The sequence below is a fragment of the Gracilinanus agilis genome, chromosome 1 (genome assembly GCF_016433145.1).
Source record: "Gracilinanus agilis isolate LMUSP501 chromosome 1, AgileGrace, whole genome shotgun sequence".
Classification (NCBI taxonomy): domain Eukaryota; kingdom Metazoa; phylum Chordata; class Mammalia; order Didelphimorphia; family Didelphidae; genus Gracilinanus; species Gracilinanus agilis.
Genome location: NC_058130.1, coordinates 46,900,966 through 46,973,054, shown reverse-complemented (window position 1 = coordinate 46,973,054; position 72,089 = coordinate 46,900,966).

Sequence of the window (72,089 nt, the reverse complement as noted above, 5' to 3'; positions counted from 1 at the left end):
ACCTTATTGAATGTCTTTTGGAATTCTCTTTCCTTTTTACCTTTTTGTGCTTCTCTTGAATATTATATTTGAGAGTCAAATTTTCCATTCAGCGCTGATATTTTCATTAGGAATGTTTGAAAGTCCTCTGTTTCATTGAATACTCATTTTCCCCATGAAAGGTTATGCTCAGTTTTGCTGGGTAAGTCACTCTTGGTTGAAGAGCTAGCTCCTTTGCCCTCTGGAATATTATATTCCAGACTCTTCAAACCTTTAATGTAGAAACTGATAAATTTTGTGTTATCCTGACTGGGTTGCCATAATATTTGAATTGTTGCCTTTTGGAAGCTTGCAATATTTTCTCCTTTACCAAGGAATTCTAGAATTTAACTATGGTATTTCTGGGAGTTATCTTTTTGAGATATCTTTCAAGAGATGATCAGTGGATTCTTTAAATTTCTATTTTGCCCTGGTCCTTGAATATTGAGTCAATTTTCTTGGATGATTTCTTTAAAGTTTATATCTGGACTCCTTTTTTGATCATGGCTTTAAGATAGTCCAATAAATTTTAGATGAACAATTCTAGATTTTTTTCCCTAGTAAGTCATTTTCCCAATAAGATATTTCACATTTTCTTTTCTTTTTTTATTCTTTTGACTGTGTTTGATGGTTTCTTGATGTCTTATGGAATCATTAGCTTCAACTTGTCAAATTCTAATTTTTATGGCATGATTTTCTTGAATGAACTTTTGTGTCTCCTTTTCCATTTAGCCAATTCTACTTTTGAAAGAGTTCTTTTCCTCAATGAATTTTTGTACCTCTTTTTCCATATGGCCAATTCTGCTTTTTTAGGGAATTCTCTTCAATGAGTTTTGGTTTATTTTTCCCTTTTGTCAATTTTGCATTTTCAAAAGTTCTTTTTGTTTGATTTTTGTGCCTCCTTTACCAACTGACCTATTGTGTTTTTAAGGTATCATTTCTTCAGTATTTTTTGTGCCTCCTTTACCAAGCTATTGACTCTTTTTTTATGATTTTCCTGCATCATTCTTATTTTTCCCCCAATTTTTCTTCTGCTTCTCTTATTGATGTTTAAAATTCTTTTTGAGGTCCTCCATTAATTCTTTTTTGTGGGACTTGAGAGCAATTAATTATTTTCTTAGAGGCTTTGGATGTAGTAGCATTGGCTATTTTCATCTGAGTGTTTTGGTCTTTCCTGTCACCAAAATAATCTACACTGATTTTGTTGTTTGCTCATTTTCCAGCCCCTTTCTTTGAATTAAAAAACAACAACAACTTATTAAATCGGGCCCTGTAACTATGGGGGAGGGAACACTGTTCCAAGCTTCAGGTTCTTTGGTGCAGCTTCTTTCAGCTCTGGGGATCTATCTGCTTTCAGTACTTCCAAGGTGATATGAAGGAAAGGGGTGTTTAATATTCTCCTAGTCTGTGAGTTTTGCACTCAGAGTCAGCAAAAGGACTCCTGTATTCTCATTGTGAGCAGTTGTATGACCCATTTCCCCATCACCATTGAGCTCTGGAAGTCTATGCAGTGGATTTGGCTGGCCCCAAAGCTTATTGCTGTCATGGGGTCTGCCTTGGTGTGTTGTTTCGGACTCGATTTCCACCCTGATGCACTAGACCTTTTGTGGTGGCTTTCTAAGTTGTTTTGGGCTGAAAAAAGTATTTCAGCTCACTGCAGGGGTGGTGGTATGCTGCTCCAGGATTCATTTTTAAATATTATATTATAGTTTTGGGAGGATAATTTGGTAGAGATCAGATGGGTCTTTGTACTTTCTCTTTCATATTTTCCCTGCACTAATTTTCTTATATCTTTTTATATTCTACACTTTGATCTTCTACACTTTAGTGTCTACCAAACTGCTTTCTAGATATCCCAGAAAATTTTACCAAATAGGAGTTTTGCATTCCAAAAGCCTGGATTTATACTTTTGTATACAAATTCTAGGTTACTATAATCCCTTACTACTATTTGTTGTGTTTCAGTTCTGTTTCACTGTTCTACTTTCTACTTCTTAACCAGTGCCATATTGTTTTGATAATTACTGTTTTCTCATACAGTTTAAAATCTGATACTGCTAGACATTCTTCCTTTACATTTTTTTCCGGTAATTCTTTTGGAATTCTTGATTTTTTATTTTTCCAAATGATTTTTATTATTTTTTCTGATTCAATAACACAAGTTTTTGGTAATTTTATTTGGTATTTGTTCCTGGAGTTGTTTGGGTAATTGCTCCTGGAGTTGTTTTGGCAGATCCTAGGTATTTTATTCTGTGGGTCTTTAAATTGGAATATCTCTTTCAATCTATTTCAGGACATTGTCAATACTATATAAAGATACTGATGATTTATGAAGATTTGTTTTCTATCCTGCTACTTTTACTAAAATTATTGATAGTTTCAACTAATTTTTTCATTGAGTCACTAAGATTTCCTACATATATCATCATATCATCTGAAAAAAGAGATAAGTTTGATTACCTTTTTGCCCATTCTGATTCCTTTAATTTTCCCCCTCTTATTGCTGTTGCCAGCATATCAAATAATGTGTTTAATATTGGTGAGACTAAGCATCCCCATTTCATTCCTGATCTCTCTGGGCAGGCTTCATTTTAAGAAAAACTCCACTTATATCTATGCACTCCAATGTTTTTAATAGGAATGGATGCTGTATTTTGTCAAAGATTTTCTACATATATTGATATGATCATATGATTTTATTGCTTTTGCTATTAATATGATTAATTGTAGTTTTGCTTCTCCTAGTTTAGATATCAACATCATACTTGTTTCTAAAATGAGTTTGAAAAAACTACTTTACCTATTATTGCAACTAATTTATTTAATGAATATTTTAAAAAATAAACTTCCTTAGGGTAGGTGCTGTTTTGTTTTTGTATTCATATCCTTTATGCATAGCACACAAACGTGTTTGATAAATAAATGCTTGTTGAAAAGGTTGTGAAAAGTACATAGTGAAGTCAATATTGTTTTATTATTTATATTTTTATTAAAATATCTGAATAGATGAATGAATGAATTATTCAATGTAAGAAATGTGGCAGCATGGTAATATGGATAGAAAGGTATCCTTAAAGACTAGAGGATCTAGGTTCAAGTCTTTATTATATACTGATGGTGTGACCCAGCACAAGTATCTCACTTATGAATGTTCTAGCCAACTGTCCAAGATAAGAAATTTCAGAGAATATACCAGTGTCTCCTGGAAGAGAGGTTCCTCACCTCAGATCTCCCTATACAAATTAGAGTACAACATTAAATTTCTATGGCCATAAGAAATGCAAAACAGGGAGATAGCAAGATTTAAAAGAAAGAAAACAGAGAAGTTTGTAGTTTTTTAGTTAGAAGGGAATCACAGAGATCATCTAGTTCAGATCTGATTTTACAGAAGAAGAAACTTGTATGAAGCCACACAGCTCATAAATGGTAAAGCTGGGATTTGAGTTCATGTCCTCTTATAGCAAAGCTGGTGTCTTTTTGAAACATTATTTTCTTCCACACACTCTGAAATCTATTCATACTGGCCTAATATACTATTTATCTTTATAATTTGTGGATAAAATTTTTATGAGAGTCTTATTTTCTCTAACCAATAGTGCTTAGGGATCATCTAATCCGAAATCTTCCCAAACCATGAATACTTTCTGCAATGTTCCTCAGGAATGATCAATCATTTAGACCACATAATCATCTCTAGTAGCAGGTGACTCAAGAGGCAAGTATTCCATTTCTGTGATAGATAGAAAGTTGGGCTCAAACCCAGCAAGACTTGGGTTTATATAATTTAGGTATTGTGATCCTTTAGGACAAGTACCTCTCAACCTCTTAGAGGTGGTTATCTTTATCACTACAACAAATTCCTTTCTGGAGGCTCTCTATACCAGTAAAATAAAAACTGTAATCCTTTTATTCTAGCATCTCATTTTCAACAATTTTGCTATTTGTTTTGCATTGATATTGTTCTAGAAAATTCAATAGAATTTCCCAAATCTCAGTAGTATGGATACAGCTTTAACAAACTTCTTGGTAAATGAATTATCACCTCGACCTTCTCTTTTCTTTCAGGTTTGTATCTGATCTACTTTCCTGAATTTGTAGGAATGTCAACAGTCAATTTTCCTATAATTAATATTTTTATCTGAATTGACATTTATTTGCCATCATTTATTAGTCTATCAGTAAAATTCATTACAACACTGACAAAACCTCAATAAAACAAGTAAACCAATAAACTCCAACAATATCATCTATACTTTTCTTTAAAATTTGTTGATGCTTAAAGTAAGTAATGCATTTTGTGGGTGAATTCCAGTTGTAGCAGAATGGCTTGTAATTCTAGCAGGAGCAACCTGCTCCAGGAATTTGGGGAACCTCTCATCATTATTTCTATGATGGCCAAATTGCACTGAAGCTGAAGGTATTGCCATGCTAGTGTTTCATCTGTAATATATAGCATCCATCTGCTGTTTTATAGCAGGGATTTTGACAAAGTCTTTCATTTATTTTCCCTGAAGACAGAGACATTTTTTAGAACTGATGAGCCAATAACTTTGGGCATTCTCGTGAGATTTTTTTACATTGAGAAATATTGTTGTAGTTTTGTTATTTTCTTTATCAAAAGAGTGGCTTAGGCTCATCAAAATATCAACTTACATTTTGAGAATATTTTCTTTTGTTTTGGTAGTTTGCCTCACATTGTGTACTCTTTATTATGCCCATCATTGGTAATTCTGATGTAAACTATGCTCATTCCTTCATTTTCCTCAGATTCTTCCAGTTGGTTGGTTACTTGCCTTGTCTCTTGGGTATGACTGAGTCATTTTATATTGTGTGATGAAATCTAATTGGCATAGGAAACCTTTCCCAGGCTCCTGAATCTGTGTAGAAAGAGGCACAGACCACCATGGGAAGCTCTTGAACCTGGAACAATATCTCTAATCTATAGAAGCATTTCACCTGAAGATACTGAAGCCTTTGAATGATTTTCTAAGCTATGAGAGGTATCACAGAGTGATCTCGAAGTACTGAGGGCCTTTGAAAGTAGTGTCTGAGGCTGGATTTGAGCACATGTCTTCTTGAAGTCAAATACTTAATTCCCTAAGTCACAGAGATGAAGGTAGGAGAAGGGAATCTGCAAACTTTTTCAAATTATATTATCCTATAGACCATGATCAGTATGCTCATATGACTGATACTACACAGAAAAAATAAGATCGCCCTGTCCTTATCATTTGTTGAATGAATGAGATAAAAAGCATATATTAAGCATCTCCTATGTGTCAGCCATTTTGATAAGTCTTGGGAGTACTATATGAGAGACAAAGCATATAGGAAATGATGGTTAAGGACGGTTCTATTAGCTACAACAGGGAAAGTGGGTAAAGACATAGGGAATTTGGCAACTTACCCTTTTGAGAACATTGTTAGTATCAATTGATCATTATCCTTGGAGGAGAGGTAGAAAGTTGTGGGGGATAGAGGTTATCATGTATTGTTTACCATTCCTTTCTCTATAGCAGGAAGATGACCAAGATGAAGTATGATTGGCAGTATGAAGTTGATGCCAGCAGATATACTAGACTCACCACGAACATGGCACCGGGGTGAGAGTTGAAGTGTTAGCAATTTTCCAAAAGACAGCAATAGGATCCAGAAAAATGTTTTTATATTTATATACATCATTATATGTTTGATCTATTAGAGATGAAAGGTTACTTTTTCCACTATGAAAAAAAGCATTTGTTCTATTTTGTCTCACTGCTACATATTGTCCTTAACAAATTTAGCATTACTACTTAGATAATGTTCTTTTTTGATAATGTTAATATTTTCTTCTAGACAAACTGTGCTTTGATTCTCCCTGGGTTGGGGTTTAATCATTTATTCATTCATTATTTAAGAACCACTCATTAGTTTATTGTATGGAGATCACCATATGAAGCATGGAGGAAGAGTAAGATTTTAAGAGTGATTTCAGTGACTAAGCTGTTCTCTACCACCTCAAGGCCAGGTACGTTACATTTCCCCCATCTCCCAGAGTTCTTCTCCACTCTGAAGGGAATTTGACAATGTCTAATCTCTCTGCCATTGGCACCATCCTCCATCAACCATGTGCCTTCAATTTTAGGGGTCCCTTTTGTAAGGGGTGAAAAAAGGATTTTATGGGTTTGATATATTAAAAGTTGGTTGCCAGGGGAAATTTCCCCAATTAAGGAATAATCTCAAGTCAAAATTGACTTTTATGTTGATTTATTTACACTTAGTAAGGATGAAGGTAGGGAAATTGAGAGAAACTCTGGCCCTGACCAGAGGCCCGGACCAGGTAAGGATTTAGAGGCCCAGAAGTTGGGGCACAAAGGTTAATTAAATAAGGCCTTTTACAATTGGAGAGGCAAGAGAGGCCTCCCTGAGGGTAGAGCCTCCAGAAACACCAAGGGAAGAGAAGGAGTGTCAGTCTAACTTATCCACATGGAACAGTCTAGGTCATGAACCAGCAAAACTCCCTCTGGTCCCCTTCACCGCAACAGTTGCAGGCTCACTCCTCACCCCTTTGGAAGGGGCCACATATATGTCACTTCTAGTGCCTTCCCTTAGGCTGCATGTCCAATTACAATAGATGCTTTCTCATAGAAAGTGAAGGGGGTGGTGCCTCAATTTTGATTGGTTACTCACTCTAGCACACGTGGGTTAGGACCTCCCAGAATTGGAAGGTGCTCTCATCCTTTGTGTAGACTTAATTTAATTATCACAATCCCCCCTGTGATCATTTGGGAGACTGGTCTCCCCAATTTGATCATTTGACAAAATCATCTTGTACCTCTAAAGTTCTAACTACAATAGTTAGAGATAATAATAATAAGTAGAAAAGATAGAAAGAGAGAGAACAAAAACAATGTTTTGCTAGGCACATTGACAAAAAGCCAATTCGGGGGCAATACCCTTTGGCATAAGAGTTTGCAATTCAAGTAATTGATTTCAATCCCCTCAAGTTCAATTAGTTGTACCCCAAAGTTCATTTTGGATTGTCTTGATTTGGTATAGATTTATGCAGGCATCTTTTCTGGATCATCTTGATTTGGTGTAGGTTTTTGCAGGCAAATAGTCCAATTTCTGGTTTCAAAGCATTAGCAGACTTCTTTTGCTGAAAAAATTTTTCTCGAACAAAATTTTAAGGCTTGGATTTTTATAAAAATACAATCCCCCCTGAAGAGGGTGTTTAAAAAGGAAACACCCAGATCAGCTCAGAATGCATCATTGAATTATGGGGTGTATGAGTCAATTATCAAAAGAAAAACCAAAAACACAAGAAAATTAAATTTCGGGAGAGATAAAAATTCAAAATAAGAATCAAAATATCAAAAATCTAAGTATGCAAAATTTTTAAGTAAAGAAGAATAAATTCATAACAGGCCCTTGTATTAGGGTCCAAGTAAGGTAATTCTTTACCATAAATCTGTAAAACAAAATGCAGTTATACTGCACTTACCCATTGGCAGCAAAGACTACAGCAAGTTTACATATCATAAGAGAAAAAAGGTCTAGATTTTTATGTAAAAGGGAAATGTCTTTCCCTGGTCTGATTTCGCTTCATTCTCAGGGATAGGGGAGCTGCAATGATGATGGCCAACCTTCAGTACTTGATTGGTAGTGTAGTACGAAGAGTCCTATGACAATATATGTTAAGCATTGCAACTTTGAATCTCACACTAGGTTCAAGTCCTTTAGTATTGGCATAGAAGTTCAACAATCCTATTTTTTTGACCTTGTGCTCCATGGCATTGTGCACTTTTTCATCAATTTCAGTGGGACTGGTTAGTCTCCATGACCTTGTGCTTTTTGCACTGTATGTTGGCTCTGTTTTCCCTTCTTCTGGAATTGGACATAATCATTAAACATAGTCTTATAATATTTAATAATAAATGACAGGTTACCATAGTCTAAGGCTTTGTTGATATGCATTAATATTATAGCAAATATATTTTAAACATATTAATGCAGAATCAAAAATTTAATATTGATTATATGTATCTTAAGTATAAGAAATTTTAAAAATGGGAAAGTCAAATATTCTTTTAGAAAAATAAAAGGCAATAGCAAAATAAAAATTCAGGAATCCAATGTGCTTCAAATACAAAAAATGAGAGAAAAAATTGAATGCTCTATCACACATGCAGGAAGAAAAACAAAAATATTTAAAAATGTGTATATTGCAGAATCACAGAGGTAAAATATGGGAATATTTGCTTAAAATCCATAATTAGGAAAAAACATACAAATCTTCTCCATAATCTTTGCATTACATTAGTCTCTGGAGAGGAGAAGAGGACAAGATTTATAGTTTAACTTAATTCTCATACAAGATAGTCTCATCAAGTTCCAATTTCCAAGCCTCCCAGGTATCCTGGCTTCTCAAGGCTTCCCTTTTGGACTGGCGGCAATTTGTTGCTTGAAATCCTTCTTCCAAGATTGACATAGTCTTAGTCTGGATCCAGAACTCCACTGCCTGTGCCTATGACTTGAAGGGACAAATGAAACAGGCCAGACAAAAATCCCAAGCCATTTCTCAGGACTGCACAGCCCAACAGGCATGTGTGTAGGGTGATGGATCCCATCTAATTTCATGGTGCCCATGCTGTGGTTGAATTGGGCTGTGAAGTCTTCTGGACATAGCTGGAGAGAGAAAAAGACTGTTTTAGTGTGGCCAATTAAAAAAAAAAGCTTTTTCTAGTGATGGAGTCAGTGGGAACAGGTGGATCCCACCCAATGCAGTTAGGGAATGCAGAATGTTTTCTCCCAAAAGCAGTTTCCTGGCATCTCTGATATGAGTACCTTTATGTTGATGCAATTTAAACATGCCTCAAAGCCACGTTACATAGGTAAAACATTTTCCACTTGCATAGAATTTAATCTTAAGCAGGATAATAAAGTTCGAGGATAACTCATCATTCTTACAGGATGTCTAGTTTAATGTTTGTGACTGGTATCTTTGTATAAAGAGATAGCAACTCTTTTTTGAACTGCCAAAAGGCCTGTGCTAATGAGCTTTTCCAAACTTAGATTGACTCATGAAACTAAGTTGCCCTAATTGTGACCAGGCCCATAAAGTCTTATAGATACCAAATGTTGGCAATTCTGTGATAATTCTTTAAGATTCTATGATTCTGTGAAATGTTTAGGCTATTCAATGTCTTCAGTGCATTGTATTCTAGCTCCCAAGCCTTTGTATATCTATCCCTGTTTGGGGGATAAGAATTCTCTTACCTCAATGTCTTGGAATCCCTTCTCTTTCATCAAGTCTATCTCCTTGGTCTCTAATTACAGGATCATAGAGTTAGTGCCTGAGGTAGGACTTAAATTCAGATTTCCTGACTCCAAGTCCAATATTCTATCCACTTATACCACCTATCTGCTAACATTAAAGAATAATACTATCTGATATCATACTTTTTTAAACATTTATTAATATTTATTTTTTAGAAAAGTTAACATGGTTACATAATTCATGATCATTCCCCTTCACCCCCCAACCTCCCCGCCATATCTGATGCGTATTTCCACTGGTTTTAACATGTGTCATTGATCAAGACCTATTTCTGATATCATACTTTTAATGATTCCCAATAGTTTCCATGAAATAGAGTCCCATCTTTTTTTGTGACAAGTATTCTTCCAGTAATGTTATGTGGCTTCGAGTCATGATAATAATCCATTCCCATAGTTTCCTGGCAAATAAAGGGAGAAGAAATGGAAGCAATGTCAACTTTTATATTCTTGGGCTCAAAGATCACAGCAGACAGTGACTATAGCCATGAAATGTAAAACACTTGGTCTTTGGAAAGAAAGCTATGGCAAATCTGGATTGCATAGTGAAAAGCAGAGACCTCATCTTGCCAACAAAGGTCTATATCGGTGATTCCCAAAGTGGGTGCTACCACCCCCTGGTGGGTACTGCAGCAATCCAGGGGATTGGTAATGGCCACAGGTACATTTATCTTTCCTATTAATTGTTATTAAAATAAAAAAAATAATTTCCAGGGGGCTAAGTAATATTTTTTCTGGGAAGGGCACATTAGGCTAAAACATTTGGGAACCACTGGTCTATATAGTCAAAGCTATGGATTTTCCAGTATCAATCCATGGCTATAAGAGTTGGACTACAAAGAATGGTGAGCAATGAAAAATTGATGCTTTTGAATTGTGATACTGATGAAGACTTTTGAGAGTCTCTTGCAAAAGATCAAATGAGTCAATACAAGAAATTAATTCATACTATTCACTAGAAGGTCAAATATTAAGGCCTCAGTTTAAATACCTTGGGCACGTAATGGGAAGACAAAACTGGTTGGAAGAGACCCAGACGTTGGGAAAAATGAAGGCAAAAGGAGAAGGGGTTGGTGGAGGATGAGATGGATAGTTTGTGTCATGGAAACAATGAACATGAAACTTGAATATATTTCAAGAGATAATGGAGGATAGATGGACCTGGCATCCTCTGATTCATGGAGTCACAAAAAGTTGTATGCAAATGAAGGACTGAACAACAATAGCAACATAGTAATAATAATAGGAGCTAACATTTATATAGTATTTAATATGTCAAGTACTATGCAATGTGGCTTACAATTCTTATCTCATTTGATCCATGAGATAACTCTGAAAGGTAAGTATTATTATCTTATTTTATAAATGAAGGGAATTGAAGCAAATAGGTTAAGTAACTTGCTGAGGGTCATACAGCTACTAAGTGTCTGAGTCCATATTTAAACTAATTTATTCTTGACTCTAGATCCAGTAAATATTCTCTCCACTATACCATATAACCACCTCTGAAAAGAATTACAGTTGTAGATACTGAAAGGATATTGTGGAGCTATATAATACAACTGAGTAGGTTGAGGAATACTATGCATGGAGAATTACACAGATGAAGTGATATAAAAGATATCTCTAGTGGGAAATGTGTCCAGAAAAGGAGGGGTGTGGGTGGAACTGTAATGTCATCCTATGGTTTGGGCATCATATTTTCATAGTAATAGAGGTTCTGACTGAGCCAAACTCCTATTCAATGAGTTCTGACATTCCCTTCTGGTTATTTTTTCTGAGCATTCCTTGGCTGAAGTTCAATGGAAATGTATCCCTCTGTCTAATCAGGTCAAGGCAGCCAACAATTTAGGTCACATTTTCCTCTCATTTCTAGTCATTTTCCACTTCAGCTTTTTACAAGGACATGTCAAATATTGGAGAGGCTTTTTTTCCTTCAGCCAGATGTCAAAGGACAAGGCAAAGAGTAGGGGGAAAATCTTAGATTTGTAGCCTAGTTTATGAAGTCAATGCGAGAGTTCTGAAACAAGCTGATGCTTTTGCTAATGTGAACTGGGTTATTTGGTCTAGGAAGTTTCAGAATTAGGGAACAGGGACCAAAGTGGATCTGTGGTTTCTCCAAGAGGACCATAGGATACTTTCTTCTGTTATGATCCAGAAAGGAGTTCTGCAAATAGAGTTGGAAGGGGCAATTTAGCCTATGGAATCTTTATTATATATTTGACAAAGTATGATCCAACCTTTGTTTGAAAATTTCTAATAAAGGAGAACTTGCTATCTCCCAAGGCTGTCCATTCTACCTAATTAGAAAAATTTCCATTCCTCAAGTCTAAATTTGCATCTTTGCAACCTCCATTCATTTCTCTTAGTTATACCATCTGCAGTCTCTGGGTTAAGACTAGAGGCCAGAAAATGGCTCTCAGAACTTATGTCTTCCTATTCTATTCATTGCTGAAAGTCCTATCTTCATTCCATGATCTTGTATCCCCAGTGAGCCATGCTAGTCAAAATAAGTATCTATGCTACTATGGCAAAGTATGAAAGACAATCAGTTGGTAATCATTCATTAAACACCTGCTAGGTGTCAAATATTCTGCTAAGTAGCCTGTCATTGTGGATAAAGAACTGATCTCAAAGTCAGGAACAGCTGGACTCAAGTTCATCCTCTGGTACTGTGCTCTGTGACTACTGGTAAGGCACTGAACCTATCATTGCTCCAGGGCACTCATTAAGAGTTATAATATATAACAGTTATAGATGAGTGACTGATTTGTCCATGTGGAGAGATTTTGCACACCAGGAGTTCCTAATGCTGATGCTATCACACATATTAATTCTTCCATGTCCTCCACTTGTCCACAAATCCCCATCCCCAAAGAAATTAAGACGTAATGAAAGCAGAGTGGGACATTTCCATTCTGATACAACATTTTGTTCCCTGCTCAGTCCATCTCTTTCCTTCTTTCTTCTTCCTACCAAGAGGCAGGGTCTTATACTCCTCATCTTCCAGGGGAAATGTCACTGGGTAATCATAGGCTCATATTGGAATCCACTGGTCCTGCCACTTTTTCTAATTAGAGGATTAAGTTGTTTAAAAAGGATATAAATATAATAAAATCTATGGGGAAAAAGTAGATTTTTTGGGCAACTGCCACTCAGAGATCAAACTCACAAGGAAGGATAGTGTATCAGGGGTAGAGTAAATCTGATAACCCTACACTACAGGAATGGCAGTTGGAATTACTAGTTTCTGTCACAAACTAGGGAATAACACAAAGGTTCGCTACTAACACTCTATGGGTTCTTTGAGGTAAGAGGAAACCATCAGGAAGAAAAACAAAACAGTTTAATGTATAAAAAGGGTAAGGAGGGTGGGAGAGGTATTTCTATAACTAGGGATAGCTAAATGGCAAGAATGGAGTTCTAAGAGGGAGTTGAATATCAGCTTCTCTGCTAACCTAACTTCAGGCAGGCTGACAGCCTTGACTGAAGCCTAGAGGGAGAGCTGGGTATTGGGATTCTCACAACTGGTCCAGGCTGCTCCTTTGATGACTTTGGGATAACAGGAACCAATTCCTTGCACAGCCGGTAATCCAATAGATACCAGGTAGGGAAGAATGACTGCAAACTGTCCACCAGAAAGAGACACTTCCCACTACCAAGGTTTGCCTTGAGAGATGTTGTCTTCAAGCTTCTCCAGTCCCAAAGATCCCAAACTTACGGAGTCCCTGCTGCCTGGACACGTGCTCCAAACCCCTCTCCAAACCCCAAAACAGCACTGACATTTCACTCTCCACTCTGCCCCCAGCTGCATTCTAATGCAGAATGTTCAAAACTGACAGCCAAGCTCCCATCCCTAGGCACTTCTTACTCATCCTAAGTTTCTATTCTTTTCCCCAAATTACTCATTATAGTTGATAGCAGTTGGTGGTGAGGTGAATGGGCAAACGTTTCCTTTATCGGAATATAAAAACTGTTAGTAACTAAGATATAGATGGGTTTTTTAATGGAGTTACAGACAAGATGGTGATTTTTCAATCTTGCAACTTTGCACTGTGTAACCAAGACCATTTGACATGCTTCTTGAGTTATCTCTGAATAATAGCAATAATGACACTCCTGTAGTGCCTGTTTATTGTATCCTTTAATTTTGGCTAAGATTTAGTGAAATATGTGCCTAAAAATCCGGCAGCATGTTAAGTATACTTCCCTGCATAGGATGAAGCCTCTCAGTGCCTTGTTTCCTGGCACACTGATTATAGCCTGTTGGAGATCATTGCACGTGTGCAAAAGACTTTGCTTTGAAATTATAAACTGACTTCCTGGGAGTCCCTTGTAGTGAATTTATGTGTCATGTTCAGGTTTGGAAATCTTTCCAGAATAGCACAGGACTGATAAACAAAGTCATCTTCTCTAACAACAGGCAAGCTAATGGAAGGCAGAACAATACATGAGAAAGCAGGTTTGGAATGTTACTTGGTGTGAACCTATCATTCTCCCAAAGAGAGGAACAGTTAACTCTCTGAGCAGGAAGAACAAGAAAACATTTTCATCTTTGTTTCTATTGTTTATATATTTTTAGTCTGAAAAAAAGGGGAAAACCTTTCCCCTTTTGAGAGCATTAAACCACTAACAAATAAAAAACTATATATGCTAATGAGTGGGTTTGACTCCAAGGCCCTTCCCAGTTCTAAATCAATGATTCTAAGTAAAAAGCAGTTAAAAAACAACATCACAATTTTAAATTTGGAATTGACTTCCTAAGAGCATTTATTTCAATCTCTTTATTTTATAGGGGAAGTAAGTGGGTTCTGGAGAGGTTAGATAAAGGCATCAGAACTAGGTTCTTTGGGTATTGTACACTGAAGAAATTCAAGATACTTAGATCACTCATATTGAGTGTCGAGAACAAGGAACATAATAATTTATTGAATAGATATACCTATACTGAAAGGTGATTTGGGGTAGTAGATAGAAGACTAGTCAACCTTAGAATCAAGTCCTGGTTTTAATTCCTAATCTTCTCATATTTTAACTGGGTCATCATGATTGAGCCACTTAATAATGTTCAAGTATCCCAAAAAAGTCTCTAAAATTATAGTCATTGAAGCATAGATTTTAGGATTGAATGGGACCCGAGAGGTTATTGAGTTCAATCCCTCATTACAATTTAAAAAAAAAACTTATTTTCTTGTCATAAAAACATTTCCATATTGGTCATTGTCATAAGATCACACTCATTCAAAACCAAAACCCCCAAATAAAGCCATAAATATAGTGATGTGAAAGATGACTCCGACAGATCTTTCTCTGGAGATGGATAGCATTCTCTGTCATGAGTCTCTCAGGACTGTCCCAGATCATTGCTTTGTTGAAAGTAGCCAAGTTTTCACAGATAATCATCATACGAAATTGCTCTTATTGTGTACTTTTTCTCCCGGTTCTGTTTATTTTGCTCTGCATCTGTTCCTGCAGATCTTTCCAGCTTTTTCTGAAATCATCTTGCTTATTGTTTCTTTTAGCACAATAGTATTCTATCACCAACATGTACCACAATTTGTTCAGCTCTTCCCTGTGTAGGAAAATATTATAAAAGGAGTCAGTTGCTGGACAGTTAGGGCTGGCAGTTGCGGGAAGTTGGCTGCTGGACATGAGTGGGTCATTGGGGGTTCGTTACTGGTGGTATGGGTTGGTGAATAATTGATGGTTGGAATATATATATATATATATATATATATTGAGTGATGGACTTTCCAATTTTCAATTCTTTGAAACCACAAAAAGGGCTACTGTTTGTATTTTTGTACAAGTAGGTCCTTTCCCCTTGTTTATCTCTTTGGAATACAGATCCAGTAGCTGTATTACTGGATCAAATGATAGTTTTATAGCCATTTGGGAATAGTTCCAAATTGCCCTCCAGAATCAACCTTTTATTTTATTGATGAGGATGCAGAAGACTACAGAGGACCTCAGCTAGCTCAATGCCACACAGATATTGAATGACTGAGGTAAGATTTGAAAACAGGTCACCCTAATTCTGAGCTGGGCCTGGGGAAAAAACTAAATTGTAAGGCCATCTAATCCAATTTTTGTATTTTATACTTAAGGAAAAGGAGGCCCAGAGAGATAAAGTGACATGTGAGGCCACAAATAGTGGAATAGCTCAACTATGTCAGCAGAGTGAGTTCCTACACTGGAAATTCCCCAAATTGAGGAAGTCACAAATACAGACACCCAATTCCAAAAAAAAAAAAAGGTTAAAAAATGTATGTAGTATTCAAGTCATAAATTAGGTCTTGTTAAGGGGAAGGGAGAAAGGCAGAAAAATTGGGCTGTCGGGAGAGAAAAATCACAAGTTTTGAGATGAATGCTGACCAGGAAAAATTGCTTCTACATACTAAGGGGAATTTAAGAGTTAATAAAAACAAACAAACAAACAAACAAACAACTGATTAATGAGGTACAGTTAAGTGGCACAGTGGATAAAGTGTCAGACTTGGAAATATGAAGTCCTGACTTTAAATCTGACCTCAGACATTGTCTAGCTGTGTGACCCTGGGCAAGTCACTTAACCCCAATTGTCTATTCCCTTACCACTCTTCTGACTTGAAATTAATACTAAGTATTGATTCTAAGATGTAAGGTAAGGGTTAAAAAACGAAAAAAACTAATTAGTAGATTAACCACTGATTATAGCTTTTCAAGGAAGCTTTTTCCTTTAACTATAGAATCTTCTCTGAATGGAATAACCAAAGCTACCACCTAAGGGCTAGAAGGCAGGAAGAAATTATTATCTGGCTTGAAGCAGTCATTATTTATGCCTCAGGAGGCAGTCATAGAAATTTAAAGGAGTAGAACTCCAGGATTCTGGAATAAAGGCTCAGCCATCAGGATAAACTCATTGTTCCTTATCCTGACTGTCATTTGATTGCCTGGGTACTTAACTGAACTGTCTCTTGATTCTGAGTTGGCATATATATTTCATTGCTCCCTGGAAATCTGCTAACTTTTGTTTTCCTTCAGCCCTTGTTTAACTTGTCTTCAACTTCTCAATGACTTCTTATACCTGAAGAATTAGAATGAATATAAATCACATTCATATAAGATTTGTAAGGTCCTCACACATCACCTCATTTAATTCTCACATTAACTCTAGGGGGTGGACACCAAAGGAATTATTGTCTGCATTTTATAGAGGAAGAAATTAAGGCCAAAGTAGCTAAAAAAATACATAAGGTCATGTGGCCAGCAAGTGGCAGGATTATAATCCAAGTACCTCTTTATTGATTGGCTCTCAATTAAAAATACATATTTTTATTTATTTCAGTAAGTATTTCCCAATTACATTGAAATTTTTAACATTAATTAAAAATACTTGAGTTTCGAATTCTCTCCTTTCCTTTTGTCCCTCCCTCACCCTTTCAGATGGCAAGAAATATGGTATTGATTCTACATGTGAAGCCATGCAAAATGTATTTCCTCATTAGCCATGTTAAAAAAGAAAAAACAACCACTTCCTCCAAGAATCAAAGAAAATAAGAAATGTATCCTTCAATCTGCATTTAGAGATCATTGGTTTTCTTTTTCTAGAAGTGTATCATATTTTTTATCTCGAATCTGTTGGAGTCATTTTGATTAGAGCAGCTAAGTCTTTCACAGTTGACCATCATTACAATCTTGCAGTTACTGTGTACAATATTCCTGGTTCTGCTTACTTCTCTTGACATCAGTTTATATAAAATCTACGAGGTTTTCTTAAAGCATTCTGCTCCTTGTTTCTTATAGTATAATAGTATTCCATCACAATTATATACCACAATTTGTTCTGCCGTTCCCCAATTGAAGACCATCCCTCCATTTCTAATTCTTTGTCACCACAAAAAGAGCTGCTATAAATCATTTTGAACATATTGGTCCCTTGTCTCTGTTCTTTGATTTCTTCAGGTTACCAATCTAATACTGGAATTGCTACTACAGTTTTATAGCCTTCTGGACATAGTTTCAAATTATTCTCTAGAACGGCTGGAGCAGTTCACCACTCCACCAACAGTGTATTAGTGTCCCAAAATTTCAACATTCCCTCCAGCATTTATCATTTTCATTTTTTGCAATGTTAGTCAATCTGATAGAGATGAGGCGATATCTTAGGGTTGTTTTAGTTTGAATTTCTATAATCAATATTTCTTTAAGAATGGTTTTATGTGAATATTGATATTCTTGATTTCTTCTTCTGAAAATTGCCTGTTCATATCCTTTGACCATTTGTAATTTGGAGAATGACATTTATTATCATAAATTTGGCTCTGTTCTCTATATATTTGAGAAATGATGGCCATCATTTTTTCTATTGCACCATGTAGCCATTGATGTCAGAGCCTCCTGAGTAGAGAGTAAAATACCCAGGAATTATGAGAAGAGCAAAGATTTCCCAACAATCATTCATATGTAACCACTGGCTAAGTTTGAGTAGTTCGATATTTAGTTCATCCAATAAACTTGCAAGCCTACTCTTGTCTCCAGTTGAGTTTTCTTCAAACCTCCCTTTTGTGTGGACTCATTTCCCAGTTTAAGCTCTGAAAATTAAAAAATTCAGATCATACACCTTATGAAATTTCCAATGTCATCATTGCTTGCTAGCTTTTGTTTCTTGACAAATATGGAAAATAAATCACCATTTGCCTAACTCTTTTGCTGCTAGTGAAGCTAACTGAAATTGTCATCACTCAGAGGAAGACTATAAAATGGAATCAAAATTAAATAGCACATTAAATATCATTCCTGAAATTGAAATGTTTAGACACTGTATTAAAAAAGTGAGATCCTGTCAGAAGGCTTGAGAAGCCCTGTTCTAATAACAGGCGAGTCTTATACTGTGGTGAGCAACCAAAGCCCTGGGTGACCTTATTTGTTGCTTTGGAGACTTTTCTCCTATAAAGCTCTCCTTATTTAACACATTTGTCCCAGGAACAATATTATAAAGTCCTATAGGTACAATCATAAGCAGACTTGGATGGAGTATTGGATGGTCCCATCTGTGTTTTTTCTTAGTTGAAACATACCCATACTCATCTGTGCTTATCCTCCAAGGAGCATATAGGTCATGCAGTAGTGTTGTGTCAGACTTGGAGACAGGAAGATTCCTCAGTTCAAATCTGACTTCTGACATTTACTACTAGTGTGACCCTGGACAAGTCATTTGACCATTTTTGCCTCAGTTTCCTCATGTGTCAAATGAGCTAGAAAAGGATATGGTAAACCACTCCAGTATCTTTGCCAAGGAAACCCCAAATGGAACATCAGAGAGTTGGACCCAGGACTGAAGTGACTGAACCCACCCTTCAAGATTCAGTTTATATACCATTTCCTACATGAAACATACCCTAGTTACCCAGTTGAAAGTGACTTCTTTTACTTCTGAATTCCAATTTGTGCTTATTATCTATGTTATCCATGAAACAATTATATTATAAATATTTATTGGCTTCCCTTTCTATACTTATACTATACTTCCCTTGAGGGCAGGGAAGGTTTTTTATTTTTGAATCCTTACTTTTATCTTAGAATCAATACTTTGTATTGTTTCCAAGGCAGAAGAGTGCTAAGGATTAGGCAATGGGAGTTAAGTGATTTATTCAGGGTCACATAGCAAGGAAGTGTCTGAGACCAGATTTGAAAGTTGGACCTTCCGTCTCCAGACATGATTCTCAATCCACTAAGTCCCCCAGCTGCCCATGGCAGGGAGCATTTTTGCTTTTGATTTTGTATCCTGAGTACCCCATATGCACAGCAGCTGGCACATAATCAACATTTAACAAATAGTTGTTGATGGATTATTATAATAATGATTATCTTTATTCCAATATTCTCTTTCCAGATCAACCATGTTATTCCTGAGGTTTGGGACTAGAATGTAAGCAACTCCAGGGAAGTAATGGTTTATTTGTTTATTTTTTTGGCTTTGTAATCCCATTTTTAGCATGCTCTCTTGTCCAAAACAGACATTTACCAAGTGTTTATTGTGGGATCCATATTTCTGAGAGGGGTTCAAGATACAGAGAGGGGTTCAAGCTGCATCACAGAATTCCATAGTGCCCCCCCAGAACTCTACGAGAGAGGCAGTTAAAGTTATAAAAACCAGGTCACCCTTTTTGCAGAGGGTCCTGATTCTTGGCTCTGGGCTTTGGGCACACTTACTCTCGGTGTAGCTGCTCAAGCCATTCAGTTTCTGACAGCCAAGGCTGCTTTACTTTGTCAGACCTTCAAGCAAGATCACAGTCTACCTTAGTTTAGCTATCTAGATTTAGAAAGAAGAATATTTAGGGGCTTTGAAAGGAGGTCAGCCATTCAAGATACATTTCCTCCATTTGGGGGAAGGGGCTGCTTATTTGACATAGCTGTTTTAGGTAGCTCCCCTTACCTATCATTCCTAAACCATTTCCCCCCTTCCTATTCCCAGATATTATTAAACCCTTATCTTCTAGGAACTGTGTCTGGATACAGATAATTTGGGGAAATACTCATATCCTCCATCAGCCAAGTTCCTCTTACTAGTGGCTCTGAAGTTGATCCTAACTTATGAGCCAGTGGGCTGCTCCTAAGACATCAAGCCTCACCTATTCTATCCTGTGGGGACATAATACATACGTAGAAAGATATTATCACAAGGGTTTTAATCTTTATTCACTTACCATCTTGGCCCAGAAGTTACCAAGTTAGATTATCCTCCATAATCAGACAGTTAACTGACTTCCAACTGCTTACAGGGAGGGGGGGAAGTGAATGAGTACTCCATGGGCTCCTACCCCTCCCATCCAGTCAAGTCTGCCTGCTTCTCCAAAGATCTGGGATTGGGGAGACTCCGTTACCACTGACCCATAATCTTACAGTTTCCCTAACCCTAGATTATTGAATTAAATTAATTTACTATCCTCTTAGATTATTGTCCTTGATTTCTATCTATAATTTTGCCTCTACTTCCTCACCTCCCACTCACCTCTTAATCCCTTGCAATATGTCTTCTGAATTCTCTCTTCTTTTCATGGCTCAGCTTCAAGGTCAATGAACTGTGATTTCTTGTGTATCAGAACTCCTTCCACTAATACACGTCTCCAGTCAGCTATAATGTTGCAGGTTCATTTTCTAGGCTTAGAAAGGTCTGGTGACTTGCTCAGGGACACTCAGCCAATAAATATCAATGACATAAATTGAACTCAGGTCTTTCTGACTGTAGGTCCAACACAATATCTACCATGCCAGAATTCCTTTCTCCAAGACAATCACAGCCAAATCTAATGGAGTTTACATTCCTCATTCTTCTTGAACTCTTTACCCGTCTTGACACAACTGACCTATTCCTTCTTCTGGATTTTCTTTCCTGATATTACTTCCCTGTGTCTCTTCTACATTTCGTCCTTTATGTCTGATTCTTTTTCTTTCTCCAGTTTTCTTGCTTAGTCATGATCAATTTTTTATCTTCCTAAATTTGGCTCACCAAGAAACATAATTTTATGGGCCTCCTATACTTCCCCCACTCCCATGTGACAATAGAAAGAAACAGACTAGTAGAGTCACTCACTCAAGTTCCTGTAACTAGAGCAGAACAAGTCCTAGGGTCCACAACTCCTGTTTTCTAACCCCATGCTCATTCTCCTTCAAAATTCTGCAAACTTTGATGATAATTTAAATCTGATCATTCCCTTTGCTTCCTAGGGTTATTCACTTACTATATTTAAAACAAAGTAGGAAAAACATCTAGCTGATTCTTAGCTACAGTGTGGAATTTTTAAAAATAGTCTTTAAAAGATTAGAAACCATGTTATTACTAGCTGAGGGACCAGAAACAGCTATTCTGATGTATGAAGGATGAGCCTCAGCTCTATTCATAAGGATCTCAAAGCAAGAATTGATGCAACCATAAGGAATTTCCTTACATAAGTTGGAGAAGAGCAGTCATTTAATCATCATAATAGTTAACATTGCTATAATAATTGCTAGCACTTATATAATGCTTTAAAGTTTTTGAAGCACTGTATATGCTAACTTATTTAATTCTCCCAACAATCCTGGGAAGCACATGCTATTATTTTACCCATTTTATAGGTGGGGAATCTGGGGCAGGCAAAAATTAAGTGATTAGCCCAGGGTCAGCTAGCTGGTGTCTGAGACATTATTCATGCTCAAGTCCTTTTGACTCTGAGTCCAGCCAGATATCCATGGTAACATCTAGCTGTCTACAATATAGCTCTTTAAGGTTTTACAAAGCACACATTGGAGGGCAACTGGGTGGCTTGGTGGATTAAGAACCAGGCCTAGAGATGGGAAGTCCTCGGTTCAAATCTGGCCTCAGCTACTTCCTAGCTGTGTGACTCTGGGCAAGTCACTTAACCCCCATTGCCTAGCCCTTACCACTCTTTTATCTTGGAATGAAAACACAGTATTGATTCCAAGATGGAAGACAAGAGTATAAAACAAAGCACACACCACCTTTCCTCAACTCTTCTCTGACTGGAATGTCCTGCTTTCCATTTATTACTTATTTTTGTCAAAACCCTACTCTTGACCTTCAAGTCTCATGTTAACTCCCACCTTCACTGAATGATTTCTCTAATACAGTTCAGTCTTCCCTCTTTCTCTTTTTCTCCCTCTTCATCTATTATTTCCTGTCCTTTAACCTACTAATTTCTCATCACCCTTTAACATCCCTTCTATTCTTTTTTTCATTCATTATTTTAAACAAAGCAAAATAGACCATGTATACTTTACTGTTTGCTGAGTATCTAGGCTGCCCAGTCAGAATGAAAACAACTGTAAGAACTTAAAATTAAGGGTTTGACTAAAATATATGAAAATTATAAATAATATTGTGGTCACTGATTTAAAATATTCTAGCTCAAGTCAAAATGATTTTCAATAGTTAGTATTTACAAAATTGGTGGGGAGAGTGAAAGTTGAGAAATGCAAAAGGCCAGGGGTAAAGAAGATATTTAGCCTACCACACTAAATATTGCTCTGGTGCTCAATTCATCCTGGTATGACCTGTTAACCCTCAACTGGGATTAATCTCTCTCCAGAAATCAGGAAAGGAAAGCCAGCTATTTACTCACCCAAGTTCCCTCCAAGAGGCAGTTTGAGCTGAAGATGAGGACCTATCGAGGACAACTCTGAAGCTGACCTTCTAGTCCCAGAAATTCAGGGCATTCATGATGACTTCTTGTCCCTTCCCCTTTTTACAGGGGCCAATCACAGCATTCAAATTGTCTAGCACTGCCCAGGGGGAGCAGTGTCTGGGGGATCCACTTCTCATCCTCAGGAGGTGTAACTCTTATCAAAAAGGATTCACAATTTCTTGACTGACTGAGTTGTTACTAACTTTAGCAAATGACTTGGGAACACTCTTACTTAGTGTCCTGTGAGGTACTAAGTAGGGGTACTTAAGTTAGTGTTAACCAAGTATTAACTCAATATAGACAAAAAGAATAAAGAATTCCTTCTCACAAACTTAATAGCAGTGAATATAAAACTTCCATTGATGCATCCCTTTATTTCCTTTATTTCAACTTACTTTCCTTCTGATATCATTGGTTTTATGTGAACTTATTTCCTCTTGGAACAATGTTATTCTTCATAAAACAGGTCATATCAAGGTAGAGTTAGAAGTCTTCTCTATATATGGAAGTGTAAGTTCCATAAAACTTGGGGGGCACTTGTGGGTTCATGTGTAATTATAAATGAATTTCCATGTAACTTGTTTACCCTTATCAAGAACTCATGGCACATCCTTTGGGTATCCATATCATAGAAATCATCCAGATGCAGCCAACGAGATCTACCAGAAAGTAGCAAATTCAGGATAGGAAAGAAGATGGCAATGGCAGAAAAGGAGTGGGGGTGGATGTAGAAGCAAACTGGATCAAAGATGCTTAGGGATCTGTTATAATCAATCTTTAAAACTGTTGACCAGAAAAATCTTGGGAGCTTGGTGCATAAGGTGCTTATCTCAGGTTTAAAACATAGTAACAAGCAATGGCTTTGGAGAGAGACAAAGTCAAAGATCTTTTCAGATTGACTCCAAAGAAGGATTCTGGGAAGCTACTGAGTTCATAAGCTCCTACAGAGCCATAACTTCTCCAGTGGATGGGAAATTTAGAGTATATCAGCAACAATGCCTCCATTGAGGCAGTAGCATAAGCATTACTATAGGCTTCCCACTATTTCAGTTTATTAGAAACCTTACTGACCCACTTCTCTTTGGTAGCTACACTCTCACTCAATTATATCACTACTACTTAAATCATGTGCAAAAAATTGCAAGATAGTGCTCTGAGATCATAGGAGTTGGAGCTGCAAAGAATTATGTAGTCCAACCCCTTCATTTTATAGATGAGGACTAAGGTTCAGAGAGGTTGTGACTTTGCCAAGGTCATATAGCCAATGAACAAAACTGAGCTTTGAATCTATGCCCTTCGATTCTAAATTCAGAACTTTTTTGATTTCCCCAATAATTGTGAAGTCTTTATTTCCATAGACCATGTGTTAAAATTCTTTGTATCACTTAGCAGCTGAGTGGGTGCTCATGAAATATTTCTAGAATCGAATTGTCTTCCAGTCTTCTAACGCTTATGCCTCCAAATGAAGTTAATCCTTTCTCTGTTTGTATTCCTTGGCTTCGTGGAGCATTCTGATTGCTAAATCACCAAACTTACAGACATATTGTCCAAAAAACGGAAAGCAATTCTTTTTGCTCTGGTTGCCAAGTGTGTTTTTATCTTGAATAAAGGTCTGGATGAGGTATCCTGAGCAAAGGTTAAAATTTGGTTTTCTCTTAAGCCATGACTTCCAGGAAAAAAAGCACCCCAGGGATTGGGACTGATATTAATCTCATTTATGTGCATCTAATTTTTAAGGTTCTCTATGGGAGTTTGGCTCCTTTATTTTCCAGGGGCATTATTAGTCTCAGAAAAAATTGTATGAAATGTCATGTATATTTTGCCTAGGAAAAACCTATAATTAGGTCAGAATCCAGAAAGAAAAGTGGCTTCTATTTGCATAGGGCACCATTAAATCTGCATTCTTTCCTAACAAGGGAGAGAGAAAGGATTAATCACTTATTCATGCAAAACCAACCCACATGAATCATTTATTTTTTTCTGTTCTTGTAATTTTGCGGAGCTCATTTTTACAGGGCTCAGGTTGCAGATGAAGAAAGAATTTGGAAGGCATTTTACCCATCGTAAAAATGTTTTGGCCATGTAAACAGTATGCCTCTTATAGGAAATCAATAGGTAACCATGGAAATGACTTGACAATGGGAAATGTCATTTCCTTATGAAGAAACCATTGGGAAGATCAATAGTAAGATGAAAAATCTTTGCTTATATGTTTAGCTTTCAAGAAGTCAGTCTATGTAAAGGAAAATTATGGGATCAGAAATCTTATAGGAACTTCAGAGATCATCTAATCCAAGCAGCTTATTTTATAAATGAGGAAACTGAGGCTCAAGGTGATTTGGTAATAAAATCATATAGGTTGTGAGTATTAGAGGTAGGATTTGAACCCAGAACCTCTAAATTTGGAATCAGTTATCTTTTTATGATGCCATGATGCCTTCTATTCCCATAGATTTTTTTTAAAGATCTAACACCATTTAGCCTAACTCCTTCACATGAAAGATGAGCAAATTGAAGCCCAAGGAAGTTCTGTGAGTTGGCCAAGGTCACAGAGTAAGTTGGGCACATAAATGAGAATAGAATGAATCTGGCATTAGTGGTCCAAAAATCACATCTCAGTTACCACTGGCCATATTCCTTTGGAAAACCATTTAACTTCTCTGTAACTCAGTTTCTACATCTGTAAAAATGAGGAGTTTGAATCAGGATGACCTCTGAGATTCCTTTCAACATTAAAATCACATGACACTAGGATCCCAGTCCTAGACACTAAGATCCAAAGCAAAACACAGTAATTAAATGAAGAAGAAATATGCAGTATGTATTTTAGAAAAAAAAGTGTACCTTGAAACATTTATTTATTTATTTGATTATTTATTCATGTATTTATAAGTGTTTTCCCACGGTTACATGATTCATGCTATCTCCCTCCCTTCTTCTCTCCCCACTTCCAAAGTCGACAAGCAATTCCATTCAGTTATACATACATTATCACTCAAATCCTACTTCCATATTATTCATTTCTGTAATAGAGTAATCTTTTAAAACCAAAACCTATCTAGAAACATTTGAAAGAAGATCAACCCTTAGTTCTCCATAAAGTATGCCTATCCAAAATGGCTTAGCCCTTCAACCTGGAAGATAGCTGAAGTTTTGCAGCAGATCACTATTCAAACAATGGCAATTCTGTCCTCCACTTCCTGGTTATATTTTAACAAGCTAATGCATGTGTTTGGAGAACAAATTTTATTCTCTCATTAAATTAATGAGAGAAGTCTACACCAATTGAACAATGGCAATGATGAAATCAAGTTGGCCAAAATGATCTTGAGAATTTTAGAAGTATTACTTGGACAAAGCTGTCAGGGATAGCAGTACAAGAGAGATGACAGAGTCTGGATTGCCAGGAATCACCACAGGCTGAAATGTTAGACTGAGTCAGAAAAACAATGAAAGAAGCAGTTTATCTCAGCCATTCTCTGCCCCCATTTCCTCTTTTTCCATTCCCCAGCCCATGAAGGTTTGGAGGCATCATAAGCCTCTTGGACTGGGAGTAGAAGGCTAGCCCTGAGTCTTGGCTTTAATGTATTTAACACATTCACTCGGGAAACTCAGAGGATGAGGGTAGGGATGTCATTTCCTTTGTAGAACTCTCAATAGCTATTATAGAGCCCAAGGTAAGGAGTCCTAAATTTTCCTTCAACTCAACCATGGTAACCAACACCCTTAGACCTTGACATTAGACCCCAAGAAACTTGGAAGTTGCTCCTGAATTCTCTAGCTGTGAGGAACAAGTTGAGGTGAGGAGCCCACCTGATATATATTTTTGTTCCCTCTACATTTCAGCTCACTGGAGACAAGCTCACATTTTTCCATTCTGGATCTCCTGTTATTGTTTTTTTTCCCCTCAAATCCTAGGTTTCCAAAACTGCTGTAGTAACAAATTTGGACATATTCAATGCTAAGATATTGTTTTAAAAAGTCAAGATGTAAAGAAAAGTTAAGAATTTGAAGGGTAAGCATAGTCTAGATATTTTTACTATTAAGTGGCTCATCTGACAGTCCTTTGAATATACAGAAGCTTGCTAATATCAGGCTGGGTTAATGAGCTATTTCTTTAACTCTACCTGATAGTGGGTGGCTTAGAAGGTCAAAGGAAAAGCTTGTCTTAAGGCCTTTTATTCATAATAAGGTTTAATAAAATCTTTATTTTAAGGAGTCCACAGTTATGCCTCCTTCCTTTATAATTCATGAGAATGACAAATTGCAACAATAAAGCTGAGAAGCTGAGAATTTTAGGGGCATTAATATTCGTTTACTGTCTCATTGCATTTTGTGACATTCCACTCATTTCCCCAAGTTTTCACACTTACCAATGAGTTTAGCACCTTTAAAATGGATTATGTGTGGTGCTGAAAAAAGGGCTAAAGAGTCATTTCCCCCAACTTCTCACTTCTGTTTAATAATACTAAATTTTACTTAAAGATTCCTGATTTCAGACTACTTTCTATGATCTATGAGTTGTAGCCAGAAAAGGACCCAATTTAATGAATCTGTCAAAGTAGAAATTTAAATCATTTGATAAAAATGTCCATGATTTGAGAGGGAATCATTTGTTGTGTTGGGAGATTTGAGGAGATTGAAGGATCCCTTCAGATTTTCTGTTCTGAACATCATTGTCCTTCTTGTGATGTATTCCTATCTCCCATTGTAAAAGTCAAGGAGAAATTGATCCTATAGCAAAATGGTGCCCTTATAATGATACCCTAATCTTGTGATTGGTGAATCTCTAGTATGGACCATTGTTTCATTAAGGAAATAATTTTCATGGCAAGAACTATCAACTAGGAAGTCTAGGAAAGGTCTGGAGAGAACATGTGTTGAGCCTTGGAGGAAGGAATCAATTTCAAGATGTAGAGATGAGAGAGAAAAATAGCCGAAGGATGATGAGATGGAGTTGGAGTGTGAAGGAAGAAGACAATGTTATACAGAGGGAATAAGACCATTTGATAAGACACACTTAGTAGAGTCCTTTTATTTAGCTACAAATTAGTTTCATGATTTAGACCAGGGGTTGGCAAAGTATAGCTCTTGAGCCATATCTGGCTCTTTTGAGGGCCAGATATGGCTCTTTCTGCAGGAGCCATAAAGTTAATTTTTTTTTCAGGCGCTGTTACAAGAGTGCGTGCTGTGAGCACTGTGCTGCTCTCACGAAATTACATTTAAAAAAATGTGGCATTTATGGCTCTCACAGCAAAAAGTTTGCCGACCCCTAATTTAGACAGACAGACTAAACCAGGCTGAAGGGAACCAATAGACCTTGAACCTGTTGGTGAGTTAGAGAGATGTCTACCCCAAGCATACAAATGGGTGGATGAGAACTATGTATTCTAATGGCCATGAAGGTGGTTGAAGCAAGAGTTGTGGAACAGTTAGAGCTTGGTAAAACATCAAAGAAGCTAAGGCTGTCCATTGTATCCTAGGTCATTGCCAATTGTCCTGACTTTTGTCTTTTCCCAGGACTTTTGATGACTCTGGAAGAGCGAGGCTGATGTTTTGGGCAACTCTGCCTCACTTAAATCCAGTCCACTGGAAAGACGAGACATCGACCCATGATGTCATTGGTCTTCTTTGAGAATGAAGGATGAACGACAATTATCTCCAAGGATGATATAAATTCTTTTGGACTCAGTTGACTCATTAAGATGAGATTCATTATTAATAATAGTAACATTTTAAATTTATAGAGTTTACAAAGCTCTTTATATATAGCATATTATCTCATTCGAACCTCATAACAACCCTATGGAAAATATGCTATTAATCTATTTACTTTATAAAAAAGGAAACTGAGGCTCAGGAAAATTAAGTGACTTGCCCAGGGTCACAAAGATAATAAATGCTGAATGTAGGATATGAACCCAGTTCTATCTGACTCCAAATTCAGTGCACTGGTCACTGTCATGCTTTCTTAAAAGAAACAAAACACCACACTTGTTTTAATAGAATTTTAGAATGAGGAAGATGATAAAACTTTGCCTCCTTAAATGAAGAGGATTGGATCAATTGATCTCTTGATGGCCCTTTCACCTCTAATATGTATAATTCTAAAACATATCTAACATCCTTTAAAAATATATTTACTCAGTCCCCTTTCCTCCACTCTCCCTTAATGTATTTGGGGACTTTATTATTCATTGATTTAACTGTTCTCATCAATTATACATGGAGAAATGTTTTCATTCCACATGTGGCCTAAGGAAGTAAAAATCCTGGGTCTGTGCTCAGAATAATCACAGGGTCAGAATGGACCTTAGAAAGTCATTTGATATATAGATCACTTTAAAAATGGAATTACCTAGTTATGCTTTTTGCAGAAGTCATTCCAAATCATGCTCTAGACACCAGCATGAGAATGTTTTCAGTCTCTAAGAAGGTCCATTTTGATATGAAATCTTAAGGCACTGATTAATATAAAGAAGAAGAGAGACAGAGCCTGGACTTGTGATTTCCTTGGAAGAAGGAACTTCCAGATGAGGAAACTTTCTTTACCAAGGCAGACTGGCATTTTTTCAGCAACTTTTATTTTAGAGTTTCCTGGAGTATTGAGAATTAGTGATTAGCTCAGGGTCATGCAGCCAGGGTTTATCAAAAGCAGAGCTTGAACCTACATATTTGTAGTTCTAATCCCAGTTCTCTATCTACTGCGCCATGTTTCTTCTCATTAATTGGCATATGAAGATTAAAAAAAAACTAGGAAAAGTACAAAAATATGACAACAACTCTAAACTCATCATGATGTTGCTCACTCAGCAATGGATACTCAACATCTTCCTACCTTCCTCTGATTAGAGTGCTTGAAAGGAGATCATTTAACTTTTCTTAAAGACCTCCTTTCTAGAGCAGAGGAATTGGATCTTCAGTTCACTCTACTTTCCTTCTGAATCTCTCCTCGATTTCAACTGGAAGGAAAAAGATGCCAGTATCCCTAGTATCCCCCTCATCATGCTCCACTCCACCTTTCAGCTTTTTTTATCTGTTATCTTCCCCCATTACTGTAAGTTCCTTTGAGGGCAATGACTATCTCTTTTATCTATTTGTATCTTCAGTATTGACCCAATAATTGGCACATAATAGACTCTTCATAGTTGTTTGATCAGTTGAATTATTAATAATAAATTAATTTAAATAGGATCAATGATTAGAATTAGAACTGGAAGTGAATTTAGAAATCATTTAGCCCAATCCAGCATTATGTTATTGTTTGGTCTTTTCAGTTCTGTTCAACTCTTTGTGACCCCATTTGGGTTTTTGTTTTGTTGTGTTTTGTTTTGCAAAAAGAGTAGAATAAGTGGTTTACTATTTCCTTTTCCAGCTGATTTTACAGATGAGGAAACCAAGGCAAATAGGACTAAGTGATTTGCCCAGGGTCACACAGCTAGGAAGTGACTGAGGCCAGATTTGAATGTAGGAAGATAAGTCTTCAGGACTCCAAGAATAGCATTCTATCCACTGCATTGCCTGAGGTGAGAAGCCATATTTTCTGACTTCAAATCAAGCCTTCTATCTCCTATATCACACTAACTTGTGACCAAAGTCCTTGAAAATCTAAAAAATGAACTAATTGAGGTAATTATTTTTATTTGATTTTGAAATATAAAAAATGGCTGAAAGAGGTGTGAGAGCTGAAGAAATGGATAGTGTTGAGATTATGCACAAAAGGTCTTGTTCAGTAATTTCAGTTGTGTCTGACACTTTGGGACCCCATTTAGAGTTTTCTTTGCAGAGATACTGGAGCAGTATGTCACTTCCTTCTCCAAACCATTTTAAATGAGGAATTGAGGCAAATAGGGTTAAGTGACTTGTGACTTGTCCAGGGTCACACAACGAGTAAGGGTCAAAGGCCAGGTTTGAATTCAGGTCTTTCTCTGTCCACACCTAGCATTCTGTCCACTGTGTCCCCTAGTTTGCCCCACAAGATGTCTTAAAACAAAGAAAAGATTTTAAAATACTGCTTTCCAATAAGAACATAAATAACCTTCTTCAGCTGTTCTGATATCTGTGAAAACTTACGATGCATAATCACTTCTGGGAATAGAGCAAGTAGTATTTAACCTAGCTCCTCAGTCTGGCATTTCAAACTCCACAATCTGGCTGCAACTTATCTCCTCTGACTCCTATTCTATTCTCTTTTGTGCATATGACTGACCTACATTCACTCCTGCCAGACTGGTCTACAAGCTGAATTCCCCTAACTTAGAATTTCATCTTTGCTATCCATGCTTTTGCATAGGCTGTCCCTGACACCTGGAAGGCACTCTTTCCTCCCACTTCCAACTCTAAGAATTCGAGGCTGCCTTCCAGGATCAGGCTAGGTGCTGCCCTATATAGGAAGCCTTTCAAGATGGCCTTATTTGTTGATGTTTCTGCCTCAGTTTATTCTGTAAGAGCTTAAGTACTTTTAGAGAACTGGACTTAAAGTCAGGAAGTCCTGAGTTCAAACCCTAACTTAGGCACTGACTAGTTATATGATCCTGCATAAACCATTTAAATCTGTATAGCCTCTTCATCCCTATCTGCAAAATGGGGATAAAAGGAGCATACTGTATGTGATGTTTGTGAAGATCAAATGAAATAACATGTAAAGTACTTTGCAATCTTTGATATGCTATGTAGGTACTAGATATCATCACCATCATTATCATTATTTAAAATATACCACCAACAACTTAATTTCATGAGTAATTGAAATATAATGAGACATTTTTTTTTATTCAGAGATGTTTTCTTTTCCCAATTGCAGGTAATAACAATTTTCAACCTATGTTTTCTGAAATTATAAGATCCAAATTGTCTCCTTCCATCACTCCCTCCTTCTTCCCTCCCAGAGATGATAAGCAATTTGATCTGGATTATACCTCTATTAGCATGCAAAACATACTTCCATATTGGACATTGTTGCAAGAGAATATGCATATAAAACAAAAAACCCATAATAGAAGCATAAATAAACTAATGAGAAAGGTTGTGTGCTTTGCTCTGCATCTGACTCCAACACTTCTTTTATAACATGACATCTTTAAAGGAGACAATTGAAGCTTCCTGTGATTCTGCCTAGCCTTCAATCCATTGTCATCACTTTGGAATAGAAATGAGTCTAGGGGACAGCTAGGTGACTCAGTGGATAGAGAGCCAGTCCTGGAGATAGAAGGTCCTGGATTCTAATCTAGGCTCAGACACTTCCTAGGTGTGTGACCTTGTGCAAGTCACTTAACTCCTATTAGTCCCTACCGCTAGCCTCTACCACTCTTCTGTCTTAGAACCAATATATAGTATTGATTCTAAGATTGAAAGTAAAGATCTAAAATATGAGTTTGGCTTTCTAATAAAAGGAATTGAACAAAAATCACATTAGTCACTTGAAACACACATTTTGCATTGTACAACTTCACTGAAAAATACATTGAACACTTATGTTATCTCATTAAAATTCCCTCTAATAATACTAAAATTTGCTTTCAATAAATATAAATTTCTTAATGTGCACCAAAGAAGGAATAGAGACCAAAGGCCACAAACTTCATTCTACAGGTGCAATAACTTGAAACAATGGATGAAAGGCATCATTAGAAATACCTCACTCTTGGGGTAGCTAGGTGGCTCAGTGGATAGAGCACCAGTCCTGGAGTCAAAAGGATCTGGGATCAAATCTGGCCTCAGACACTTTCTAGCTACATGACCCTAGACTCTGTTTGCCTCAGTTTTCTCATCTGTAAAGTTGTTGCTAAGACAGTAAATAAGGGCTATATTAAAAAAATAAAAGAAAAAAGAAATGCCTCCATCTTCTTCAGGCAAGGCACACTGAGCATAAATCTATCAAGAAGCAAATGGCAGTTGTATATATCTGATCTCACCTGGAGTATTTTACTCATCACTAGGGTTCATGAAGGAACACATGGTATTTGGATAAGAGAGATGGAGTGGAGAGGGGATGCTAATGGTCATGAACATGAACAGAGGCATAAGATGGTAGTAAGCATGGTGAGCTTGGGTTATAGCATGACTGTGACTTCACAAAATGATGCTTTTATAGAATGTAAGCTTCTTGAGAGCAGGGACTGGCTTTTTTTTAAAGATTGGACACCGTTTTTTAAAAATTTTATTTTATTTTTCAAAATTTTATTTAATTAAGGACATTTTTCTATGGTTACAGGATTCACATTCTTTCCCTTCCCTTCCCCTCCGCCCCTTCAACAGCTGACCCACAATTCCATTGGATTTTACATGTGTCATTCATCAAGATCCATTTCCATACTATTGATATTTACACTAGGGTGATCATTTAGTCTATATCTCCAGTCACTCCAGTCATATCCCCATCAACCCATGTGATCAAGCAGTTGTTTTTCTTCTGTGTTTCTACCCCCACAGTTCTTCTTCTGAATGTAGATAGTGTTCTTTCTCATAAGTCCCTAAGAGTTGTCCAGGATTATTGCATTGCAGCTAGTGAAGAAGTCTATTACATTCGATTGTACCACAAGGTATCAGTCTCTGTACAATGTTCTCCTGGTTCTGCTCCTCTCATCTGCATCAATTCCTGGAGGTCATTCAAGTTCACATGGAATTCCTCCAGTTTATTATTCCTTTCAGCACAATAGTATTCCATCACCAACAGATACCACAACTTGTTCAGCCATTCCCCAATTGAAGGGCATACACTCATTTTCCAATTTTTTTCCACCACAAAGGGCATGGCTATGAATATTTTTATGCAAGTCTTTTTCCTTATGATCACTTTGGGGTATAAACCCAGCAGTGGTATGACTGGATCAAAGGGCAGGCAGTCTTTTAGTGCCCTCTGGGCATAGTTCTAAATTGCCATCCAGAATGACTGGATCAATTCACAACTCCATCAGCAAAGCATTAATGCAGGGATTGTTTTTTGTTCCTGTCTTTGAATAGTCAGCACCTAGGACAGTACCCAGATTATTGTATCAGCTTCATAAATGCTTATTGAATGAATGAGTGAATGAAGGCATTCAGACCACCTCACTAATTGTTAGCAAGGTTCATCTTTGTATTCCTTCTCTTTGACTGGCAGCTCCCTCAATCGATGTATAAAAGGGATGGCCCATGATGTGCACTTATCTGTCCATATGACAACCTTTCCACTGTAACCCATTTTCACGAGGAGCATCAAAACAGTTATCACCATGGGAAACAATCATCTTAATTACCATTTTTTTCTGGAAGCTATCTATTTGCCTAGTAGGTCTTCCTGAGCTGGTTGCCTGCTACTGAGGCAGATTTCTGGTAGCCTGTGGCATCTGGCTGAATTGATTTCTCTGCATAAAGGACTGGGTGTCTGATTTGGAAGGACCTTGGGCTCCTCTCAGCCATAAAGGCAGTGTGCAGAGGGTTGCTGTGTATTCTTCCCTTTTGCCTTTACTCAATGATTGATCCCTTGGTCTTTGCCAAGAAGACTGAAAAATTTTAGTCTTAATTTTGGGAGAAAGATTTATTTATAACACATGTGCATGTAGGAGGGCAAATGGAGGGAAAAGCTCTTAAGAATTTTCTGCACGCTGATGGGTTTTCTTGGTCTCACTAACCCATTTGTTTCATATTAAGAAATCCAGTGAGAAGAATGTCTTCCATTAAGGGGTCTTCTGCTCTGGACACATGTATATTATCTAGCCTGAACTCAGTCATGGATGAGACTGGTCTTTAAAGACAAGGGGTTTAGGTTTCTTTTCCTCACCTCTTCAGCTCGTGTAATCCCTATTCTGGTTCTTTTGGGAAAAATTATATAAAGTTTAGTTTTGGTTCCTGTCTGGGTTATTCAAAATGCCAGGGTCAGAGGAAATAGCAAATAGTTCCTCAATTTGTACTGATATGAGACAGATATTTATTTCCTGTATACAGAATACTTGCTCAGAAAACTTGGAGGAAAAAAAAGCATAGACAACAAGCTGCAGAGGCAGTGAGGTAACTCAGTGGATTGAGAGCCAGGTTTAAAAACAAGAGTTCCTGGGTTCAAATTTAGCTGTAGATTCTTCCTCACTGTGTGACCCTGGGTAAGTCACTTAACCCCCATTGCCTAGCACTTACCACTGCTCTTCTGCCTTAGAACCAATACACAGTATTGATTCTAAGAGGGGAGATAAGGGTTTAAAAAAAGAAAAGACAATAAGGAGCAGTACTAGTTACTATCCTATTTTGACAAGAAGTTACTGTAGTCCTTAAAACCATCAAAAATGAAATGGCTAACAATCTGCTGAGTTGACATTTTGCATTACACCTTACTATTTCCTCATCTTCCTCAGAGTCCCTGAGACTTCTGGGAAGTTGGGTCAGGCTTGGAATCATCCTCTTACTGGTGGTCATGTTCTCCTAGAGTGCTGGAGTAGTTTCTGAGTATTCTTTTTGATAACAGTCAGCTTTGTCCAAAAGAACAAGGAACTCCTGAACTCCTTGAGCTGGTAGTTAACTCTAAGCCTCTAAGATTAAGAAAGAACAGGTACAAAGGAGGTAACCCAATGCTTTGGCTTAGGACTGATGAAACAGGAAATGTGCTTTATCTACCATGTGTTTGTGGCCACATGGTGGTCATGGTAGGAAACAGAGTAATCCACCACTCTCTTCATGGGAACCAAGGAAGTGGTTGGAAATAGTCCAGATAGGATTCATTGCCTGAAAGAAAGAGAATCATGAAAATGGGGGCATTTTCTTTTGAACCTCCATGTAATCAACAGCTCTTCCAAATTGGGTGTCTATAAGGAGAAAGCCTTGTCATCTCTAAGGACCAAACACTTTAGTACTGAGTCACACAAGACTAGAATCATCCAGGAAGAAGGGTTTTTTGAATGGCCACAGGTGGCTCCATTAGATTTAAATATCTTTGCTCATGTTTTTCTTTTCAGCTTCCTTTGGATGTAGTAGCCAGAAGACATAGGATGAACCATTTTGAGAAAGAAAAGCAGTCCTTTCTTTTAAAAAAAATATTTGTTTGACTATTTATTTTTTCACTATTACATGTAATAGATTTTCACATGAGTTTTCCAAAATTTTATGATCCAAATCGTCTCTCTTAACCCTTTCTTTTAAAATGTAAAGACATATTTTTAAGGGGGAAGGGAATAAAAGTACAACTTCAATCCTTTAAACATAGGCTCTGATGACTATATAATTGACTCTCTATAAAATATAATGACTCTCTATATGATGAAACCTACTTTCCTTTCTTTCCATAATCATGTTTATCATTTTAGTGTGATTTAATCCAACAACATTTAAATGTCTATTGTGTAACCAGGGAGGGGAGATATAAAGAGTTGAAACAATCCCTGTCCTGAAGTAACCTACATTCTGGGGGTGGAGGTGAGAATGGATGGACAACATGTACAGCAGATGTTAAATGCAAAACATATACAAAGTAAATGTAAAATAATTTGGGAAGAATACCTGGGGGAATCAGAAAAGACATTTTGTAAAAGGAACAGTTTCATCGAAATGTGTGACCTAAGGCTTCAAGAGATAGAGATGAGGAGGGAGAGCATTCCTGGCAATAACATAGCAATGGGAGATGGGATATCAGCTGCAAAGATCAAATGAATGAAAGAGACTTTGATATGGAATGTTACATAAATTAGAAAAGTAGAAAAGGAGCCATGTGGTAGAGAGTTTTAAATGCCGGACAGAAGTTTTATTTTATCTAAGAGTCAATAGGGTGCTATTAATGTATTTGTATATAAAGACATTAGTCTGCAATCTTACAGAGAGTAGAAACTGTATTTTTCTTAGGACAATGCTATGGATACAGATGCTTAAGAGATTTTTTTTTGGCACATCATGTCCATTTTCCTAAGCAATTTGGGTTCAAAAGACAAAGATTGATCCCTTTGTCTTTGAATTTTCTTCTATAAATCAGTCTTTTTAGTTCAGTCCCTTAGAAGTTACTGCTAGATCCAGGGATTGGGAAGAAAAAAAGTCTGACTAAGGAAAGTTGGAATGTGTATTCCATCTAGTGATTCTGGATGAATCTGTTTTAAGAGCTGAGTGTGATTCTCAATAGACATCCCATTGTATCTGGAACTGCCATTCTGTCCAGCTTAAAAAAAATGTCCTCCAGACTTTTAACTTCACAAGGATGTGGCATTTTTTATTTTAATAAAGCCATCGAAAGAGCACCCTTTTGGAGTGACTTTTCAAAAGCATCTTTTGTCAGCTGAGTGCTTTTATTAGCTGGCATAACCTTGCTAGACTCCACGTTAATAGAGACAGAAAGGAAATGTCCTTGAGTGCTGTGGGGGAAAGCGGAGTGTGTGAAGGCTCTCCAGGGGAAAAGCGATTGTTCCATTTTCCTATTGCAGCATTATGCACTTCATGCAATGTCTTCGTGGAAAACAGTGAAGGTTTCCTCTATAACTATGCAGAAGAAAATAGGGATTTTTTTAATTAATAAAAGGCTTACAAGTTGAAGACAGTTTTCTAAACTATTTCTAGATGTTTTTATTGTGCTTGGCATGCCATGAGAAGATTTTCTCTTTTCTTTTTCCACTTAGAAAGGGAAGTCTCTTTTCATATGCAAAATGAAGGAGTTTGACTAGATTCCTTCATTTACTCAACAAGTACTCAAAATGCCTACTATGTGTTCCACCCTGGGTAGAGGAGAAAACAAGAGTCCCTGCTAACTTTCTATTGATTTGATGTTTTTTATGTTACTATTAATCTTTAGCTCTATGATCTTATGATCGAATTGTTTCATTATTATTATATTATGCAAATATATATATATATATAAAATTTAGCTCATTATTATATTATGCAAACACATATATACACAATTTAGCTCATTATTATTAAATATTTTAGTAAATGTATTTGGGTATGCATCTCAACTTTAGAGAATATAGCCTTGATGTCAAAGAAAAACACCAAACTGTTGGAACTACCCCAAAATGGATTGGGCTGCTTCAGGCAATAATTTGTTCCTTTTCCAGAGAAGTCTTTGGGGAGAGGCTGGGTGACCACTTGCTGGTCATTAGGGAATGACCTTTTGTATGACTTTGGATATGGTGTAGATGATGTGGCTGTTGAAGTTCTTTCCAACACTCAGTTAGGCAAATTCTGCTGAAAATGATGACAGATGGAGAAACAGTAATTCCAGATTTGTGAAAAACAGTGATTTTAATAGATAGATGAAAAAGCATGGCTCCCATCTCTTAACAATGGACTTGAGTGACACTTGGGAACTGATTAGAAATAGAGAGTGGGATACGCATTCTAAGATATGGCTAATGTTGCTCGATTGCTCATAAATATTTGCTACCAAGGAGGGCTTCTTAGAATGGAGACCTGAAAGTGATTGTAGATTAGTGGAATAATTTGACAATAAAAAATGATATCAATGAATACTTTAAAATGCAAAAGAAATGTTTTTAAATCCAGAAAGGGTAATAACCAGAATAGTTAATATAAATGCACAATACTTCTTTAAAAACAAACTAAACTTCAATTAACCTATTGATAAACATTTATTAAATATTACAGTATGTTGTTGCAGGGAGAACAGAAGGTTACATTTTTTCATATGAATCTTTTTCTTTGTTTTCTTTGCATATTGAAATATTTGTTGATAGATTTTAAGTTCACAATAAAAAAGAAAACTAAGTAATTTAATGAAGGCTAAATGGATTATAGATGGCTTTTTTCCTGAGAATTTAAATGAAGGTCTTGTTTCCATGGCATCATTCTCTAAGGGATATAGGGATGGAGTGCGAAATGTGGCTATAGTAGGTTTTTCTTCATTACCAATATACTGACACTGGCTGTGCTTCTATTTCTTTACCTTGAATTTCTGGTTAACATGCCCAAATTAGTTAGTTAATAAATGATTTTAATTGACTATAGCACCTCAATTCATTGTTGGCACCCATAAGTCTATTGATTATGGTAGATAGTATTATCTGTTTATTGTCAAATTATTAAGCAACATGTCAGAGATTGTTTGGCAATGGGAACACAAACATGAGTGAAAATTCCCAGTGTATAGTGCCTAGACCACTAAATAAATTCTTGTTCTCTCTGTCTCTGTCTGTCTCTGTCTGTCCTTCTGTCTCTTTCTGTCTCTCTGTCTCTTTGTCACTGTTTCTGTCTCTTTCTCTCTTTCTCAGTCTGTCTCTGTCTCTCTCTGTATCTCTGTCTCTGTCTCTGTCTCTGTCTCTATCTCTGTCTCTGCATCTCTCTCTCTGTCTCTCTCTCTGTCTCTTTGCTTCTCTCTCTCTTTGTCTCTCTCTCTCTCTTCATCTCTCTCTCTCTTCATCTCTCTCTCTCTCTCTCTCTTTCNATAAGTCTATTGATTATGGTAGATAGTATTATCTGTTTATTGTCAAATTATTAAGCAACATGTCAGAGATTGTTTGGCAATGGGAACACAAACATGAGTGAAAATTCCCAGTGTATAGTGCCTAGACCACTAAATAAATTCTTGTTCTCTCTGTCTCTGTCTGTCTCTGTCTGTCCTTCTGTCTCTTTCTGTCTCTCTGTCTCTTTGTCACTGTTTCTGTCTCTTTCTCTCTTTCTCAGTCTGTCTCTGTCTCTCTCTGTATCTCTGTCTCTGTCTCTGTCTCTGTCTCTATCTCTGTCTCTGCATCTCTCTCTCTGTCTCTCTCTCTGTCTCTTTGCTTCTCTCTCTCTTTGTCTCTCTCTCTCTCTTCATCTCTCTCTCTCTCTTCATCTCTCTCTCTCTCTCTCTCTCTCTCTCTCTCTCTCTCTCTCTCTCTCTCTCTCTCCTTCTCTTAAAGAATTTACAAAGTGTGATCAAAGCCATCAGAATCTTCCAGGTAGTTGGAAGATTGAATAAATAGCATTTGTGTTTTCAATAGGGTTAAAATTTCCTAAATGAAAATGGGAAATTAGCTAGTTCTTTCCCCTGTCTTTGAGAAGGGCTATTTTCAAATTGCTTAAGATAGATTGCATGATATCCTTTTTAGAAAAACATTTATAAAAGAAGAATCTACAACTGTCAAGGTTTAGTAATGCTTGAGAGCAAGATTTCCCTCCTGATTTTAAACTCTCATGAATATACAATGTATACCTATTTTCTTTGGGGTTCTCAAGGAAATTGGAGAGCATTAGTTTAATAGTCCTTCCCATTTTCAAGGATATTTTAGAGATTATCTGTAAACTTTGAAGGAATATGGCATAATGGGAAGAGTAGCTGGTTGGGAATGAGGAAAACTGGGTGTGAGTCTAAATTCTGTCAATAACTAGCTTACATAATCCTGGATAAGTCATTTCAATTCTCTTGGTCATGAGTTTCTTCATTTGCAAAAATAGAAGCCTGGATGAGATGATTGCTAAGTTTTTGCCCGTCTCTAAGTTTCTATGATTTTCTTCTTGGTTACCAAAACTTTTCAATTGTCCTGCTATCTTTAATTATCTGCCAGTTACCAACTGTCTGGTCTTGAGCAAGTCACATACAGAACTTTGGCAAAGTTCAATTTCCTCATGTGTAAAATGGAGATAATAATTCCTTTCCAAACCACCTCACTGAGTTATGGTTATGATCAAGCGAGATGCTGTTTTTGAAAACATTAAAACATTATGCAAATTGAATGCAAAATGAAATTCTTCTCTAATCTATAGACAGTGTGGGTCAATGGATGGAACACTGGACATTAACTCAGGGAGATGGAGTGGTAGTCTTGCCTCTGATACTTAATAACACTGAGACTATGGACTTGACCATTTTAACGTCTTTCTAATCCTACTTTCCTAATCTGTGAAATGAGATGAATACTCCCTGTAGTACCTGTTGCACAGATTTGCTATGAGCCTCCAATGAGATTAATTATATATATGTACATTTATATAATACACACAAATATATAAAAATATGCACACAAAGAAGGAGAGAGAGAAAGGCTTTGAAAATCATAGAGGGACTATATAAATATCATTTGCTATTATGATTATCTTCAAATAACAAACCAAAAGGCATAAAGTCTCGTCTGGAAGCTGAATAAATTAGGGACTGAATATGGCATCTGCTCTCCTCTTGTCTCTATGAAATTACAGATAATTGTGCTTACTGGCTATTTCATTGCCATTTCATTTTGGGGTCCATGGACTCAGTGGGAATTTGATGTAGACAGAACTGCCCATTCAATTTTCCTTTTGTGTGGTAAATTCTCTTTGGGGATTTGAAGGGTATCAGTAGTTGCCCTATCTGGCCTAACTTTCTGTTTGCTAGTGGTCCAGGTCAAAAAACAAACTGAATTGACTGCCTCTGTTCCATACCCCATAGGACTCCCAAGCCTGTGTCAGAATTGAGATGGAACCAGTATCCCCATTTGTCTTTTTGACATTTGTTAGTGACAGATGAATACTCAGATGGCTGTCTAGAGAATCCCAGAGTCAAATTTTTCTGTAATTTTCCTTTTTAAATAAATTAATGTTGTCAAAGACATTTTTTAAACAAAGCATCTTTTCCCTTTTGAAACAATTCTTTTATCACTAATTTCCTGTGCATAGTGGTTCTTGTTGTTGCTTTCCCTTTTGCCTCTGAACACATCAGTTGAACCTTTTGAGAACATTTAATACAGATGAAAAAACAGAGTTTAAGACACAAAACAAAGGTCATGGGATGGTGAGATGTGACAGAAGAGGAAGCAATTAGAATGGTCCGTAATAGATTCTACTTTTCACTTGTGAAGATTCCCATACTGGCAGCAGGTCATTTTAGCAAAGAGAGAAATTAATTAATATAGGGATGCCATTCTTCCTGTCATGGGTAAGGACTCGTCAGCAATTTCTTCCTCTGAGATGTTGTCATTCTTAGGATTAAATGTCTCTTCCTCACTGACACAGTTATTAGAAAAGTGAGGGTTTAGTTTTGATGAAACTGATCATTCCATAATGCATCTTGAGAGGTCTACAACTAATTAATGCTGAATTTGAGGCACAGGCCAGACCTGTACCATAATTAATTCAATGTGCTGTTTTTGAGAGAGGCTGGTGAGATGACTTGGTATCAGCTTCTGTCTGGGGTCAGTTCAATTCAACAAACATTTATTAGACACCTCCTATGATCTAGGACTGTCTGGAATAGTAGATAAAACTTGGCCTCCAAACCAGGAAGGTCTGGATTTCAGTTCCTCCCTAAAATATGTGGGGTGTGTGATAAAACAGATAATGCAGGTTCAATGGGAAGGAAGTTGTTTGTTTAGCAGCTCCAAAATATGTTTGCTTCCTTGGGAAGTGGGGAAAGTCCAAAATACTAAGGGAATGATGAGTCTGAGAAGGACAATAGGAGATTGTGGGAGAGCTAGGGATTTGCTGATTTATCCTTTTTGCCCTGTGGACAACCCCTAGTTCAGTTCCAAGGGGAACCACTTTGAATACTTTATGTAATTTTGGTATCTGTTTATAGACTTCTGGGAGTTCTTTGCATCTTTGGCATTTTCCAAAGGGTGAAATAAAGGCTGTTTCATGTCTGTGAAAACCTAGACATGAGCTATAGTTGGAAATATTCTCTGAGAAAACTCTGAGCAAAAGCAATGAGCCAAAAAGAGAATCGTATCTTTTGGGGTCAGCCCCTAAGATTAGACTCAGTTTGTGTGAATATAGAACTTTGGGATGCCCTGGGCCACAGGTTAAATTTTCATCCCCTAAAACGTTCATCGTATTGCCAATCACAAGTTATTTGGCTTGGAAAATCCTAGTTTCAAACAAATGTGTGATAAAATGTACAAAGACAGTAAGATGCCCCAATTTCCATTTTGAAGAACTCTTTCCTCTCCCTTTCCTTCCTCCCCCAGTCACCTAACAGTTCATTTCTTCCCAAGTCATTTACTTGGAGCTTCCTGGACTTAGGTTTAGGTTAGATGAATGGATGGGGATTTAGGGGTAGATATCTGAGTTTACCATTGTTGCCACAGCTCTTTCTCCACTACATTTCCCCTTCCGTGATTTGCCAGTTTTCCTCCCCAGGAGGGAAGCACAGAGGAGGTGGGCTTCTGCACATGAACTTGAATGTCAATCACCCTCGCCTTTCCCCAGGGATCTTCAGGGAAATAAAAAGCAACTCTTGCTCAGAAAAAGTCTAGGAAGCCCTGCTCAAAGCTTTTCTGTGCCTATGATAAACAGAACATCGTGTTCTCCTCTTGAAAGGGTTTCTACATCTGAGAAGAGGCTTTTCGGGGAAAGCTGGCTTTTCTCTTCTTTAAAAGAGAACCGGAAATCTACTGGGTTTTTGATTTTTGTCTCCTGCAATGATCGAGGCCTGTCATCTTTGATCCCTGACAGTGGGGCAACAAAGTTCTTCTCTTAAAAGATGCAAACCATGTTCTATTTAAGAGAGCACATAGGCTCCAGCTCAAGGCAGTCCTGGAGCTAAACAAAGGCAAAATTGCCACTGGGAGCTGGGATCCTGCGATTTTCTTCAGGGGGTGGTTTTCTCTAGTGACAGCAGGAACCCAATTTGAATTTAGCATGTACTGACTTGGTATCCTTTGCAGAGTCTTTTTTTGGCAGGACTATCTTCTCTTCTGAAACAGCTCATTTCCTGCTCTGCTTCCTAGTCTGGGCAGATGAAGCCTAGAGTTGATTTTGGTGGCAAGAGTGCCTTTGGATGCCAGGTTGTTGAGGAGAATGGAAGAAAATGAGAGGAGTCATCCCCATTTTGAATAGTGGAAGGTAAGGGTGGAGGGTCAATAGTAAGGGCCTTGGACCTTCTGCATGAAGCATCTCCTGATTCCACCAGCTAATAATGCCTTCCTCTCCTTTAAAAATTAAGATAAATTGCACCTATCTTAGACATATATGTGTATACTCACACAGAGACACACATATATACAACATAAATACAAATATTACATACCTATTAGGTCATATATGTCATATATAATATCTTATGTTATGCATACCCATATACAAAACCTATAATATAATTGTAATATGTAGACAGGCAGCTAGGTGATTCAGAGGATAGAGGCTTGCATTTGAAGTTGAGAAGACTCATCCTCCTGAGTTCAAATATGGCCTCAGACATTTGTGTGACCCTGGGCAAGTCGCTTAATGCCTTTTTGACTCAGTTTCCTCATCTGTAATATAAGTTGGAGAAGGAAATGGCAAACACTCCAGTAGTTTTGCCAAGAAAACTCCAGATGGCGTGAGGGAGAATAAGACACAAATGAAAAACAACTGAACAACAGATCTATATCTATCAATATTTGTCTAAAGACAATCAACATCCTCTCTCCATATATATACATATATAATATGTCTATATGCTATACACACACATGTACACACACATCCATCTCTTTCTCCCCACCTATCTCTATCCACCCATAGTCTCCTTTAATGGAATGTAAATTCCTTGCAGAAGGGGACTCTTTTATTTCTGTTTTTCTGTACTCAACATCTAACATAGGACTTGGCATATAGTAGTTGCTTAATAAATGCTTGTTAATTAATTGATCTTTTCAATCAGAAATGATATTTTATATTAGAAGTAAAAAATGGAAATGATTCCTGTGGCTAGAATACTACAATTAATAATATTTATGTTGTTTTGTATTTTTATTTAATTTAAATATCTTTCTATTATATATATATATATATTTAAAATTTTATTTGTTTGTTTCATTAAAATACTCAGTTAACTCTCTTCCTCTCTCCCCTGCCCTCACTAGAGAAGACATTATTTGACAAAAAGATATATGTATATATAAAACTATGTCTTACTTATTTCTATTTATCAGTTCTTTATTTGGAGGTAGATATACACAAATCATTCTTCAAAAAATATTTCTCTTACCATGTATAATATTCTGTTGGTTCTGCTTGTTTCACTCTTAAGAATTTCATGTAGGTCTTTCCATGTTTTTTCTATAATTAACATGTTTTTCATTTCTTATAGTATAGTAATATTCCATCAAAACCACATGCCATAACTTGCTTAGCTATTCTCCAAATAATGGGCATCCCTTCAATTTCCAATTTTTTGACACCACAAAGAGAATTGCTATAAATATTTTGGAACACATAGTTTCTTTCTCTTTTTCCTTGATCACCTTAGGAAATAAACCAAATAGTGATATTGATGGGGCAAAAGGTAAGCACAATTTTATAACTCTTTGAACATAATTCCAGATTGCTCTACAAAATGGTTGGATCAGCTCACAGTTCCACCAACAGTGTATTAATGTTCCCATTTTCCTACATCCCCTTTAACAATTTTGTCATTTTATCATTTTAGTCAACCTGAGAGGTGTGAGATGATGTGTTAGAGTTGTTTTGATTTGCATTTCCCTAATCAATAATGACTTAGAGAATTTTTTCATGTAGTTTTGATTTCTTTATCCAAAAATGTCTGATCATACCTTTTGATCATTTGTCAACTGGAGAATTGCTCAAGTTCTCATATACTTGACAAAATCATTAATGTATTTTAGATATGAGACCCCTATCTGAGAAACTGTCTATAAATTACACCACCCCCAACTTACTTCTTCCATCTAATTTTGGCTACATTAGTTTTATTTGTACAAAATATTTTCAATTTAGTGTATTCAAGAATATCCATTTTACATCTTATAATGGTCTTTATCCCTTGTTTATTCATAAATTCTTCTCTTGCCCATAAATCTGAGAGCTAATGTGTTCTCTGCTCTGATTTTCTTATTATATCTCCCTTTTATGCCGGGGTGATGTGTCTATTTTGATCTTATTTTGGTAAAAGATGTAAGACAATGGTCTATATCTAGTTTCATGCATACTGCTTTCAAGTTTCCTAACTTTTTTTTACCAAATTGTGAATTTTTATTCCAAAAATTTGGGTCTTTACCTTGGTCAAACAAAGTTTATCATAATCTTTACTGTTTGTTTTTTCTGTTCCACTCACCTACTTTTCCATTTCTTAGCCAGAACCAGAGAGTTTTGATAATGATTGCATTATACTGTAGTTCAAAATCTGGGAATATTAGACCTCCTTCCTTTCCTTTTTTTTCTTTAATCTGGTTCTCCCACATTCTGGAGTTTTGCTGATCCCTTGAGTATGGACTGTAGGTTTGACACTTTTGGTTTACATGACTTTGTTTAAGGATTGGGGAGGGTAGTTATGATTCTTTGATGAATTTTATCCAATCCAATAAACATTATAAAATAAATATGTTAGAGCAAGTTCTGAGACTCAGATAGTTCTGCGTAACAGGAGATTATGTTCTCCTGAGTGGTATACAACATTTACACAATCATCTAACAATTAGTGAGATCTAGAAAGTTTTCCATAAGGGATTTCTTGGCCTCATCATTCTTTGACCTTTTTGCAACATTTGACACCGTTGTACCACGCTTTACCCCTGCACATTCCTCCCTTTTTGAATTTCTCAAAACTAATCTCCCCTGGTTTTTATCTTCCTTTTTTGGCTACCTTTCTTCAGTTTTCTTTTATCACCCTTTTCATGTTTGTTGATTGAGGTTGTTCTCCAAGGTTCTATACTATTTCTTTTTTCTCTTTATATAACCTGTCATCTGGTGGCCTCATCAGCTCCCATGGGGTCCAATATCCATCCATCCATCCATCCATCCATCCATCCGTCTATCTATCTATCTATCTATCTATCTATCTATCTATCTATCTATCAGAGAGAGAGAGAGAGAGAGAGAGAGAGAGAGAGAGAGAGAGAGAGAGAGAGAGTAATCTTCTGAAGTCCCTCATGAAGAAGCAGCATGGTGCAATGGAAAGGATTCTGGATTTTGATTCTCTCTCTATGACTAGATGAGTTTGAGCAAGTTACTTAAAACCTATGGCTATCAATTTCCTCATCTGTAAAATGAAGGTGTTGGATTTCATGACATCTAAGTCCCTTCTAACTCTAAATCAATAATCCTATATTTCCATTTTCAAAATAGAATTTGTTATCTTTTTTTTGAAAACCCATATCCAGACTTTCATATTGCTCTTAAGGGCATCATTTCCCTCCCTATCACCATATTTTTTTTAAAATTTTAAACCCTTAACTTCTGTGTATTGACTTATAGGTGGAAGATTGGTAAGGGTAGGCAATGGGAGGTCAAGTGACCTTCCCAGGGTCACACAGCTGGGAAGTATCTGAGGCCAGATTTGAACCTAGGACCTCCCGTCTCTAGGCCTGGCTCTCAATCCACTGAGCTACCCAGCTGCCCCCTATCACCATATTTTGCAAACTCAGTTTTTATCCTTGTCTTCTCACTTTTACTAATACCACTTATCCAATCTGTTGCCAAATCTTGTGTTTTTTTGATTCCACGTTTTTCAATATGTCCCTTCTCTACTCAGAGTTACCATCTTAATTCAAATCTTCATTAAATGTTGCCTCCTTCTTGGTCTCCTTCAAACTTCTCCCCATGCCAGTCTATATATTCAAGCTAGCGAGTGACTTTCCCAAAGCCAGTGTTGTGCTGGAGCCAGTTCTAACCAGCTTGTTTGTTAAATTTTCAGTATGAACATTTGCAACTCAGAAATTATCAATTGTTAGAAATCAAGCCCTAATGTATTATTTTATTGATTCTTCTAACCTTAAGATGTTAATATTTCAGATTAAATAAAAATTCATGTTCATACATTTTTAACCTCAGAAGAGCCTAGTTTTTAAACATTTACCACCCCACCACAGCATTACTCTATAAACATTGCTTGAGCTCAGGAACAGTGAAGAATAATCAAAGTATGAAGTCTTCACCAGACTGGGAAATATAGGATAACAAGAATAATTATGACAACCAACTGGAATTTATATAGTATTTTAAAGTTTGCATAGATAAACAGATTTGCACAAAAATATTTATATCTGCACTCTTTGTGGTGGCAAAAAACTGGAAAGTGAGGGTGTGCCCTTCAGTTGGGGAATGGCTGAACAAATTGTGGTATATGTTGGTGATGGAATACTATTGTGCTCAAAGGAATAATAAATTGGAGGAGTTCCATGTGAACTGGAAAGACCTCCAGGAATTGATGCAGAGTGAAAGGAGCAGAGCCAGAAGAACATTGTATACAGAGACTGATACACTGTGGTAAAATTGAATGTAATGGATGTCTGTACTAGCAGCAATGCAATGATCCAGGACAATTCTGAGGGATTTATGGAAAAGATGCTATCCACATTCAGAGGAAGAACTACAGGAGTGGAAACACAGAATAAAAACAAGTGCTTGAACACTTGGGTTGATGAGGACATGATTGGGGATGTAGACCTGAAAGGACCACACCAATGTAACAATCAATAATATGTAAATAAGTCTTGACTGATCACACATGTTAAAGCCAGTGGAAATGCAAGTTACCTATTGGGGAGGGGGGAGTTTGAGGGAGTGAAGGGTAAAGTAAAAACATGAATTATGTAACCATGGAAAATTTTTCTAAAAATAAAAAATTAATTAAAAAAGTAAAAAAAAAATAAAGTTTGCAAAGTGCTTTTTATATATTATCCAATTGAAGCTTTATTGCTTTCCCTGCCTAGAGCACAAATCTGATATTATTATTTCCATCCTCACTAAACTGTAGTGACTTCCTATTTCTTCTAGGATCAAAGATAAACTCTCCTGTTTGACATTTAATCTTTTCATAGCATTGTCCTTTCTGCTTTTCCTGTCTTGATATGCATTATCCCTTTTTATACAATGCAATATAGCCACACAGGCATAGTCATTGTTCTGGCTGCATATTCCTTATCAGGCCTTTTTTCTGACTGACTTCTGTGGCTGGGATGCACTTCATCCTCATCTTTCCCTCTTGACATTTTTGGATTTCTCTTAGACTCAAGTGCCACCTATAAGAAGCTCTTCATCCAGTTTCTAGTGCACTCTTTTGTATTCATTTTTACATGTATTATATACTTACATGAAACCTACAGTTAATAAATATTTATTGATTGTACATGTTGTTTCTCAGGTTAGATTATAAGCTTCTTGAAGGCACCTATTGTTTCAAGTTAACAAGTTAAGCCAATAAACGTTTATTAAATACTAATCATGTGCCAGGTACTGTGCAAGGCTCTAGGGCAGGGGTTGGCAACGTATGGCTCTTGAGCCACATCTGGCTCTTTTGAGGGCCAGATATGGCACTTTCTACAGGAGCCATGAAGTCCATTTTTTTTTCAGGCGCTGTTACAGGAGCACGCACTGTGAGCACTGTACAGCTCTCATGAAATTACATTTTAAAAAATGTGGCGTTTATGGCTCTCATGGCCAAAAAGGTTGCTGACCCCTGCTTTAGGGATATAAAGAAAGTCAAACAGAAAAAATACCAGCACCAAAAAACCAGTCCTTACCCTCAAGGAGCTCTAATGTCTAATGTGGGGACACAATATACAAACAACTATATCAAAAAGATATATACAAGTGCAACTGGAGGTAAGCAACAGAAAAAAGATACTAAGCTCAAAGATAACTGGAAAGAGTTTCTTATGGAATGCTGGACTTTGGTTGGGACTTGAAAGAATAAAAGGAAGCCAAGAGATCAAATTGTAAAAGGAGATATTTCCAGGCATGAGGGCAGCCGTTGTTTTCCCAGTATTCAGCAGAGTGTTTGCCAGATGGTAAGCGATTAATAATTATTTACTACTTGGTTGATGGGGTTGGTTTATGAGCTGAACCTTAAGGAAGCCAGTGGTTCTAAGAGGAATAATGGAGAAGGGAATGTATACAGGGATAGAGGACAGCTTATGCAAAGATAATGAAACAGGAGATCAAATGCCAAGTTTGTGGAACAGCAAGTACACTAGTTTGATTGAAATATAAAATGTGTGAAAGAGAGTAATGTGCAGTAAATTTGGAAAGTCTTCCTGTGGACAGATTATGAAGGGCTTTAAATGCCAATTGGAGAGTTTGTTTTTTTTTATCTCAGAAGTAATTAGGAGTCATCATTGAAAGTGTTTTTTAACATCCAAAAGATGTGGCTGAACCTAAATCTCAAGATTATTATAGCAGATGTATAGAGGATGTCTTAGAAATGAGAGAGACTGGGATCTGGACATCTAATGAAGATATTCCAACAGCCCAGGTAACTAGGGATATAATCACTGTGTGAATAGAGAAAAGAGGATGAATGTGAAATATATTGTCGAGCTATAATAAAGATGACTTAGCAACTGTTTAGATATGGATGAGGGAGAGAAGAGTGATTGAGAAAAAGGAAAGAACTGAAGATGATTTCTTAGGTCGTGGACCTGGATGCCTTTAGCAGAAATAGGAAAATTTGGGGGAGGGTGGAGGGCTTGAGAGGTCCATGTTATGATCTATGGATGAATATTTTCCACAAATTGGTTTAATTTTCCAATATGTTAATCATCCAAATGATATTTCCTCTTTACCTAGGGCAGTTAAAAAAATACCTTTTTCTTCCATCATGGCAGGTGCAATTTGATGGACAATGTCTGAAGTTCAATTTTCTATTATACCAGTAGGCTCCATCTGAACCTTTTCCCTTCCCTTCTTTCCTTTCCCCCTGCTTCCCACTCCCAATTTTGGCTTTTTAAAAAAACCTTTTAGAGGTAGAGTGCTGGGCTCTGCCTGCACACCCAGAGACTGAGTGCCATACCCTTCTCCTTCCACCCCAGGCCCTACCATACCCCAGGCAGGGGAAGGAGGAGTACTCCCATTGGGCTGATGGGCAGAGGAGTAAGTGATGAGAAGCACATGTGGAGAGGGGAAGAAGAGTGGCCCAAGTGCTCTGCTCCACTCCAGCTCTGCTCCCCTCCAGCTATGTGCCATGCTATGAGCTATCTCTCCTCAAATCTAGCTCCTCTCCAACCTTACCACGGGAGTCACCTTTGCCACAGCCTCAATAGGCTGCTATTTGTGCCTCACCCTCACACAGCATGTGAGCCCCCCATCCCAGCACTTTATCCAGACTGGGGAGGGAGGAAGGGCTCCCATTGGGCTTCTGGGCAGAAGGGCAGGTGAAGTGAGGAATGTCCTTAGGTGCATGGATAGGGGGAGGGGAATTGTTCCATCCTGAGTTTCTCTGGCTTCCTTATAACTAACTCTGGCAGGTGGCAGCAAGCTTGCCCACAGAGAGACCTCTGCATACCACTTTTGGTACATGTGCTTTCAGTAGACCATCACTGTTCTAGGGCAGTGATGGCAAACCTTTTAGAGATGAAGTGCCGGGCCCTTCCCCCATCCCACCCCTCAGACCAAGTGCAGTGCCCACCCTCCAGAGCCCATGTGCTGTGCCCCTCCCACTCACATGCTGGGTACAATCCACCCTCCCCCTACCCCACACAGGGGAAGGAGGAAATGCTCCCATTGGGCTGCTGGGTGTAGGGGAAGGTGAAATGAGGAATGTCCTCAGCTAGTGTAGAGAGGGGGAGGGGAATGGCCTGAATGCTCTGCTCTTCTCCAGTTCTGCCACTGTGAGCCACCTACCTTACCCTCTGTGTGCTCCCATTGGGCTGCTGGGCAGAGGGGCAGGGTACATGAAAAAATGTCATCAGGTGCAGTGGAGAAGGGAAGGGGAACAGCTGTGCCCAATTCCCTCTGCCTTTCCAATAAAGAACCCTGGGGATGGTGGGAGGAAGATGGCTGAGTGCCCACAGAGAGGACCATATTTGGCACCCATATTATAGGTTTGCCATCACTGGTCTAGAGTATAAGAAAGAAGCAATTGATTCTAAAACATGTCTTTTTCAACTGAATAAACCAGTCCTCAAATTAATAATAATAATAATTTAAATAAATAATTAATAAAATAATAATAATAACAATAAACCAGTCCTGGCCAAGTCAGAAGAAGCAAGAGATTATTTATTAAAAGGGAAAACTATTAACAGAGCAGCCAAAGTACAATATTACAAGGGTTAAGGGGGACAAAAGTAATTAAAGTTCTCAGACCATAATGGAAGTGGTCTGCAGAAAAGCTGTGGATAAGGAATGAATGAGTAGACACTTCTAAGAACAGGTGGAACAGAAGCAGGACATTTGTAGCAATGACTGACTCTATAGCTGGTTTAAGCCACCTTAGGCTGCTTCAGGTGGGGTTTGTCAAGAATTTCAGCAAGGTCTGACAGTAAATACCTGGGAGGTGTATGGGAGTGGGGAAAACTTGTGGCTCCCTGAAGGCTCTAATTGGTTATTTACTGAAAACAGACTTACTTTGTGTCTAGAACATCTTTATAATAAGGTAGCTCATAGAAAACAGATATATTAGTTTCAGGAGTATTTTGATGCATTTTAGTTTTAAAGTGGTATCAGTTTTGAGTTCTGATATGTATCTGGGAGAGATCCTAGTATATTGAGTGAAAATATTGCCTTGGAGCCAGGAAGTCCTAGGTTCAAATCATACTCGTAACACATAGAGGTTGTAGGATTCTTGACAATTCACTTACCTTCTAAATATGTTTCTAAATGAGAAGAAGGAGTTTCCTCATCTGGAAATTCTGTATATCTCAAACTAAATGACAGATTCAGTCTCCTTACCTTTAATCACATGGGGTAATATTTCTCAGAACAATTTGTTAAGTTTCAGCTAAATCCATTTAGTTTCCAATATTGCAATTTAATTTAATTCTCTTGAGAAGGCTAATATTGTCTCACTTTGGAGATTAGTAGAACAATGTTATCTGATGCAAAGTCCCTTGTTGAAAATCAGGGATATCAAACAATTCAATTCACATGTATTAAATGCCTATATTGAATGCAAGGCACTGTGCTAGGCACTGGGGATGAAAAAAAAAAACAGCAATGTCTTGATCAACAATGGTGAATTCACCACGAATACCAATAAGGGAGAATCATGCAAATCTAACCTTAAGAACAAACAGAAGTCTGTGGACCTCTGGAAGCATCTATCTAGGATGATGGAGAGCTTCCTGAGAACTGTCCAACCCAATGACTATTATTAGTTTCTAGTAGGAGCAAATGGTACAAATGGTATCACCAGAAGGAACTTGGAAAGTATTATGAAGGGACACTAACAAATTGTTGATGGAACTGTAAACTGATCCAACCAATTTGGAGAACAATCTGGAATTATGCCCAGAGAGTTATAAAACTGTTTATACCCTTAGAGCCAGCAAAATCATTGTTTCCTAAGGAGATTGGGGGAAAAGGGAAAGAATCCATATGTTCCACAGTATTTATAGCAGCTTTCATTGTGGTGTCAAAGAACTGGAAATTGAGAGGATGTCCATTAATTGGGGAATGGCTGAATGAGTTGTGGTATATAATTATGATGGAATACTTCTGTACCATAAGCAGTTAGTTTTTTAAAATGGGAAAAGCAAATAAAATTATGAAAAGTGAAGCAAATAGAACCAAGACAACATTATGCATAGCCATATAACTAATGCTTTGTTACATGATGCCTCCTCTAACATGGGGAAATAAACTAGAGAGAGAGATATATCTGAGATTTTTCATGTAACCAACGAACACATAAATTAATTTAAAAAATTAAACAGAAAACATGTTGAAGGATAATGAATTCTTTAGCAAAGAAATAACTCCCCCCAAATAACACTAACAACAAATAAACAAAACCGAAAAGGGTACAGGTGGTATTTGACTCACTACTGCCAATTAAAGGAAGGAGTTTTATAAGAGAAATAGAAATCTGGGAAATGATTAGCTGACTAAATGAGAGAATGAGAGACAGATCCAACTAAGGTTGGGGTACATCTATCCAGAGCTGGTACAAAATAAAATGAAAGAAACAAAAAAGTTGTTGTCCATAGTCTTGAAAATTTAATCAAAAGAATTTTCAGTTGAAAAAGGAGATGGCAGAAAAGTGCATGCATAGTTCTGACAAGTATGATGCTACAGAGTGACAAATACAATATAAGAAGTTAGCTGAAAAGAGAACTAGTAATTTACAGAAGATAGTGTCTAAGAATAAAACCAGCAAAAAGTCCAAGGACTCTTATGTAAATTTAAATGAACAAAAAGTATAGGTGACAAACAGGATGGAAAGGGGAAAACTTGGCTTCATAGGTATAAATAATTTGGTTGGCTGAGACTTAAAGTCAGAAAATGGTACTGTGAGACCATATCTAACTTAAAAGGAACATAATAGATTAGATGGGTCCAGATGAATATTGTATATTTATTATATATATGAAGATGATGGATAAAAAATTACATCTGTGCAAGGATAGTCACTTTGTAGCCAGCTCCAAAACACTGTGATTTCAACACACTATTGGCCATTCCTGAATATCTTAACCTTTCTAACTTTAGCTCTCCAAAATGTATTGTCCACATCCTCTATTAGAGCAATCCTAGGGTTATGTGAACTTTTAAAGTGTTTTGATAACCACATTTCAATATAATTGTTTTTATAATCATATTTATTTAATTTTAATAATAAAATATTATTGTGAGAAGAGATCCATTGGTGTTATCAGAATGTCAAAGGGTTCTATGATACCAGGTTAAGAAAAAACCTATGAGAATTTGATTGAGAGAAAAGATAGTTTTATTTGTTGGCGTTTGTATCAGCTCTTAGCACAGTGCCTGTCACATAGTAAATATTTATTAAATGATTTTTCATTCATTCTTTTATGTTTCAGGGATATGATACATACCATATAGAATTATCTAAAGATGCTGTTGATTTTGAAAGGGACTAATGGATAAAAGTGAAGACATTGACTCAGATGATCACTATTTCTAAAATGCTACATTCATAAGCAAAAAAATTAGTAAAAATAGTAAATCATTTCAGAGGATTGCTTCCTGTTGATTGGATAGATCCTATATCAAGTAATTATTTATGAGAAGTAATAGAAATGAATTTCCTAGAATCAAAAAGATATGAGTTGGTTGTCCTCTGTATCTTTACTTTAGCATAATTACTTTATTTAGGATATTTAGGATAATTACTCATATTAATTAGATCATGAATCAGTTGATATGATATGAAACCAAAGCACAGTATATATCATATCCATTTTGAGGATTATTTGTGAAAAAATATGATTGAATAGAATAGAGACCATTGAAGTTAAACCTCTGGATTAGATAACATTTTCATACTACTGACCATGAAAAATTATGGAAAGGTGAGAATAGTGAAATTATGCGGAGGCTCTAAGCCTGGAAGAATGATGCTATTTTGTTTTAGGAAGTGAATTGCAGAGTCCTTGCTCCTACAATTACAACTGTTAAAAATCTCCAGCTAATGAACATGGGATCTAGTCAAGGATATATTTTTGGCAATTCATGGGCACATCTACATCCCTTAGGAATCCAATGGAGCATGATGTGATGGAATACATTACTACACACAGACCCAGTTCTATCCTGGGACCTAGGTACCCTAATTATAGGTTTTCACTGTTCCCAGAGGGACAAGCATTCAACAAAAGCACACTTACATATGTAAGACTCACTCAGTTCTTTATTCAGCACCTACATTATTCTAGACATTATCAGCACAGCAAAAAAGGATAATATAGCCTTGTCCTTCAAGAAGCTTACAATCTAAGTATATAAATAAATATGCTACAAGATGAGATTGTGATGGCACTAAAGTTGAGATCTAGGGAAAGTGGCATAAGAAAATATGGGGAAGGTTAGGTAATTTCTTGTTGGGGTGTGGGGGAGTGAGTGAGGAGGGGATCAAGAAGGGGTTTTTAAGCTGCTCTTGAAATAAGAAATGAGGACAGAGTGTACTTTGAGCATGGATATTAGCCTACATGAATGGATAGACACTGGACAACATAAGGTAGGATAGAAGTAGAGGTACTGGAAGGAAAAGAGTGTGAAATAAAGCTGAGCTAGCTAAAGATCACAGATTTGGGACTAGAAATGATCTTAGAGACCATGGTACCCAATTCCCTTTTTTAAATATAAGGAAACTGAGGCATAGAGAATTGATGTGACTTGCCCTTGGTCACATAGGCAGTGTCTGAGATTGAATGAGCAAGCATGGATGATTCAAGATCTGCTTTATAGATATCAATATATATTCTCACCCCTAAAATTCACTTGTCCTTTGAGCTTCCTTATTTATATTGAGAACACCACTACCCTTCTAGTTACCCAGGCTTACAACCTTGAGGTTTTCATCAAATTCCCTCTTTCATCCCAATTAGACAATCAGTCACCATATCATGTCATTTTATCTCTACATTTCTTTCCTTTTTCAGGTTCTCATCACCTGACCTGGACAACTATAATAGCTTCCTAACTTGTCTACCTGCTAGTTTTTCTACATTTCAATCCATCCTCCTCCCAGATATGAAACTGATATACTTAAAGTGCAGATCTTACCATATCACTATCTTACTCAGTAAAATCCAATGATTCCCTGTTGACTGTATTATAAAATATTAAATCTTTCATCCTTGATAATGCTTATTTTTGAATGTTTGATATGGTACATATATTTCTAACATTTATATAATTTAGAAATAATTAAATTTATATATCTAAATACACATATACCCCAAAGTCTTTCAGTAATAGGCATACATAATTAAAAATACTTGGAGACCTCTGGACTAAGAAAGATATGCATAGAGAAATGGAAATTTCAATAGAGAAGAGTGGATGAAGTGGTCTCTTTTTTCTAGGACTCACATTCCACAGTTGTAAAAGAAGAGACCAATACTGGATGACTTCAAGGTTTTCTTCCATCTCTAAGTCTATGTTCCTCTAAATGTGAAAGATGTTGTGGCTGCAGGATTAATTATCACTACCAATTTCTCCACTTATGTCCACAAGCTGTCACTCAGCTTCCATTCTGCCTCATTCTTCGTGTATGAACAATACTATAGAAAACTGCAGAAGAGCTATTAACAAATCTTTTCACCCCCCCCCCCAGCACTTTTTGCTTTTCTTCAGTCTCTAAAAGACCCTGGCAACTTTGACCTGGGCATATGTGTCAAAACACTCCTTCCAATTTAATACTTTATGTCAACTATTTGTCAGAGTATTTTAAAAGATATTTGGAACAGTCTTTTAAATAGAACCCTGCATATTCCTGCCTCCATAACCCAATGCCCTGGCTTTATTGTTATACCAGCACTGGCATATCATATTAGTGGGGAATATAAAGCAGAAACCATTCTTTTCATCCATGCTATTCTATTTATTAGCCCTTCAAAATGCTACAAAATTTACGGGCTCTGAACCTTTGTTCATGCTGTGCTCATGCTAATCCCCTTTTTGGGATATTGCCCCCCACCACATGTATCTACATAACTCCTATTCATCCTTTCAGGCTCAGATTAACTCCTAACTTCTTCATGAAGGTAGGTTCCTGAATATTCTTTCCCCAACAATCTCTCCCTCTTCTTAAGCACATCACTTATTATCCAGAGCCTTTTCTATTCAATTCCAGGTTATCTTTCTCCTACTGTAGTCATTTTAAGGTTGTCATTTATCTTTGATAGGGAGTAGAAGGAAGAGTAGTTTTGAAGTCTGAAGACTTGGGTTCAACTTTGGCCCCTAATATTTATTAAAATTATTTTTATTTCATTAGATGTTTCTCTATGTAATTTTAAAAAACCATTTAAAATTTTTTGAGGTTTAAATGTTCTCTCTCCATCCCGTCTTCTCCCCTCTAATAGAAGGAAAGTAATTTGATTTTAATCATACATGTGAAATCATGGAAAACATAATTCCATATTAGCCACATTGCAAAATGTAACAAATAAAAAATAAAACAATAAAAACTTAGTCAAAAGAGGTATGCTTCTGACACTCATAATTCACCAGTCCTCTTTTTGGAGATAGATAGTATTTTTCATCATGGTTCTTCTGGAATTGTATTATTTTCTTAATCAAATTGACTAAGTCTTTCATGGTTGAACATTGTTACCATAGTGCTGTTACTTTGTATGACATTCTGGTTCTGCTCAATTCACTTTGCCTGTGTTCATATGTCTTTCCAGGCTTTTCTGAAGCTATCCTACTAATCATTTTTTATATCACAATAGTATCATAATCACATACCAGAATTTGTTCAGACATTCTCCAAATGATGGGTATTTCCTCAATTTATAATTCTTTGTCACCTAAAAAAGAGCTGCTATAAATGCTTTTGTTCAAATAGATCTTTCTCCTTTTTCTTTGATCTCTTTGAGATACAGAATTAGTAATAGTATTACTAGATCAAAGGCTACGCACAGCTTTATACCCTTTTGGAATAGTTCCCAATTGTTCTGCAGAATGCTTGGACTAGTTCTCAACTATCCAATGGTGCATTAGTTCCCCAACTTTCTCACATTTCATCCAGCATTTGTTATTTTTCTTTTCTATCACCTAATAGGTATCAGGTAGTATCTCAGAGATGCATTAATTTGCATTTCACTAATTAGTTGTGATTTACAGGATTTTTTCATGCAACTATTGATACCTTTGATTTCTTTTTCTGAAAACTACCTGTTCATATCATTTGACCATTTATCACTTGGGGAATGGTTCTCATTATTGCAAATTTGGCTATTTATTTGAGAAATAAAGCCTTTGTCAGGGAAACATTACAAAATTTTCCTCAGTTTCCTGTTTTCCTTCTAATTTTGGCTGCATTAGTTTTGTTTGGGCAAATGCTTTTCAATTTCATGTAATCAGAATTATCAATTTTATTTCCTTTAATTCCCTCTCTCTCTTATTTGGTCATGAAATCTCCCCTTATTCATAGATCTGACAGGTAAATTTTCCTGTGCTCTCCTAATTTATTTGATAGCATTCTTTATGTTTAAGTAATTTATCCATTTTGATTTCATCTTAGTATATAGTGAATCTATTTCTAGTTTCTGCCAAGCCACTTTCTAATTTTCTTAGAAAATTTTCTCAAATATTGAGTTCTGTTCCAAAAAGCTTGGATCTTTGGATTTATCAAATTCCAGATTATTGCAGTCATTAACTATGATAGGTAGCACAATGGATAGAACACACCTAGAATCAAGAAGATCTGAGTTCAAATATGATCCCAGACACTAGCTATGTAAATGTGGGCAATTTGCTTCACCCTCAGTTTCCTCATGTATAAAATGAGCTTAAGAAAGGAATGACAAAGCACTCTGGTATCTTTGCCAAGAAAACACTAAATGAAATTATGAAGTGTTAAACATGACTGAAAGGACTGAAAAACTACAAGAACTATCATGTACCTGATTTGATCCACCACTGTATTTTCTTAGCCAGTATGAGCAGGATAGTTTGTCCATCTCTGAGAAGTCAGCCTTTACCTCCATCAAATGTAAAGTGAAAGTCAAGCTTGGGGAGATGCAGAATTCTAGGCTCAGTAGGAAGGCAGATGAAATTCCATTTTACATTGATAGTAACAATCCAAAATGCTTCTACAATGCTTTAAAACCAATTTGTAAGCCAAAGACCTGTGGTGTATCTCAAAAACTCAGTATTGATGGAGCCACACTGATCATTGATAAGCACATGACCCTGGAGAGATGAGCTGAATACTTCCACAGTGTTCTCAACAGACCATCATCAATCAGTGCTGAAACCATTGACCTTCAATGAGGGAAGTCAATCTGTCTCTAGCCAAACTTCCAACGGAAAAAGAGGTTTTGAATGTCATTAAGCTCTCTCCTGAGGCAAAATGCCTGGTGCTGATTCCATTCCAGCAGGAATGGACAAGATAGGGGAATCTGCTGCTCATACATTACCTACTCTTCTAGGTTATAAAGCAAGTGGAAATTATCCTTAAGGAGATCAAGTATGCCTCCATTGTATATTTTTATAAAGGAAGAAGATATAAGTCATCCTGTGACATTCACAGTAGAAGAGGTCTCTCTCTTACTCATTGCCAGCAAAATTCTTGCTAGAGTCCTCCTTAATAAACAATCCTTCATTTAAAAGATGGTCATCTACCTGTGGCTTCAGAAAGAGTGGAGGAATGGTTGATAAAGTGTTTGCTTCCAGGCAACTCTAAGAGAAATTCCAGGAATATAACAGAGGTCCACAGACAATGTTCATCAGCCTGAGTAAGGCCTAGAATATTGTCAGTTGGAAGGACTTATGGAAGATCATAGTAAAATTTGATTGCCTAGAGAAGTTTATCAGTATGATTCTCTTGCCCTTTTCCAATCACTGGTTGAGTGAAACAGGGCTGTGTGCTTGCTCCCATGCTTTTTAGCATGATATTTTCAGCAATGTTGTTAGACACATTGAATGAAGATGAAAATGGCTTCATGGTCAGCTATGGCACTAACAGTAAATTATTTAACTTGAAAAGGCTGTAGTCAAGACTAAAGTGGAGGGAGAGATGGTGCATGACTTTTTTTGTTCACAGAAGATTTTGAACTCGATGCAGCCTCTGGGGTTAAAATGCAAAAGAATATGGATCACTACTTACACTAATTGTGGCCTGACAATTAATACCAAGAAAACAGAGGGTCTCCACCATCCTTACATGGAGCAATTAGTTATTGCAAATGGAGAAATTTTGAATGTTATGGATAAATTCACTTACCTTGGCAGTATGCTTTCCAGGGATGTACATAAAGATGATGAGTTTGACTCACTCATTGATAGAGGTAGCTCAGTGTTTGGGAAGCTCTGAAGGAAAGTGTGGGAGAAAACAGATATTCAGTTGCCTACCAAACTACAGAAATACAGAGCCATTCTCCTGACTTAATTATTGTATGCCTATGAAACCTGGATGGCATACCAGTGCCATGCGAAGAATTAAATCACTTCTGTTTAAATTGTCTTAATAAAATTCTGAAGATCACCTGGAAAGATAAGGTACAGGACACTGAAGAACTTTGGTATTGAATGTGAATTATGAGACATTGGTACAGGACCATCAGTGTGGCATCCCCATATCAAAAAAGGTGTGCTCTGTGAGAAAAGCAGAATTGCAATAGCTCAAAATAAATTTGAGTTATGCAAATTTAGAGACATCTCCATCACAAAACCTTACTTCTGGGGTCATATTGATCTGAACTGCCACAGTCAGACACACTGTTCACTGACCCTGATATAGTGATGTTTTGGGGGGGCTTCTTTAAGTATGAAGGGCAACAACTAACACAAATGCTATTTATTATCTTTTTTACAGTATCTTAACATGGACTCATTTCTATACTCTACATAGCATCGTTTTAACTGCCTTCATAATGATAAAGTTCATAAAATATCCTTTTATTCTCTTCCCACATAGAAAAGTAAACAATTTAACTTTTGAATTCCATTATGATTTCTCTTTCATATTTACTTTTTAATGCTTCTCTTGAATCTTATATTTGAAAGTCAAATTTTCTATTCATCTATGGTTTTTTCATCAGGAATGACTGAACTTCTCTATTTCATTAAATATCCATTTTTCTCCTTTAAGGATTATACTCAGTTTTTCAGGGCAGGTTGTTCTTGGTTGTCATCTCAGCTCTTTTGCCTTCCAGAATGTCATTTTCCAAGCCTTCTTCTCCCTTAATTTGGTAGTTGCTAAATCTGGCTTTTTGACAACTTTGTCTTGTTTTTTTATTTTATCATAGTTTTCAGGTTATCAAATAATTCTTACAGTATCTCTCCTTGATCTATTTACCAGGTCCATTTTTTTCCATGAAATATCTTACATTTTCTTCTATTTTTCATTATTTTTTGCTTTTTAAAAATTATTTTTGATGTCTCATCAAATCTTATCTTTCATCTGCCCAATTCTAATTAATTCATCATATTTGTCTCTTTTTTCCCTTTTGTCAATTCTGTTTTTCAACATGTTCTCTTCTTCAGTATTTTATATTCCTTTTTTAGAAAGCTGTTAATTGGCTTTTCATAATTTTTTTCTTTTCCTTTAATTTCTTTAGCAATTTTTTCCTTTCCCACTCTGATTTTGAAAATTAATTTTTAGCATTTAGAGGAATTCTTTTTGGGCAAGTAGGTAATTGACATTTTCCTCTGAGGCCTTTCTTGTAGCTCTTTTGACTCCATTGTCCTCTTGTGAGTTTGTGTCTTGCTTTCTGTCACAATAGTAGCCTTTTGTAGTCAGTTTCTTTTTTTTTCTTCTTGTTTGCTCATTTTCCCATCCTATTTCTTGATTTGGAACTTTATGTTAATTTTGTGTTATATTTTTGATGTGGAGGGGAAGGGCCTCTGTTCCAAGCTTCAGGCTTTTTCACTCTTTTATTTTCAGAGCTAGTTCTGCAGGTTGGAAGTTTTTGGTATTTACAAGGTGGCATGATCTTGGGAGAAGTATGGACACTGCTCTCTTGATATGCACTCTGATCTTTACCATGGAAGGGTGCTTGATCCCTTGGAATTGCAATGATACTGTCCCTCAGAGCCCCTTCTCTCATGGAACTATAACAGTATGGTTCCTTAAGGTCTCTGAACCTCCATTACCAGAAGTGATACAATCCCTTAGGGCTTCTACTCCCTCTTGAATAAAAGTGTTCTTTTTCCTTGAACTATGACTCAGAAGTGGGTATAGACAAGGGAGTTGCAAAATGATGTCTGGTACTACATTCAGGGCTGCCATCCTGTAATTTCTTTCTGACTATTTGCCAAGAACCCTTACTGTTTCTGGCTTGAGAGCTCCCAAAGCTGCTGCTATCGCAGCCAACTAGTCCCACCACTGTTCTTTCATCCACCTGGGGCCCAGGCCAGTCTTTTCCCCTATGCAATAGATCTCTCTTTCTCACCTGCTATATTGTCCTAGGCTAGAAGAATATCTCACTAATATTTTGTTGGCTCTTCCACTACCAAATTCAATTTGAGGCATAATTTTATTTTATTTTTCAATTAAAACTTTATTATTATTTATTTTTTTTACCAATTACATGTAATTACAAATTTCCACTCAAATTCCCCTAACTTATATCATCGAATTTATCTCCCTTACTCCCTTCTCTTCCCCCTCCCAGTGCTAGCAGGTCATTTGATCTGGGTTATACATATATTATCATGCAAAATGCTTCCATATTTTTCATTTTTGTAATTAAGTAATAAAACCAAAACCCCAAAATAAAAACCCCAATAAACAATAAAAAATATGCTTTCATCTGCATTCTGCCTCCAACAGTTCTTTCTCTGGAGGTGAATAGAATTCTTTGTCATAAATTCCTTGCAATTGTCCAGGATCTTTGTATGCTGAGAGTAGCTAAGTCTATCAGGGTTGATCATTCCACAGTATTGCCATTATAGTATACAATATTTTCCTTATTTTGCTTATTTTACTCTGTATCAGTCCATAAAGGCCTTTCCAGCTCATTCTGAATTCATCCTGTTCATCATTCCTTACAGCACAATAGTATTCCATCACCAGCATATACCATAATTTGTTTAGCCATTCCCCAATTGAATGACATCTTTCAATCTCCAATTCTTTGCAACTACAAAAAGAGAAACTACAAATACTTTTGTATAAGTAGGTCTTCCCCCACCCCGGCTTTTTCATCTTTATGGGATACAGACCTAGTAGTGGAATTACTGCATCAAAGGGCATAAATTGTTTTATAGATTTTTGTTCATAGTTTCAAATTGTCCTCCAGAGGGGTTGGTTCAGTTCACAGCTCTACCAGCAATGTATTAGTGCCTCAATTTTGCCACATCCCCTCCAACATTTATCATTTTCCTTTACTGTCATGTTGTTCAATTTGATAGGTATGAGGTGGTACCTCAGAGTTGTTTAATTTTTATTTTTCTAATCAAGAGAGATTTAGAACATTTTTATTTGATTATTGATAGCTTTAATTTTTTCATCTGAGAATTGGCTATTCATATCCTTTGTCTATTTAGCAATTGGGGAATGACTTGGTTTCTTATAAATTTGAATTAGTTCTTTATATATTTGAGAAATGAGTCCTTTATCTGAGCATTTGTTTTAAATTTTTTTCCCAGTTTGTTGCTTCACTTCTAATCTTGGTTGCATTGGTTTTGTTTGTACAAAACCTTTTCAATTTAATATAATAAAAACTATTCATTTTACACTCTGTAATGTTCTCTATCTCTTGTTTGGTCTTAAATTCTTCTCTTCAAAGATCTGACAAGTAAACTATTCTGTTTCTCTAATTTACTTGTAATATCATTCTTTTTTGTTTAAATCATATATCCATTTTGATCTTATCTTGGGTGTGAGATATTGATCTAAACCTAATTTTTCCCATATTGTTTTCCAATTTTCCCAGCAGTTTTTGTCAGTGAGTTCTTATCCCCAAAGCTGGAATAATGGGTTTATTTCTTTGCTTGTTTGTTTTTTTGTTTATATGTTTATTTTTTTTCTGAGGTCATTTTGAGGCATTATTTTAAAAGTTTGGAGAGAAATGTTCAGAGAACTCAGCTGAGTGCTTTTTTCTACTCCATATCTTGGTTCTATCCCCAGAAGTCTCCCTGATACTCCTTAGCTATATATAACTTATGAAATCATTTCATCTCTGTGAGCTTCAGTTTCCTTGCCTGTAAACTAGGAGTAATAATATTACGTGAATTATCTCAGAGGATAATTTAGAGGAGGGCATTTTGAAAATTAGAGGGTTAAAGAAATATTATTTTCAAATAGTATTTTCTATACTGTCCAGAACTCCCAAATCCTCAACAAATTTGCATAAAGATGAAGTTTTCTCTAGTTGAAATTATTATCAATATTCTCTTTGGGATGAGAAACCATAATTTACAGTGTGACAAATAAGGTATTTAAAATCAGGAGAATTTGAGTTTGGATTTGAGTTCCAGTGATGACAACCAATGACTAATATTTAACAAGACACTTATTATTATCTTGTTTTCAGTTTCCTCATTTGTAAAATTAGGTTAATAATAATTGCATTGCCTAATTAATAGTTAATATTTTTGTATCATCTATTTTATTCAATACTCTATCTTTGCCCTTACAAGATTTCTAAGATATTTCATTGGATTAATGAAAGAAAGAAGAGGGAGAAAAAAGAGAATATATCATCTTTTGCCCATATCTATAATGCATTCTTTATCAATATCCCCCAACCTTTCAAGAGATTATAATTTTTTTAGAAGAGAAGAAATCAAGAAACTCTTAGAGAAACACAAGGAAATGATTCTCACCTATTGGTCTTCAAGGTTTTTTAGAGATTTGATATCTTTTCTTTTATTTCTTTTATCCATTCCTCTTCTGAAGAAGTCTTCACAGAGTGTATATATATTTGAAAAGTTGAAGTGCATTAAATTATTATTTTGACAGGAGGAAATTTTTCTTATATTTTTTTCAAATATAATTAGACATATTCTTGGGTGCTGGAAAATCAAGGCTTTTGTGCTATAATGAACTTAAGTACCTTCTTTTCTTTTACATAATTTAACAAGGGTCCACTTTTAGGACCTTTGGCTTTCTAGAAAGTACAATTTGCAGATCTTTCATAAGGACTTTGAGCAATATACTTTCAAATCTTGATCAGAGATTCAACTCATGGATTGAGTTGAGTTTGAAAGACTTAGTAGCCAGTTACACAGAATTTATAATTGGATGGTTAAATGCAGTGAAGGATAAACTGTGCTTACAGAGAAGCAAATGCACATATAATTAAAAATATCTCTTGGTGAGTATGAAACTTAGAGTGATGCTGGCCTAGAAGAGAATACTTGAACTCATAGGGGTTGTGGAAATATATTATTTCACGTTTTCAATTTGTATTTGACTATTTCATGGATGCAGCTTGAATCTAGGCTGACATACGGACAGCATGGAAGAACAAAGATCACCTTAATTAACTAATTAATTTATAAGCTCTTAAAGAGTAGGGTGAGGTTTATTTTTGGCTTTGCATCCTGAGTACTTAGCACAGCACCTAGAAAATAGTAGGTTCATAATAAATGTTTGATGGATTTCTTAATGTTATGCACTCACTGTTTCTAAACAAGATTCTTTTCTGACAGTGAGGTTATTAATGTTCAAAAGTAAATGAAAATATTTTTTATTTCCTCAAGTAAGTTTGAATTTCAGATGTTCTGTATTTTTTGAAAGGGTTCTGGATTTAGTTAACATTTCCTTTTAATCACCACTATGATCAAAGCAGATTACATTAACAAATGCTTACTATTTATATAAACTTCAAACAGATAACTCATTCATTAATTTGCAGGTTGCTCTTTGTTGGTTCATTATTGCTTGACAAATGGGTTGGAAAACATAATAATAATATGAAGGAAGAGCACTTCCTTAAATCTGGGGTTTACCAACCACATTTGCTTGAAAAGAGAATTCCCTTAACACTTAATAAAAAAATGAAAAATAAGGTGTTTTTTTTTCTCTCAAAAATTGCTTCTGGTGAGCACAATTTTGTAAGTAAGAGATCAGAAAGATTCTGAAATAAACTTACTGAACTAATGAGGTTGGTGCTGGGAAGCTAGCTGATCTGTATTTTTCTTCTTGATTCTGAAGTAGTGTTTCATTATTCACAAATAATACTTCTGAGGATTTTGAGGCATTTTATCAAAATTATATTTGAAATGGTACTTGCATATCCAGTTTGGTGGCCTTTTAGGAGCAAATGGCAATTTTGGTCTCATTATTAATGTATTGTCATTATAATAATTGCAAATGAATTTTGAGATGTGGCTGAGTTCTACTGTTGGAGGACCTGCAAATTTTAGTTCTTCAATAACCTTGTTTTCCCCAGAATGTGAAAGCAAAATGATAATCACATTTTAGAACTCAGTAGCTTTGGATTTAAAATTGTATAGAAATTTTGAGAAATTTACTTAAGCCCTTTGCTATTTTTTCAACAAAATTAAATTAAATCCCCCTGGAGTGCTGAAGTGCCCTTGTTGTAGCTCACATGTCTTTAACGGGGCTGTGAGGATAATGGAGGCTTCTTCTTCAAGTCCTAATGAGAAAAACTGTTGAAATGGTCAAAATTCATGAGATTTTAGTTATCATCACTATATGGACTCTTTTGTGATGCTTCAAACCACTGAATATAAAACCTCAAGGAGAAGGAGTAGAACAGAACTGTGGACACTTGGGCATATTACAGTTAAATTAAGAGTATTCAAGGACTACTTCAATCAGCCTAGAACTATGCATGGAGTCTAGTTACTATTGAATGACAAAGACCTCCTGAAGAGTTGCCATTGAGAGCTTGTGAAATCATAATTGATGTGTATACCCAATTTTTTCCCGGTTTTAACAGATTTGTCCTTTCATTTTAGATCTTACATGCTGAGCTCTCCTCTTCCCCTATGCCACTGATACTGGTAATCATAGGATTATAGGATTCAATTTGCAGGTGAGGGAACTAAACCTGAGAAAGGGCAAATGACTTGCCCAACGTCACAAAGGGAATAAGTAAAAGAGTTGAGATTTGAATGTAGGTGTCCTTATTCCAAGTCCAAAGCTCTTTCCATTTCTTCACTTGTGACCCTTTACCAAGAGGTAGGTCAACTACCCATTTGGTCTGTGATAATTAGATTAAGTCGACACTGCCCATCTTTAGATTTAATCATCAAGGGTGAGAGCACCTCCAAATTCTGGGAGGTTCTTAACCCATGAGTGCTAGAGTGGGTGAAGAATCAGAATCAACTGACTGCCCTCCAGGCATCCTAATAAGAAGGGTCTATTGTGACTGGACAGGCAAAGTAGGAGGGGGCACAGGAAGTGACACGGGTGATCCCTTTAAAAAAGAGGGAGTTGAGTGAGTGACAGGGGCTTCTGGTGAAGAGGGTGACTGATGAAGGAGGTCTTCTAGCTCTTCTGGTCTGTGGAGGTGGTAAGTTTAAAGACTGACTGAATCTTCCTGAACTTCTCTTAAGGAACTTCCTTAATAGACTCTGTGAATAAAGCTTTGCTTCATTCACCTCTGGGCCTCTGGTCCTCTGACTCTACCTGGATTAATTAGAGGATCGTAGCAATTTACATAGTGTTAGATTCTTATTTCCTCATTTCCTCTCTCTCTTCTCAATTGTAAATAAACTTCCATGAAGTCAATTTTGACTTGAGGTTATTCCTAAATTGGGGAGATTTCCCCTGGTGATCACCTTTTAATATATTGAACCCCCAAACCCCTTTTTCCCTCTTTCAGGCACTGGTTCACACACTTTTAAATTTAATATTAAAGGAAAAGCCAAATCATCCTAATTTGAGCTTAGTAGTCAACACAACCATGTAATGATTAGAAAGAACACATAGATAAATCATACAGGTTTTGAAAATTTTACTGACACCTTTTATTATTTATTTTGCTTTGTTCAAATAATATCTAAAGGCTTCAGTACTTTTGAATGAACTTTAATAGCTCTCTGCACTTGGGTAAATGAATATGATTCTTTGTCTTAATGTATAGTGAAGCTCTTAGTATGATCATTTCCTTTGGAGTCTACACTTCTGAACAAGAATGAGAATGTGGTGTAATAAAGTCATTTTGGCATTCTTGTCAGTAAAATTCACATGAAGGTCTTAGGTAAGGGAATCTTACTGCGAAATATATCAGTTTTCAATGTCTTAAATGATAAGAACTTCTATTGCTCAGAAACAGTAATGGTGTAGGACTGCAGGTAGTGGTGCTTTGGATACAAAGTTTAGGGATGAAATAGTGTAAATTGAAGCCACATTAGTAACAACTCATTTATATGTTGCCTAAGACTTGCAAAGTAGTTTTCCTATGGCACCCCAATCATGTGGGTTATAGAGGTATTATTATCCCTTATTCACAACTGAGTAAATTGAGGCTTTGAGAATGTACATGACTTGTCCAAGGTTGCACAATTGGTAAGTGTCAGAAACAGGAATGAACTCAATTCTCTTTACTTCATATTTAGTTCTGTCTCTACTATGCCATACTTCTCTCAGGATTCTTTTCTTTTTCCTCCCTTCCTCCTTCTCCCCTCCTTCCCTTTCTCCTTTCCTTCCTTCATCCCTCCCTTCCTTCCCCACTTCCTCTTTCTTTTTGGCTCTTGTTATTTATTAACACATTTGTGCTTTATTATATTTTTATCCAAGTCTGCTAAGACTCATAAAAGTAATTTAGGGGACCTTATCATGAATGTATTTCTAAGTAATATGTATTCATAGTCTTCCAACACTAGAAGATACAAATCAGCCCTTCATCATTAAAGACTACATTTTACAGTTATTCTTTGTTAAGAGGTATTAGTCTTTCATGGCAGGATGGTCATTTCGAGGTCTCAAACTACAATGAATAAATTTGCTGTAGAGTTGAATGCTTTATGCTATGTTCCCTTTTTTTGAAGTGGGAAGAAGGAGTCCTTGACTTTCAATTTTTTATAATGAATATAATCCAGGCTTCTGTGTAATGAATGTAATCTGGGTTGTTAGGTGATATAGTGGATAGAGTATTAGGTCTGAAGTCAGGAAGACCTAGGTTCAAATCTGACTATATATATATATATATATATATACAGATATAAACTGTGTGTTCCTAGATGAGTCACTCAAACCCATTTGCCTCAGTTCATCACCTATAAAATAAACTGGAAAAGGAAATGGCAAATGACTTTTTGTATCTTTGGCAAAAGTATCTTTGCCAAGAAGCCCCCAAATAGGGTCATGAAGAGTCAATTGAAATAACTAAATAACAAAAATACACTAAATAGTATGCTATTTTTTCAATATTATAGTGAATCAATGTAAAATGAAATATTTTTTATCTTCAACTAATTTAGATGGTAGCAAGACAATTTGACTTAATTTAAAAAATATATGTTTTATTACAAAATAAGGGGGACAATAATGTACAAGTAATAAATGTACCATGATTTAGTAGGAACAGCTAATGTCTGTTTTCTGTTTCAAGGAGAAATTATAAACAGCAAATTTTCCCCAAGGAACTAATTATTTGCAGAGATTACTATGGTAGCAGGTTTCACAAGAAGTTCAAGATCTTAGTAAATAGCTATTAAAACACTATGGATCTTATTTAAATGTAACACTGAAGCCATCTGAGCCAGTTTGCTAAAAAATCATGACATATCAGTGATGACTGAGTATGAAGAAATGTTTCCGTGATAAGACTTTATGAAAATTAATCGATCTGGAGCTATGATATTTCTCTAGTTCTTGGATCAAGTGTAGAGTAAACTTGTACTTTCCATATTGGTACTAGCATTCTTTTCTTAGAGATGCTCTCTTTATCCAATTGGATATATAGAAAAATACATCTGGAGAACATACAAAGAGTGGAACTGGGTGTTAAAAGGTTTCTGTGGAATTTCCAGGAACAAGCCCCATTGGATGGAGTTTAAGACAAATTATTCACATGGTTCTCAGCTATAATGGGTCAAGTTAGATTGAGGTCTCCTTTAGAATAAGGAGAAAGCTAAACTGTATAATTGAGTCAATTATCATGATAATTCAAAGAGGAAAACATCCTTAACTCACTGGAAGCATTAAGTGGAAAGAATTGAACTTAGCATCAGAGTGTCTGGGACTAATACAGACTTTGCTACATTATTACATTTATATGACCTTTGGTAAATTATTTTCTTTCTCTGGGCTCTTTCCTCAACTCCAAGATAAAGGTACTGACTTGGAGAACTTCTGTGATTCTTACTAGTTTTAACTAGAGTTTAACTAGTTTAACTCTATATATCTTTGAGATTATTTTAGTTTTATTTATATTTTTGATTTTCCCACTAGAATTTGAGCATCTTAAGGGTAGGGATTGCTTTAGCCTGTTTTTATATCCTCAGAGTCTCTGGAATATAGTAAGTGCTTAATATTTTCTTGATAACTTGATATAAAAAAACAAGATGCTGCCTCCCTGGCTTACATTGAATGCTTAAAGAAGAAAGATAAATTTTAAATTTTTAGCCAGGAAAAACATATGGAGGCTGAAATCCCCAGTGAATCATATCTTTTCAATTCCTTTAGCATCTTATCCACCACACCTTGGGGTACCAAATAGTTATTCCTATTAGAGAGAAACATCTAGATTTAAATACTTGGTACTTTTGTCAAACAGCCTTCAGTGGAGTCAATATATTCTCCTGTGGATGCTTGCTTATTCTTAGAAGGGTTCTTTTGTGATATGCTACTTGCCTCCTTTAATCATCCCTCTTTAGAGCACTGAGCTAGGTGCTCAGTATTGGCTTTTTTTCTTTCCACCAAGTTCTCTTTTGTGTTGCCGTTTGTGACTGATACAGAGCTGGCAAAGACCATAATTTTATAGATTTCAGAAACTTGGAAGTGCTAGCTTCTAAAATCTTTAATTTCTTTCTGCCCCCCCTTTTTTCCTCACAGATGAGGAAACTGGCAGTCATTTCTGTATCATTGTGGGCACAAAAGGATAACTATGTGAATAAAAGTCTTTATGAGATCATCAACTTAGAGTTGCAATGGATTTCAAAGATTTAATCCAAGCCTCTTGTTTTGTTTCTAAGGATATTGAGACCCAAGGAAGGTTAGCCATGTGCCCAAGGCCACAAAAGTGGTAAGCATCTAACTCTAATATCTAAGAACCAATTCTTTTTCCATTGTCCCCCAATGCCTTTTTTATTCTCTTTTGGAAGCAGCAATGGAAGGGTTTTTATCATTTAACATTATTCCTGATCATTTTTACTAACAATTGTATTGACTCATTTATATAAAGTTTTACAATTTTTGAAGTTCCCACAAGAATTAAGGCCCAGTAAGATGAATGCTTTATCCAGGGCTGTACAACTGGCAAATGGCAGGTGTGTTATTTGGAATTTTGGGGTTCCATTGAGAGGTATTTGGGGCTCATTTGAGTTTTAAATATTTAGATATATGACAAACTTCCTGTGGATGTTTAGGGGACTTGGAAACTACATTTCCCATCATTCAACGGGTTTCCAGTCTCATTTGATGATGTGAGCGAACATAAAGCGTAGCTTAAATAGAGAGGACTTGATTGGGATCTGCGCTATGGTTATAAGGGAGCCAGGTGGGAGAAGGTATGGTGGGGAACTTGAATTAGATCTTAGCAGGCACATGGTCATTTTATATTTTACCAACATGGCCATAATTAAAATATTAATACTTCTTATAATATCCATCTATATTTATCTTAATCATAACAGTTTGGCAAACCATATTGGAAAAGTAATTCTCAATTTTTCAGATAGCCATGCTACTCTGAAAACATTTAAAATCCTCTCCAGAGCTGTGGACATGCGTCTGCTGGTTTTGCGTTTTTCTTTTTGGCCACTTTGCTCAGTTCTTTTGAGCAATTTTTCTAAAGGGAAAAGTTATTTTTCTGCACCCTGCTATTTTCTTTTGAGGGACTTTTCCAAGAAAGGGGAATGCCATTTTTCCAACAGCCTGTCTCTGGCTGCTAGTTCATACATTCCCCATGAAGTTGGTTTCAAAGACTGTTCGGCCCCGCTTGCCGGATCCTCCCTGGGTTTCCTGAGCCTTTTCCTGCCACCCAGTGCTTATCCCTAGCTCATGCTGTTTTCTGCCTGCCTGCTGCTGCTGATGCCACCTCCTGTCTGGCTCCCTGCCCTTCCCCATTGTCTTTGCCACTTGATGCTGATCCCAGAGACTGCTGCCACTGTTTAAGATTTCGGAAGTATGCAAACCCCTGCTCTTCTCTCTCGTTGCCCGCATCCTCATAGACATTAATGACTGTTAACCTGAAAGGAGCTTCTACGCTACCAGAGCCCTCCATGTGGTTTTAAAACCTGACCTAAGCTTTTCTCTAGCCCCCACCCCAGTTGGCTTCCACGTGGTGCCAGCTT